Source organism: Synchiropus splendidus, chromosome 4 (assembly GCF_027744825.2).
Source record: "Synchiropus splendidus isolate RoL2022-P1 chromosome 4, RoL_Sspl_1.0, whole genome shotgun sequence".
Classification (NCBI taxonomy): Eukaryota; Metazoa; Chordata; class Actinopteri; order Syngnathiformes; family Callionymidae; genus Synchiropus; species Synchiropus splendidus.
In genome coordinates this window covers 12,970,813-13,031,760 of record NC_071337.1, presented here as the reverse complement: position 1 = coordinate 13,031,760, position 60,948 = coordinate 12,970,813, and the positions used below count along the sequence as shown (strand labels likewise).

Below are 60,948 nucleotides of genomic sequence, written 5' to 3'. Positions count from 1 at the left end.
TTAACTATTGCTGCTCATGCGCCCTGTTCCCTTCAGAATAAGCAAAAAAACAAAAAACAAACAAACTAAAAACTAAACAGCATACAATCGACTCAACAAGATAAAACAACAACAGTGTAACTGTGATGACAAAATGCTTTATTTGTCATTCAACAGAATTATAGTGTAGCTACATCAGACTGCTAGTGACTAAGGGGATAAGATTGATCTGTCATCACAGACTGTTTAGTTGTTCCAGTCCTTTGCCAACAAGGCAATGGCCTGGGTCTGATGCCCCGTGAACTATCTTGCCCAGAGTCAACAAAAACCTATGCGTGCACGCACGATGAAGACAGAATTGTTGAATTTTGACTCATGGAGGTTGTGTTGCGTTGACTGAAAGCTGTATTTCATCATAGTAATTTGAAACGGAGGTATTCGCTCACTGTGTGTTTTTTTTCTTCACTTTTTGTCGTGTCATAGTGTGAAAGGAACAACAAAAGTCACTCAACCAACTTTGAAGTTTTATCCAGGACATGGAGTTTATTTTACAACTGAAGATAAAAGGACGTCACTGTGAATTTTGGCGTTCGTGATGAAACCTGAAAACCTCAATGTTTGAGAAGATTCATGTCTAATGCATACGCGCCTAAACACGACGCCGGAAAGCCTCTTTCATGTAAACCACATTAATGGAGACCCACTGAAAAACCGTTGCCAACATTATTGTGTAGCTTTATATATATATTCCCCTTATTTGTAGAAAATAACATTATAAAAATGCACACAGTACAATTAATGTTCTGTAAAGAGCAAGATATGCAGACATACATGTGTACATACTTGCAGATTATTTATACAATAAGTTTCATTAATTTCACAACCGTGATGACGATAACAAAATGGTTTGCAAATACTGTACATCTTGAACAACCAGCAAATCAAACTTTACAACGCAAACAAAGTTCCTAAAAATGTTCAATGTCATTTTCTCATTCAAGGACAAACACAAAACGATATTACAATTCATCTCCCGACAAACCAGGGCCATTAAAATGTGTTTTATCTGAAGTTATTTTTACACTTCCCTAAAGTGCTAGCTTCCTTCCAATGCTTGCGTTGGCCTTCATTTATATAGCTTGAAAAATGAACTTCTGTCAGATTGTTTTCTCCTTGTTTGACAGAGAAACATGCAAAACTTGATCAGAAATAATATGCATATCGTGGTGATACGCGTCTTCAATGAAAGTCAGTGCTCTAAACAACGGCTTGGTCCAGTTACAAACGACAGATGGACAACAAAACAAAGGCTCAGACATGATGCAGTGCATTATAAAGAAACAATTAGTCAGTGAGAAAGTGCTCTGGTTGCAGCACCAACATTTATATTACCAAATAAAACCAAAGGTCTCTGTAGCTGTGGTTCTCTGAAGTCCCTGACACTAAGTATAATTACAGCATGTGGTATTAAAGCTACCTTTTTTTTCCCATTAAAATATGTTTTGAAACATCTTTTTATACAGTTGTGACACCATTAGGGGCTTTAGTGCAATTGGAATCAGTCATGCTTCATCTCAGCCTTCAATCTTTATCAAATTTTTCCACCTCTTTCACAAAGATCAGATGGTCCTCCGGGGACTTTCCATGTGTTTTGCAAAGATGCAATTTGATTGCGTGTTTACTCATAAAGGTCCGGCTGCACAGTTTGCACTGGTATACGGAGCCGCTGTCGTCGTCGGTTAACAAAGACGAACTGAATGTTTTGTCTTCTATTCGCCCCACTGCTTGCTGCTCTAAAAGTTCAATGGAAAGCTTTGTGAGGTCTTTCAAGGTGAACCCGAGGTGGGACTCCAAGTGGTGAATGTAGGACGAGGGAGATCGGAACTGGGACGCACAGTCACTGCACAAGAACAAAGGCTGGCCAGAGTCAATGTTTTTGAGGAACTTGGTTCCACCTGTCCGCTTTAACTGGTACTTGACGTTTGCCAGCCAATGCGAGATAGTAGTCATAGAGAGACCAGTGAATTTACAGATGTGGACCCTTTCCTGGGTCCCAAGGTCATTAATGACAAACTTTCCCTCTGGAGTTTCCTTGAGACTTGAGGCAAACTGTGCCTGGAGAATCAGGAGGTGCTGAGGGTTCCAGTTTGACTGTCGGCCTTTGCGTCTTTGGATCTGAGACAGCTCCTCAAAGCTGTCCTCGAATGCCGAGCTGTCGACGTCGGATTTCTCTGAAATGGAAGAAGGTGTCGTAGACTTTGGTGTCAAGCGGCCGGTCAAGTTCTTCACCATGGCGGAAATGTCCATCAAGGCATTCTCTCGAAGAGGTGGAGATGTTGAATTGGAGAGATTTTTGGAGGTATCTTTAGCGCTGTTTACACTGTTGCCATTGGGGGTACAAGGGATCTTGCTTGTACCATTGGTCGTTTTGGACTTTGTCAAATCAATTGGCTGATCATCAGTATCGTCTGCATGGTATGGATTCACTGGTTCAGTTTGTTTAACCTGACTGGTGGGGGTGCCGCTCGCCTTGTACACCTTCGCAAAGGTGTCCACATAAGGACTGGTCACTTTTGAAGCCTTACCCAAGTGGTTGTTCATGATGGACTGCAAAGCACTGAGGGGATTTACGAGTGGTTGCTCTGGTGCATGGTCAGTGATGATGCTCAGGTTACTACAGCCGTTGCTAACAGGCTTTTTCGGGGAAACGGCTTCGCTCTTTACCTCCTTCTCCAATTTGATGTCCCTGTCTTCAGTGGGCTCCTCTGTGGCCGAGGATTTAACAACCTTTGGAAGTGAAGTTGTTTTGTCTTTGAGACTCGACAAAGGGGTATTTACTGATCTTAAAACAGTATCTGAGTTTTTCTCCTCCTTTTCGTTTTTAATGGAATTATTTCCTGCAACCTTTTCTACGAGCTTCTCCATGGCAAGAACATTGTTCTTGTGACATACAGGGGTGGACGGACTTTTTGGCGAATGAAGCAGGGATCCCACATCGTAGGTACTTTTTGAGGTGTTGTTGCTGTGCAATGGCTGCACATGTGAGTATGACGGCAGACTGGGCTTCAGAGAACCATGGAGCTGATATGCAGCATGAATGCTGGGGTATCCACCCCAGGTCGGTGCACCAGTCTGGGCCTTGCTGATTGCACTAGAGACCGTGTTTTCCAATGACTTCAGGATATCCAGACCACCTTTAGGGGATTCGTCTAGGTCTTCCTCAGTAAGATATTGGTAGGATCTAGTCTTTCCGGATTTCTCAGACTTCTCAGGAGGGTCTTCCACCTCCTCTTTAATTTTCTTCTCTGGAGGTATTTCCTTCATATTCTCATCCTCTGACTCAATATCTTTTTCTTCATTTTTCTCTTCAGGGCTCAGAGGCAGCATTGGGGAATCAGGCTGTGACCTCTCACTGGGTGCAGGAAGTCTTGTGGTAGTTGGAGGGAGAGGAATCGATTGTATCTTCTCCTCAACCACAGGATCAAAGACCAGCTGCTTGCCTTTTTTGGAGGCAGAATTGGTCACTTTCAGAAAGTGCCCAGTCACCATCATGTGTGCGGTCAGCTGTTGGAGGGTGTCATGTGAACTGCCACATTCCATGCATTTCAGAATTTGCGCCTTGCGTGCCTCAAACTGCCAGGTATAACTGGCGCCATTTTGGTAGCCATATCTATTGTTTGGAGTGACATAGGGATTGGCCACTTTTTGGTCTTTCGGGGTCTCTCCAAGGAGAATGCCAGATGACACAGACTCAGGGGAACTTGGAGATATTATCTCTGGAAAAGCTCTTTTTTTGGCAGGAGGGACAAGTTTTGAAGCGAGAGCTGGCATGGGTTCTTTTAGAGGCACTTTTTGATAGTGTTTCGTTTTAATCATGTGGACACTGAGGTCCTGCAGGGATTCAAACGAATGACCACAATACATACATTTTAGAACTTTCTGGGCATCTTCCTTCCCTTCCATTTCCAGCAAAGAACGCTTGCGTGGCTTGGACCACTTCTTGCCTCTGTCCTCGTCAGTGTCTTTGTTGTCATCGCGGTAGTGGCCTGTTTCATTCATATGCACCGTCAGACCGACCAAAGTGTCATAAGCTGCACTGCAGTCCTTGCACCGGAACTTACTAGCCCCTGTAAAAACAGGTCCGTATAGCTTGTTGTTTTGCCTGTACAGTTGCACGGTGCTGAAAAGACTTGGTTCCGGAAGCAGTTGATAAGGTGTGTGCTGTAAAGTTTTGGCCAAAGCTGCCTGGTGCCAGTCGTAGGCCAATCCTCCATTGTTGCCAGAATGTACCACGGTGCCACTGTTGCTGTTGCTTGCTACCGATCGAGTGGTGGTACTGCTGGTACTTATATCAGTGGTAGCGGAGGCATTGCTGGTGCTACACTTGGTTTTCAATGAAACGTTACTCTGGCTTTGATTGTTTAGGATCCCATTGCTCCCTTTGTGACTGCTCCCACTGTTGTTGCCAGATCCAACATTGCTCCCTTGTTTATCTTTCAGCATGTCAAGAGCAATGCTCGACCAGGAAGCATCTGAAATAAGATTTGCATAGACAGCTTTCATTTTTTCCAAACTGTCCTGTAGAGAGAGGCTATTGATGGACTCGGTGCTCTCCGTCAGCTTCTCTTCAACCTTTTCACGACCGTCGCTGAACAGGGAAGTGGACTTGAGATCCACCAGCTGGTCACTGGTGGTACTGAGTGGTGAGGCATAGCCCGCATCTTGGTTAGTGCCTGTGCTGTGAGGAGAGTTTTGGCAGCTGTAACTGTCTCTGCCGTCCTCTTCATCATTGAACAGATAGTCTGCATCTTGACCATCTAGCGAAAGGCCGTCGTCAAGCAGATGCTCTTCTTCTTCAGCCTTTTCGACACCAAACTCATCCTCAGGCCCGTAAGCTGAAACAAAAAGATGCGAGAAAGATTTACTTTAAAGCATTGTGCATGTTAAAAACACAACAATCAAGTGCGTCATACTGTTATGCAGGTGTTGTGCGGAATCGTCCTCAGGAGAACATTGTCAGCGATCGCAGCAGAGGACGCAGGATTGCAATAATAAAGTGGCAAACATCTATATCCTGACAGTGACAGATTGTTCTCCACACCACGTCGGCTAATGAAGCTATTGAACAATAAGGCTTTGCTGCCAGGAGAGAAGAGACGAGCAACAGAAAAGCAACGATACGATTTTGCAGATTTATTTCTGAGACATGCTAAATTACATGCTAAACATGCTAATAGCAGTCACACTGAAAGATACACAGTACATACAGCCGTCTGCATATCGGATGCTAATCTGTTTCAAGATGCTCGAAGAGCCTGAAGCAGTACAGTCATACTTTCTTTTTTTATATGCACTGGCATGTTCCCGAATAAGATTTCATCAATTCTGCCAGCATGTCTTGCATACGGGTTCACAAGTACGAGAAAAAAAAAAAAAAAGAGCGTTGCCATCTGCATCAGCCATGCCAAGCTGCGATTGGCTGGAGTCAACTTGGCATCAGTTGAGGAAGTCCTCACAGCATGATGCTCGAAAACTGCCAGTGGACATGACAAGCCATGTTGCGGTTGCCTGTGCAAGCGCTCGAATCATCAAGTGTGCACTTCTAAAAATAAGACGGGGAAGTTTGCAGCAAAAATAAATAGCCAGGATTTAATTGGAGCATGAACATAATAGAAAGAAACGAACATGGACAGGCAGGGATTGGGGAAAAATAGAGAGTTAAATATGCTAAGGCAGCTCCCCCAATCCATCCCTCTGTAAGACGCCCATCCGAGGTGCCAGAATCAGTCTCCAGTGAGGAGGCAGATGTGCTGTCAGCTTCAAACAGCATGTAGCGCTCGATCCCATAATCAGAATGGACATAATACCTGATGTTTGTGAGGTGCCAGTTACTGCTGCCTGGGAAAAGCTGGAGGTTCAACAGCTGCAGCTCTCTTTTTCTTTCATGTGTCACAGTGAGAGCTTTTATTTTAGCGAGCCTGAGCACTGAAAAAAAACCCCATTCATCGCTTCTTCATACACTATAACGATTATGAAGCGAGTTCCTCTCATAGTGAACCTTTAATTATGCAAAAGAATTTAGCTTAAGCCATCCACATAATTATAGGATTTTAATCGTATTCAAATGGCGCTGTTCAGCTATCTGGCAACCCGCAGGAAAATTAACGCCAGCCCATTCATCGCCAGTGAATTGAGAGGGTTAAAACAATGCAGCTTAAGTGAGAGAAACCTGACAGCACCCCAAACGCGTTCACACCGAGAATGCGCCAACACTAAACTCTTTTTTCCTGTTCCCATCCTCCATATGTTGTCTTGACAGGCATCAGTGTCAGGAGTGTGTCAGTGTCAGCCCCAAGGTGTCAGTGTCCACGCAAACAAGCCTGAGAAGAGGTAGAAAGAGAAGGAAACAACAACAAACACAACTCAGCCCCCCACCCCCCTCGCCTTCCTCCTCCTTCACCATCTGTGTCAGAAAAGCTGCGGGTGCCACCGGCGGCTAATAAGGCAATCAGAGATGGAAAAGATGCTGACACGGCGGCTTTCCAGCGTCACTCAGAACAAAAGAGGAAGAGGAAAGGGAGGGAGAGTAGTATTGGGAGGGGATTAAAACTGGGATGAAGGGTGAGGTGGTGCGACTGTTGTGGCTGTCAGTCAAAAATGTAAGCCCACTTTGAGCTGCCAAGGAGGATAGGGGGAAGAATGGGTGTTCTGAAAAGAGAGGAGAAAGGATGTGTTTAGGCCCTGTGAGTGTGTGTGTGAGTAAAGTTTAATAACTTTGAGGAAAGTAGGTTTCTATGGTTATGTGTGCTTGAGTTCTATCATGCTGCAAGGTCGTGCCCGTCTGACTGGACGGAAAATGGACATCTTATTCTTTTTATCAAGTCCATCTCTTCACCAAACAACTATCAAAACGCTACTTTATATCCAAAGTTGTCTCCTACACAGCAGACAAACAGCACAACCACAAGGCAGCAAACCACTCGTGAACATATCATGAGCTCATAGGCTCATATTAGACCACAGTCTGAGGGCAGATTTATGACGGTGCAACCAAGACTTGCAGCCATCATATCTTCAATATCAACCCAATATAGAGACGTACTGGGAGGTGATACTCTCATTACTGTACACAGTGCAAGTAAATATTAATAATGGATTTTATTAGCAAGCAGACAGGCAGAACAATGCTACAACCAAAATCCTTTAGCAGAGTCTTGACGGAAACCTTCCAAAGTCCTCTCATTCGATGAGTCAGAGAAAGCTCTGAATAATTCAAGCCTTCAGACAGCTTATCAAAAACCTCTTTCCTTTAGCTCAGATCTGATTCACTGATCATGCCCTGATAGTAATTGTTGTATTCCACTGATTCATTTGCAGGAATTCAACTGTCAGAACTTCAGTAACAACAACTACTACACTTCTCAACAGCAGGAGAAACTTCTCCAGAAATAAGAAAGGAGAGGGTAAAAACTTGGCTTCTAAACAGTCAACAACTCATTTTTCTTCCACTGTTTCCTCACTCAACACTCCGCAAACCTTCTTCATTTATTCATGTTGCTCCACAGAAGAGGGCAATTCCATCTCTCATTTGCAGTGTTAATGTCCAATTCCGCCAGTTCTCATCCTGCTGATTTACCCTGCGTGGCCGAGGGCTTCATTCAGAGCGGGCCGGCGGGCGATGCTCCCTCACACCATTTAGCGGCCCTTCAAAACACCGGCAGTGGTGTGGCAGTCTTATTTCTCTCTCCCGTTTCGCTTTGTCACCAGCTCCTCCATTTGCTGCCACTCACCTCTGATGGTTTTGGACAGGCCTGATCAGTGTGTATCATTGACCTGTATGGTTTCCCTGAGTGTGTGCGCGATGTTTTAGCGGAAAGGAGGCGGTAAATAAAATGACATTATTATTTCCTCTGTCCCATCATGTAGAAAAGCCAATTATGGTAATGCTTAGTATGTCAGGCAATCTCTGTCTCCCGGTCCCAGTGTTTTTCATTCTTGCCCTCCTGGTGATTGTAGTTTTATTAGAAGTGGCGTTCTTTCTGGCGCTCACCACAGACCGCAAAACCCGAGGACACTTTCCATAAGCAGCATTTGGACACCTGGATTTATATCAAAGACTTGAAGAGAACTAAAAGGGAGTCGCTGAACATTGTTTGACCTGAAAAGGCTTACCTAAGAGTCCTCACAACCCCCACCTGTTCCTCGCTACACGGAAGGGTACGCCATATGGCACCTTAGCTGCAGGCCTATGAAATCAACCGACTCATAAATCCACCGACTCAGCTCCCTTAGCTCTTCCGGTTGAAGAAAACAGCCAGAGATGGCAACCCAGTGTTACCGGCTGCTCAGGATTCCTGGATGTAGTTTGTGTTGAGTGTAAGGTGCTATCAATGAAACAGACAAGAGGGAGAAATGTACTTTTCACTTTGGATTTCCTCTGATTTAATTCCATTTGTAAGAGCCACCACACTGATCTACCCACAGTGCCGAGACATCCTTTCAGTCATCTGCTTCAAAGATTCTGAATTTGTCCACTCGACCAACAAATTACTGCTCACGAATAGAGACTTAAAGCAACAATTTGTAGTTGTATTTTTAAAACCACAAATTACAGGTAAAAACACTGTAGTTGTGATGTTGCAACTAAGAACTTAAACTGTAAAAACTGTGTGCTACTTGCACAGTTCAACTTTGTTTACAAGGAAGCTCCTTGTCAAAACTCCAACAAGGCTACTATTCTCTTCATGTTCTTATTGGTTGTCTTCTTCCTCTCTTCTTTTACCAAGGAACCTCCCTCCATCACCATCATTCTTCAACCAATATGTCCCATCTCTCCACTCTACATGTCCAAAACCACCCGGCAGTCTGAACAATGTGCCCAAAACGTGACTCTAAAACTAGAATGCAGTTTGAGCTTATTTTTTTTCCTCTTCATATTTGTGTATCAATGAGAAACATTGTCCCTGACATATAAAACAGGCAAGTAAAAAGTCCCAAAATGCTTCCTTAAAGACAACATGTTCTCTGTTCACCTGCACTGGCCCTGACAGAGGAGTCGACAAAAACAACAGCTGCTCTCATCGCCTAGCAACAACCAGTTGATGGATGACCCCAAAGATGGATAATTACCATAAATCACTATGGTTGTGTGGAGAATAGAAGCATAAAATCATTGAGCTGAACCACACGATGAAAGAGAGGGCCCAGGTTAACTCCATTTCTCTTGACGGGGGAACAGTTTGTTGATGAACAGCTAGAATAAAAAAAAACAAAAAACGTAGTGAGTCTTGTTTTCTGAGAAAAGCCAGTGTTTCAGATGGCCAGCGACTGTATGAATAGAAGCTGTAAAATGAAACCTGATGAAATGAGTCATGGGACAAAGACTGTCCTGAAGGAGCAGCGACAAAGAAAACAAAGCGAGCAAAGGAAGGAAGAAAGGAAACAGTGAAGAATGAAAGACGGCAACAATGATGAGTTTAGTGCTGCGGGGGGAGTGAAGGCATGAAGAGGAAGTGTGTGTAAAAACTGCACAAACTTGGATATTTATGCAGCGACAGTAAAGACACTGACAAGCAGTGAATGAGTGAGCAGGGATAAAAAAAACAAATCAGGAAAATGAGGGGGCATCGGGCCAAAACAGAGTCATAACCCAGCCAGTTTTGTCTGGTTGAGTCGGGGTGAACAATAATCCATCAATCAGCTCGCTTCCCTCCCCTCAATTCAGAGGTTGTACACTTTGTACACTCCTGAGGAAGACCACAACAGGACCAGACGGGCCAAGAACGAAACTAAAAATATACACAGAAAAAAGTACATCGGTCAAGGCCCAGTCTCCGACATAAATCTGTCGAGCGAGCCGATCGCCAGTTCTCGATCAGTTGGAGTTGAAATATGTTTCACTTTTCTTTACACCTCAAAGACCGTGGAGGCAAATTCTCTTATGTGTGTCATCGGGGAAATTCCAACTATTGTTTTCCATCCAAATAATTATCCCTCTGCCTCACTGTCATCTCACATTTCAAGCTGAGAGGAAAAATTAGGGCTCAAGTCAAACCCTCCCTTTAACTGTGTTCACTGCACAATACTGTCGTGCATAGTGCAGCTAGAATAGCTGGGAAATGTTGTGACATGTGTGGCCACGGCAGTGGTACGTTTTACAGTTAAAAAGTGTGTAATACGGAGCTGTAATCGAACATACTTCAAATTCAATTTCAAACAAAGTCAGAACCATAAGTGAGACTGATGAATGTTGTAGAAAGCTGGAGAAGAAATCAATGCTATGGCTAATTTTAGCCACATTAGCGGCTAGTATTCTCACCCTTCACAGAGTTCAGAGCTTCTTCCCACAGTTCAGCTTCCCATCCAACAGAAATGCAGCTACCCTTGATCCTATGTTTTAATTTCACACACTTTTTCCCTTTATTCAACCAAACTTAAGTGCACATTCTGACCTGAAAACAATGTTTATCTTAACTCTATACAGGGAAAATCCAACGTCTTTGAAGTCCAAATGCATCCCTTGCTATAGCAACACAGCATGATGGATAGTCGGGAATGAAAGGAGACATAAATGTTGAGTGGAATAAAAAACAAAATGTGATGTAGAGGGGATAAAAGCAGTCAGAGACAGACTTGAGTTATGAACTGAGGTCTTAAAGCAAGCATCAGTAGCCATCTCAACCTAATTGTGTCTGTGTGCAACTATGCATGACTGTGTGTGTGTGGGCGTGCATGTGTGTGTATGTGGGGCGGGGGGTATGAAAAGCTTCACAGTCAAGAGAGGCAGGAAGAGAGGAAGCAATCCTTCAACAACGCACAATATCAGACCGCGGACAGACAACGGACGGCTGTATGATCCTGGAAACCAGCAGTGAGCCGGCCTCCCTCACATTTTTGCTCCAAAGTGCCTCTGTCTTGCACAAACACCCCCCTCCCCACGCACACACACACACACGCTCACAAATGGCAGAATAACTATAACCACAATCAATCTCCACAGTGACGACACATCCTTCTTATTAAACGGCTTTTTTGGAGGTTAAAAGGGTGGGGGACGGAGGTAACACAGAGGGCATGTGCCGGCACAGGTGTACCCTGAGTAGAAAAGTGCCCAGCATGTAAATAGCCCATCCAACAGTCATAACTAAATATACTGATATTATCATTCAGATTCTGTCTTTTTTCCTCAGTTTTTCTTTGTTCATTTAAACTAGTGTGGTGAAAAAAAAAGATGTACAGGAGAGTGGGAAATATTTACAATATTGTTATGACTCTGAATAAGTAACACGAGTAGTAATGCTGAGGCTGCTCTATGATTTGTTTGGGGGAAATAATATATATATATATATATATATATATATATATATATATATATATATATATATATATAAATGAGATAGAGCGAATCAGAGCGAGAGAGAGATGACCTGGAAATTCATGTATTTGAAGGACACCTTATATAAGAAGGATAAGAGCACAGTTTTATGAGAACAAAACAGACAGCAACAAAGTTAAATGAAAAACCAAAACATAACTGATAGAATAAAGATGGCGACCAGTAAAACGCAAAACAATTGGACGCTTATCAACAAGTTTCCTACATTTGAACAATGGAGTCAAACTCCTTAAAAACTAATTGGAAACGTAGGACTCTAAAGAAACATTTGGTTAAGATCAACAAATCATTGCCACGGGAGGTAAAGAGAGGCTGAGAAAAATCTCAAGCAAAAGCGTTTACTTTTCAAAGTCAAAACAAAATCCCAATTTCAAGCCGTACTTTCTTAAAACCCTATTATAAATGCAGGGGAAATGATGCACAGTTTGTTTGAGTGTCTGTGCGTGTAACCTGTGCGTGTTAGGAGGTCAGATGCGTGTATTCTGGGAAACGTGTGCGTGTGTGTGCAGGAGTGAGAGTGATGGCTGTCAGCTTGCATCTGGCAGAGAAAATAAATTAGGCTTATGAAGACAAATGAACAGACGATGGAAAGAGTAGACGGGCGATTTGGGGGGTGGGAGGGGTTATGAAAGCGGTTGAGTTGAAGTATGAAAAAGGAGACAGACTAATGAAGGAGAAGAGAGGGATATTGTTGGGACAGACATTAAAGAAAGGAGCTCGCAACAGTGCTGCCAACTAAAAGACTCCCTCAGCTGCCAGTGACCGTCCATTAAGAAGGACGGGCAAACCCACAGTCTGTCTGCTGGCAACCCCAACACTTGGCTTCAGCCTCTTTGGCGTCAACACAAACATGTATGTGTGGGTATTTTGAGGTACACAGCCACCTTTTTCAAATCCCGAATAACATCCTCATTACTCAAGCCAAAATGCTTTTTAATTACGGGTTTGCGTCTTAAGTGTCTCCGTGTGTTTCCTTGCTTTGTGTGTGGAAGTCAGCATGCATCCGTGTGCGTTCTACCTCTGCAAATTTGTCAGTGTCTAAAGTGTGACACACTCCCTTCGACGCGAGAGTCGGGAAGCTCTCCGGGGGCTTTGTCACGCGGCGGTCTGTTCCTTTCCTGAGGCCCGGCGCCCCCGGTTTGATAAATGACACATGTCATTCTGTCAGCCCCTGCCATCCGGGTTGGGAGGCCCCGAGCTGATGTATGACCGCCCGGACTAAAGGAAATCGGAGTGTTTTGGCAGCGCCCTGAAAACACGGCCTCCGAGAGGAGCTGTGTGTGTACAGTCGTGTCTGTCTGGGTGCGACGAGTGCATGCTTAATTGTGTGTGTGTTTGACGATTAGCAAATGTGTGCGAGTTTACATGCATGCTCTCAACCTGTCAAGCAGACGGGCAGAGGGAGACAAATCATCGTCATGGCCGCCCCAGCTGTTCCCCAAATTTGGTACGACGAGGAGAGAGAGGAGGGAGAAGGGGAGAAAAAAAAAAAAAAAAAAAACGGTTTTGCAGTTCGAGTTCTAAACGGCTGACGCTTCCCAGAAACTGCAATGACTGAGAGGACAAGTGAACACACACGAAAGCACTCAATCAAAAGCAGGAGGAGAATCTGGCCTGCTGGGACGGTCCTGTTCAAAACAACCACGCGTCACAGAGACAAAGTCATAAATACTAAACACATGAAATAAAAAACACAAGCTGGGGGTCAACAAATGGAAACAAAACCTGTATAGAAGTGTGAAAGAGCGATGGGTGATCGGTCGCTCTCAAGGGTGGTCCATGTGCTCAGCAGCGCTAGTCTCATATTGACCCAGGCCACGGATTTGTGATATCTCTTTGCGTCATGACTGTTTCATGAATAAGGAGAATTTGTGATGTAGAGTTCACATTTTTTTCTATCCTTGCCAGAGCTGAATTTGTCTGAACTCCAGCTTAATTTGTTGACTTTTCAAAGCGCTGGATGCACAGCTCTGGATTGCAACGTCATCATTGGTACTGTGCATGGTGTAAAAGCAAGAGTGAGAAAGGTTGGAAGAAAGAAAGTAAAAAGTGAGGTGACGATCAAGCTGGCTCTCTGGTGCTCTATTTCCCTCAGGTGAAACACCCTCTTACTGCATGCAAAAACATACAAAGAACATATCCTGAGATTGTGTACGTACTTATAACAATGACAGTTCCATCATGTGCAAACCTTATCAATAAGTAATAATAAGACACTCTCTTCACCACAGAATCACACTGAAGAGTTTGCTTGCATGACGATTCAGGATTGAGCTCCGGACTCTTCGGTGGTCTCGACTATGCTCTTACAAGCTCTGACCAATGCTTTATCATAGATATTCTGCATCGTTTTCACACACAAACTCACTATAGTTCAAAATTGGCCTCCAACTCTTATGTGTTTTTTTTTTTACCTTTACCTAGAGCAAACAGTTCCACTAAAATCCTACCGGCTAAGAAGAGTGAACAACAAAAAACAAATCCTCGACGGTTCTCATAACTACACAAACACTTCTCTGGCCTGGAGGACAGTCCCACCTGGAGGTTGTGAACTTCGAATGACCCCCTTTGATTGGATTGCAGACTGAACACTCCCCCCTCCTCTCCCACAGAAAAGAAGCGGGAGAGGAGGAGAAAGAGGAAAAAAAAAACAGCGTCATTAAGCTGTGAGTGATGAGTGGCAGCCACGGGTGACATCCTCCCCTTCTCGCTCTTCTTTCTCCTCCACTATCCTCCTGCTTAACCAGTCGCTCTTTTCTTCCTTCTTCAGCAGTGCTCTGATACTTTCCTCACGCTCTTTATTCACCTATCCTCCCATCTCTCAACCCCTCCAGTCATTTCTCTTTCACTCCTCTGCCACTTTGCCTCCTCTCTTTCCACTCCCTCATCTCTGGCTGGGTCTTTTTGTTTGCTGTCATTCCATTTCCTTTATCCTCCCCCTGCGCCTACCATTCCTTCTTTTCTGCCCTCTCCTCTCCCAGTCTGGCTGTGGTCATGTCCACGTTCGGCTCCTCCATACAAAAGAGATCCCCAAGATTGAGGGGACTCTCCCATCCACTTAACCTGACAACAGCAGGAAATATATTAATAAAATAAAATTATAGTTTTCATGTTTATATACAAACAATAAAAGTGACTCTGGTGACGCTTTCTTGTGGGGGGATGTTGCATGCACCATTTTCAATTCAACAAACTGAACTGCTGTATATACTTCAAGAAAGCACTGGGAGTTAGTGAGTATTCTGGAGAGCAAGAAATGTGTTTATTATTATTAAAATATAGACCCATAACACAGACTATTAACAGTGTAACCTACTAGGTTAAATACCAGTATCTAATGTCAGATAATTACACACCATTGTATCAAGAAGATCACTCAAACTGCAGAGTACTGCCTGAGAACAACACCGGCAATAAAGCGGCACTCATTTTCCAATAAGGCAGGACACAAGGGACCCAGGGAAGCGAGGAGGGTATGTGAGTTATCTATGGCGTTATCTGGCTCAATAACATGTGTTTTTCATTTGACCATTTCCAGTTCTTTTTAATTATGTTTGTGTTGAACTGCTGCTGGTTTGAGACCCGAATTTGAAAAACTACTTAACAGCAGAAGTAGCTTTTGACTTATTTTGACACGAGACGTGTCGTTTCAACAATGAGAAAGAATTTCATTGTCAGATTCCTCTAAAGCAGTTAAGGACTAAAATAGATCTGAAATAATACCTTGAAAAAAAAGTTCTTGGAGAGAGAGACTTTCCAAAGAAAAAAAAAAAAGTTGATTATACTTCAGGGAGCTCATTGCTCATGCAATAGTACAGTTAGAAGTAGAAAATAAGGCTCATTTCATTGTGTACTAAACTTGGATGATAACCATCAATGAGGGTTGGTTAAATCGGGTCAGTCTACAATAGTGGATAGAGATAGTTCTTGGAGAGAATATGGGTTTAATTCACAAAGAAAACCCCAGCTGTGACATGCAGACTCGGCACAAAGAAACTGTCCTCAACTCTGGATGGAAAAGCAAATATTTCATTGGAATTAAAAAAAAAGTTACATCTAGTTACTACTTTAATATCTGAATATGTTGCAAAACACTGAAAGGTTTAATATGGACTGTACGTTACGAAACGAAGACAAAGATTGTGACCAAAAATGGACAGCACACAGATGTGGTGAAACCGAGATTGTGGTCAGTCTGGGTCTTAGCAATACAAATCTGGCCTTCCAAACAGACTTCACGGTCTCAGCTGGATGACAGATATACAACATCGACCTTCAAACTGTGAGCATTTACTTAGTCCGACAGGACAGAAATAAAACAGTTACACAGGAACAACCCGGCCACTGGATTTGTTTTGGGAAGGGAGGAGAGAAAGATCTTCATCGTGAACCACCGTGGAATGTCGACCTTTGGGTTACTCCATAGAAAATATATTGATGTACTCAAAAGACAAATCAGAAAGATAGTATGTCAAATAGTCTTGACGAGAGAACAACCAACCAACTACCATCAAATACAATGGTAATACAATGCAGGTATGACCAAAGAGGGCACCAGATTAGCACCAGCATCCTCATTTGTATCCACCACAGAAACAAAGTGCTGCACCAAGTTGAACCTTTTGGAGAATAAAGTGCATCGTGCCAGACGCTTCATTTGGTCAGTGAGTGACGAGAAAGACATAGTGACACTAAAGCCGCCTTGAGTCTTGGCGAGACCCCCCGCTGCTCTTTATGAGACAGACGACTTAGACGGACGGAGCCAAGCTTACTCCCCCCAGTGATTGTCACTGTCTGAAACTAAACTGGGGCTCAGGGAAGATTTGAGTGGAAATTTCTGGGGATAGCATGTGGTGTTGTTGAATTGATCTCCAGACACTATATCCCCTTTCAGCTGCCCATCAAGTGGCACGCTGAGGCAGACGACGGCTAAGTGATTACTCTGTGTAACCTCCAGCAAACGGAGTCTTTTAAACAAAAACTCATTTTGTTGCTCTTAGCTAACAGGCTGAATGGATGAACACCAGCGCATCCACGGCGGCTCTATGACCTGTTGGATGTCTCCACGGGAAAACAAAACAGAGCGTCTTTGTATCCAACACATCTATAACTTCGCAATGACCCAAATTCAAATTATTCATCGTAATAAATAGTCTCAATCCAAGACACTATTCTTTGGGAAAACAAAGAGGTGACTCCAAAAGGTACCTTTTTTTAAGTTAGCTAATAAAAATAGTTTTAAAAAATCTGTTCTTTTCATTGTTTAAAAGCAGGAAGATGAGTAGAGCAGGATGAAGAAAGAATGAGATTAATGATGGCGAGTTTGATGAAAAAAGACTTGAAAGAACAAGTTAAAGGCCAACACCCCTCCCCCCACCCTTCTCAAAAATGAGGCGAAAGAGATAAAGATGAAGAGCTAAAGGGAGAAAAGATGAGAAAGATAGCGGTATACAGAATGACCTTCCCTCTCGTCCGCTCACGGAAAAAAAGAGAAAAAAAAGCAGCATTGTCTCTTCACTGTATCCATTCCCAGATGGCTTATCTGCCGCAAGCTTGAGTCCAAAAACTGTTAATCATTGCGTCTCAACTCACCTTATCAGTTTAAACAAACACTCTTAGAGATGAGAAATTTCCAGAAGTCTGACTTTCATCTACTTGTGCCCCGCCGGTGTTTGGTCACGTTAAAGCCAACCTTCATAATGTATGGACAACCAAAAATTAGAGTCAGCAGAGTCACTCAGTAGAAACAGTCATCACCAACGTATTACTTTTTTTACTATTACTAAATGTACATCTATTATCACTGAACATAACAAACACCTTCCTTCATGTTCAACCCCTTATCTCTCCCTGTGTCCCGTGGGCTATAGATACATGTGGTTGATGAAGGGTTAAAGATTCTAAATTCAATCCTACCCTATAGTGATGTTAGCATCGACGTCACTATGATTCATGGACAAACCAAACTTCTAGGTGGACAAGAAAGTTTTGTGTCCAAAGCAGTTGCGTGAAGGAGAAGGGAGCCAAGACACTAACTCAAAAATGAACATTTAGCACTCTTTATCTGGTGTCATTCAACAGAATATATTCACCTGTGTTTCATTCAGGCTTTAAAATTCAACAGCACTTGTTCAAAGCAAACACAAAAAAATAGGTAATTGGGTGTAAATACTTCCTTAGATCATTCCTTGGACATGAGTTTAGCTGCATTAAACTGACAGGTCCAACAAATGACTCCAAGTTGGCCTCCGAATAAAAAAATTCTGATTCAGTATCTTAATTTTCTGCATTCCCTATTTTTTAGATTCCCTGGAATCCTGACAGTGATTTGAAAAGAAACACATTTCATTTGCAAAGAAAAGAATCCTAACAGTTTGGCATGACACACTGCTCTGTTTACTTTACAACTGCTCCAAATACAAGCGAAGATATGTGCTTGCTGCAGATCTGGATCGGGATTCCAAGTTTGAAAACAGGAACTTTTCAAACCGCTCCTTGATGTAACTGAGTTTGAATTCATTTGTAAATGTAAGCTTAGGAACAGCTGGCGGTTCATGCTCGCGCAGACATCTGCGGTACAGCACAGCTTCATCAGCAGTTAACAACAACACAGAGGGAGTCGCTGCCCCATTGTAAATCAATGACCAAAATAATTGCTAATACACTGGCTATTGATTTGCATGCCCAGCCATGCCTCATTTGCAGGGCAAGTTCGGGCGCTAGCTCAGTGACAAGGGTAAAGCATGGCTCCTCAGAAAGCCTCAGTGGAGGAAGAAATGACAAACAGTTGTTGGTCTCACCTGACACTCGTACGCCTCTCTGTCTTCACTGCCTTCCTGTTCGTATGTCACTTCTCGTAGGTTTTACACATAACCCCCACTGAGAGCACCTTGGATCTACTGCTTGTTTAAAGCCAAAATTCTAAACACAGATGTTCATGGCTGGTTTACAGTGCCAAGGTTCAGATCAAAAACACAAGTGTCTTGGTTCCGACAAAAAAAAAAAAAAAAAAAAAAAAAAGATAGATGGATCTGTGAGGATGCACTGTAAAACAGCTAGTCACGGTCGAAATAAAGATAGCTACCAAGTTAGACAGTGCCTCGGACAACATGCGTTTGCTAGAAGATGTTGATAAAATTAAGACGGTGGCCCATTAACCCTGACCTTCAAGAGGATGAGGAGTGGTGTTGCTACCCAGGTCAGCGGGCAGTTGACAGATAAAGACAGGTGAACGGTGGCAAAAGCGATGTCCCATAGTGTGGCAACAGCTGACCATCACTACATGGCAGCGCCCAGAGAGTGCATCACAGCCCGAAAGTTTAGGAGGAAGGCCCTGAAGAACGCTGCTAGAGAGGCTACGTCTGAAGCACAAAGCCAATCTCCATTCATTCATGGAGATGTGGGAAATGATGGAGGAGGGTTGTCATCGTCCGAGACAGACGAGAAGGACGACGACAGCGAGGATGGTTCTGGAGATGAGGTGGAAGATGAAGGACGAGCAATATGCCAGTGATGATGGCATGAAAGTTGAATTGTTGAAGTGAATAGTTGAAGTACAAATGTAGTTTTGATACTCCTGCCGACTGATGATACCGATTTTTTTTCTCCAAATTCATATTTTTAACGCTTTTTTCTCCACACATCAAAGAATCATGAACATAGTTTTTTTGGACTGGCTGAATCACGCTTCCCCCAAAACAGGAAGTAATGGTACATCTCAAATACAACAAGTTGATTGGGCCGATCACAGCGGGGTTGTGGTGCAGCCATTGCAACACTGCATAATATACACTTATCATAATAAGATCACAAGACATAGTGTAAAAACATCTACCAATATAATATGTCATGCTTAGAAACAGAAAATGTGAATTTTCTACTAAATTTTCTGCCACATTCTCCACACTTTAAAGACGTCGCGGGTATTCTTGTCCACAGGAAAAAACTGTGCAGTTTAAATAAAACTGTTGTAGAATATTTTTAGTGTGAAACAAAAGAACTCCAGACTCCAATGCAATAAAACAGATAATAACTGTAACGTATCTGCAATCTTAAATGCTGATCTCTAATTGGGACTGTAATAACAACAATACCGAAAAGATGACGCAGTTTCCGAGACCATCGTGCAAAATGCAGAAATCTAATCTGCCTAAAATGATTAGATGAAAATTGCTTTGCTTTGCACAAATGAGATCACAGCGGCAGCAGACACTGACTAACTCATAATAACAGAGTCTGTTGCAGTAAATCAATCATGCAAGGACACACTTGAGACGTTCAGTCACACTGCTGCGGCTCTGCAAGGAAAACAATGACTGTCCAGTCATTCCTACAAACCGGATGACGCAGTTGCCGGATCACAGGCTTGAATCTTGGGGGTAATATCAAAAACAACATTCGAACTTTTGCAAGTCTTTATCGGCCAGAACTCCTCAGTGTGAGACTTTAGACTTGGGCCATGATGCTACATTTAGCGGCGAGGCACCACTGAAACAACTCAACATTACGTCCTGTATTTTGAGTCGCTCAAGACTGAATTGTGTATCAGGACATCCTGTATATGCATTGTAGATTTATTAAAAGGAAAATGCAACCTCATGATTTGACTCTGTACAAAAGAGACGCACGAGTTTTGTGTGTTTTATCTGAACATCTGACGCACCACGGACAAAGGAGTCAATGTAATCCCATCAATCGCATTCGTAGTAACCTGTGCCTGTGATTAACATTTTGCTTTCTACACACAATATTAATAAATCCAGCATGGCTAACATCTTGTGCACTGATGTGCAACTCATGTCTATAAATAGTCACATGACTCATCTCATTGTTTCCAGAACTGCACAGAAATAAGACAGTATTTCAGTTTATTTCTGTTAACAGGCCTTCGTCTTCCCTCCGTCATTTATACTATTTGTTGTGCTGGAGTGAAAATCCAGGCTTCCCTGCTTCCCCCTGTTAAGCTCGCCGATGGATTCACCTCATGGTTGCAGGGCTTTCACACCGTCACCCGGATGGTGAGCTTAATTCCCACATATTTTCAATTGTTTTTTTTTTTTCTCCTCAACACAAGAGCAGTCATCCATCTTCATTTGTCACTTAACCTCCATGAAGATGAGGACAGAGACTATAGTGGTGCAAGTGTGTGTCTGTGTGTTGGTTCGGCTCTTTGATTTCCTGCAGGCCTATTGGCTCTGACGGGAGATGCAAATTTAAGTATCGGTGTAGCAGAGTGCGGGACAGCAGATCTGCTTCAGTCAATGTCACCTGTTAATGACACTTTACATACGAGGTGTTATCACGGGATCACAGTGTTCTGCATATACACAGCTTTGGCCCAGAGATGACAGAGAATATTTGGTATATAACCAGCCTTCAACTGAGGAAGGAGCGGGAAGAAATAATGAAATATAACAACACAACTCATCACACGGACATGATGTTTTATCAAGGAATTAATGCTGCACCGTCTCTTCGTATGGATCTAAGGCCGAACGCTACGACTGCATCTTGATGTATGCAGTGAGGTGCCAGAAAAAACTGGAAGAATCCCTTGGTGCATTCATGGCTTCCACATAAGTTAACATTATAGATATGCTATATACAATGTCATATGTTATTCAGTGTGAACACAAACTCTAAGTATGGATGTGCGATACGACATTAGATGGTGAGTGATTAGAATGTGTTTGATGATCGGCAAAAGTGAAGAGATATTATGGATTGTCTGTCACATTTACAGACCCATGCTGACACGGACTCTCACTCACAGTTTATGGTCATCGGGCATCAAGGTATACGTCAATGTTCAAGGCTCAAGGACCAAATAAAGGCGCTCCAAAATGTGAAGACACAAAGAGAATAATTGTTATGAAGCAATCTGAGATGATGAATGTTGAAGCTTCATCTGGAAACACAACTAGAATAAAATGAGGCAGAAGAAGGTAAATGAGGAAGTGAGTGCCAGCTTTAACACAGCAGAAGCCAGAAGAAGTTAACAAAATGGGTTTCCTGGCTAACAATCTGTGATAGGAATCCGTCACGATGTCATTTCATCACTGATATCCTCAGTTAAATGTTAAGTTTTATGTTTACTGAGAGCAACTTTCTATGTTGCAAGGGTGCTCTTTATCAGTGTTGTTTTCCTGTTGGTATGTTATCTGGCTTTTTTCCTTTTAGGACTGTTTATAAAAGAGAAATGGCTGCAATGATAAGACATTTTGCAAACCAAAGATCATGATAAAATCCAAATCATGATTTTATAATTAAAAACTTTAAGTAGTAGTATCTACAAACTGATGGAATGTCATATAAAACATCCAATTAAAAAAAAAAAGAAATAGTGAAAGTTTCCATTTTAAGCCTTAAGGTCAAAAAGATGTGATGGTGATATGCCCCCTCTCCTTCTATCTGTACTCTAACAGTAGGAAAAAGTTAGGGGCTTATCTCCTACAATACAATGGAGGCATGGTTTCGGGGGACAGTCTGAAGAGAGAGGGTTGAACTTATCTAGAATTTATCTACTTTTGCCATTGGAATGTCTCACTAGTAAACATCATAAAGTGAATATAACAGCTCCCAAACTGGCTCACGCTTGATGCTGATACGAGTATATGAATTATACACGAGTGTACAGACCATTTATACCTTAAGGAACTTCAACTATCTGTTGCACACTACCGTCCACTCAAGAGCACCATACAACAGATTTAGCTGGTCACACCAAAGGCCACTGTGTCTGCCGAGTTCTGCACTGAAGCTCCAGACTTTGCTCATGAGAGGTGACGAACACACACTTGATCATATCAAGGCACTCGCCGGCTTGACACCTCGGTGAATTTGTCTGCATTAATCTGCGGGGTCCTGTCACTGATCCGTCAGCAACCTGGATAATTAGGGACCGCGGTTAACGAAGCCGTCGCAAGGAAGGGGAGCCCAACTCCTCCTCACCCTTCCTCCAGTCATAATTAAGAAACGGCTTTCCAGGGGAAGAGGTGGCAGTAAAAAGAGATCTATCTGCGCAGCTGCTGACACTGGAGGAGGCTGCGACTGCTGAAGGTGTGCAGTGATTTGGGTTTGATCACTGCGATGATAAGTGACTATACATCAAGAGTATTTCGGTACCATCACGCCATTCACCTGACTCACTACTTTGGAGTAAAAAGAAATACTACAGTATCAATAAGTTAACCTGAGTTTAACTTTGTCATGAACGACACTTCAGGAATCAGCTCTATGTATTTCTGCTGGAAGGTTTTACTTCATCTCTATCAGGGAGGAAAAGACAAAGTAGCAACTGATGCAGCTGTGAAAGTATTAAGCCACATAGTTGTAATTTGCTATATGTTTTGATTACTTTTAATTCCAGGCTGTCACACAGAAAACTATCTCAGACTCTATTGTATAAAATGGAGAGGGACGACTCCATTAAAAATTAAAAATTTGTATTTGTAATTTGCAAACCATTTTAATATTTACCTCAAAAATGGTCAAACTTAAGTCGAATTTGTAAACACAAGCACAGAACACCAGTACAATATCCTCAAGTTTTGTTTTGTCTTGTTTTTTTAAACTTAAAGTTTCAGTCTGTCAGCGCAATCTCATTTAGTCTCCTTGATCATGGAAGTTCTGGTTATGACATCACTAACCATGATGCCGAAAAATGTGAAAGAAACTTTATATGCCATGAACCTGCTTTACTTAAGTCAGTTTAAAAATGTATTTCTGCAATTAATAAATCCATCAAAATTCACGTGTCAAAAATGACATTTTCACAGTTTCCTGTCAAAATTCAGCATCGAAAAAAAAGGTCATTTCTGTCTTTCTTCCCAAGGTGCGATGTTCGTAGTATGAACAAGAAGTTTGCCTGTTATCAACAGTACTGCATTTAAAGGTATTAATGTATGTAAAACGTCGAGTTTGCTTCACAACATTCTTTATACCTGTGTAGGGCTGAATGTTGTTATTACTTCCAGCCAAACCAAGTGGATGCATCTTTTTGTGTTATGCTTACAAACTAAATCTTACTATAACTTTATTATATGATTTCTTTTATGATTATTTATGGCCTCTGCAGTCATGCTTCAGCATGCTAAATATGAAGTGAAAAATAGGTTGATGAACCCAAATGACCACGATTTAACAAAAACAAAACTGCTTCCTTCCTTCAAACGTTCCAGTTCTTCACTGAAAAAGGGGTTAAAAAACGATTCAAGTTAATCACTGCTCTGCACGGTTTGTGCGTCATTTACAAAACAACATCTGGGAGAAAGAGCAGACACCAGTGCCGTTAGTTGACCAGACACAAAGCAAAAACATGAAAAAAAAAGAAATGATCCTGGAAATGACGACAAATGACTGCAGCAAAAATCTCTGCTGCTCAAATTGCACTGCACTGAACTCAACTGCCAAAACTAACAGATGCGGTAATGCGGTTCCAAATGAAAGAACACTGATGTATTGTCACTGGTCATAAAGCAGATAGGGTGCAGCGCCATTAAAGGGTATAAAATCATCACTGTGACTGATGAAACGGAGCCCCTTCAAAATGGCACACAAAGAGCCATGGAAAGCTCTTCCCTGCGAGGAGTGTGAGCCACATTTCTGCGTGACTCCAAAGTGACAAATCACGATTGTGTACATATCTAGTGATGCATTAAAGCACAGCAACAACAACAAGAGCAGACACATTTCCCAGGAAGTTTTTTTTTTTTCCTCAGAGGATAATATGAAGACGAAGCCTGATGCACACATCCGTCACAAAAGCAGACGGATCAATATTCAAAATTGAAGGGCTTTTGCTCGCACGCCTCAATGACGAAATGAAAGAAACAATACTTTTTTTTTTTTTTGAGCGATTTGAATGATTTCCCCAGCACTTTCACATTGCAGTCTTGTTCTTCAAACACATTTCTCTCCATCCATCAGTAAAGCCTCGCGTCAATTAGAAATTACAGCCCCACCGAGTTCAAAGTCTTTCCGTCACAACCTTGATTAAGTCTGCTTAACCTCACATTTCCACCGGCTGCTTAACATTCTACAGCTGTTTTATTCGGCTTTGGTCATTACTGCATGAACTTCAAAGGCTTCCCACTCCGTCATTTAGAAATGCCTGTCAATCACACGCATCTCCCAGGGACATCAAATGGATCTCGGGCAAACATGCGATTCTTCGGCAGAACACTTCATGTCTAGTCAACTTAACCAGGACAAGCAGCCAAGACTGTCAAACAGGGACAGCAGGAAAGTGGTAATCCTGGCTGTGACTTCACTTCAGAAATATGTAATTACTTATTATTGCAGAGCAGCTCAGATCAAATCCAAAAATTTGGAAACAAAATCTGCAATGAAGTTTCTGCAGAAAAGCTGAGCACAAGGGCAGATCATCTATAGTTTCTTTAAGGATAAGGTGTGTGGCAAAGACTGGATGCTAGCATGTCACTACTCATGTCAGATCAACCACTACTGAACTACTGAAACCATGCAAATATCTGTCTTAAATATGAACCTTTTAAATTAAAATTGATGTACAATTATGCTCTACAACTACATAGGACTGTCGCGACTGCAGCTCTCTGACACGTCCACATGGGACGCTATGCTATCAGAATGTGTAATGTGGCACTGGTAAAACCTCAGATAACAGTATTGATAAGTCCACACCAGAACACATTTATGCAACTTTAATCTGAGAAAAAAAAAGTCTGCAGCTTGGTTAGAAACATTTCAAACACTTCACATATTTCCACCAACACGACGCATATCAGTTTAGTTTCAGTAAGTCTTTACACAAGACACACCAGCATCACAACTAAAATGAGATTCAGACACCATTCCCGCCACTGAGCAGAGTAGAGAGGCCAAAAGATCTGACACCAAGTGAAACCCAGGTGGTGAGACCCTCTCCGTCCTTCCTGGTGAGCTCGCTTTAAAGATGTAGACGTTTACTTATAAACAGAACTGCTGCATCTCAGTGGATCTGAGATCAGCAGCGTTGTCCAAACCAGACCAGATTCAGAGTAAATGTGGGGGCCTTTATCAGTATTTGTATCTAACCACTGGCAGTCAGCACAACAGGTACAATATTTTGTGTTTAGACTACAGCAGCAGAGTGGAACAATGTTTTCCAAACAAGTCACGCCCCTTCCCTGATCACTGCGGATGACAGCAGAGTCTGAGGTTTCACCCAACCATGTGTTTCTAGTGAAGGTATGAGATCAGTTGATGGTCTTCCACAGCGGCCTTCGGTGTTCAGTTTTTGCCTCATTTGATGAAGGATTAAAGAAATATTTGATGAACACGATGTAAAGAAGAGCTGGCAGGTCGTGAAAATGTACCAGAAACTTGAGACCAGATGTCAGGTCACGCCAACAGAGGTGACCCTCCCAGTTCACCTCGCAGTGCTGAGCGAGATGCTCCTGTGTGATGCTGCTACGCCTCAGCACCCCCCCCCCCCCACCTCCCCCCTCTCGGTTATTAATCGCTCGCTATTTATCCCGCTTGAGAACTTTTCTTTCAATTTGTCCTTTTCTTCGCTCCTCAACGGGGGCTTCACTCGAAAAAAAAAAGTTTATCCTTTGAAAGCCGCGCATGCGCGTCTCTATGGTGAATGATTTACTGATGTTTATCAGGAATGAATAGATCAAAGGCAGTCGCATGACAGGCGATCAATCAAGCATCAAATCCAGGATGGCAATCCCCGAGCGGAACACCAGCCCAAAACACGCCACTTTTCCTTTCTTCATGGCTTTTTCTTTCTGTAGACATCAAACGCCTCAGCTTGTAGGAACCACACGATCTTTGTTTGAAGAAGTTGGATGCGTCGCTGCAGATGTGTTCATTCTGTCAATAGCAAACACGCTAAACTTCCCGATAGTAAAAAAAAAAAAAACGAGACTCGCTTTCACGGTTGATATGAAGACGGTGTGTGTTCCGGTGACACCGGCTCTCACCTGATGAACGCCGCGGCGCTTGCTGCTTCCTCCTCGGCATGCTGCTGCAGGACTTCCCGCTGGAGTTTTCATGCAGAGATCAACGCAGCGGACGAGCTGGGGGGAGGAAATCAGAGCCCGTAGCGTTTCCTCGCGTCTTCGGCAGGAAGTGTTGCTCCTTCGAAGCTTTAAGCAAGTCCGTATTTTCTGGTAGTTTAGTCTACGCGAGCATATTCGGAGCGATCCCTCGGCGCTTCGCTGATAACTTCCGCCGGACACCACAAACTCATCGCCGGCGTCCGCCGCCGTCCGTGAGCGCCCCGGGAACCACACAAACAGTCGTGTTCATCGGCTTCACTGAACGGAAACTGTCCACTAGCAGCCTGAGACGTCAATCATGTGGATTTGAGCAGCGCTGACTCGTATTCACGGACTCGCTGTGTCCGGATTGTGCCCGGGTCGTAACCTCCGCCACAGTCTTGCGAGGTGACAAAAAAAAGAGAGGAAAAAAAAGTGACTACTGAACCGGTGCGACGGCCAGTCCGATTTGAAACCGCTAAAAAAAAGCGGATGGTCTGGGAAACAAACCGGGTTTGTTCGAATGGCTACTCACGTTCGGCGTGTCAGCGCGGACACTTGACGAATTCCTCAAAAGTCACCAGGGCATCATCTCGCCTGGCTCTTTGTTGCTGTTGATCGGGAACAAGCGCGGGGCTTCTCCGTGCTGAAATGTGCGCAGGACGGTGATGCACGGCTCTTTCAGACAGCTCCCACTGATAGACAGACACATCCAGCTGCCTCTCCGGGTTCTCCTTTACTCCACCCCTTCACGAGCGTCACCCTGACAGCCAGAGCCCACCTGTCAATCGCTGCCTGGAAGGCTCTGCGATGACAGCTTCCGGTCATCAGAATAAAAGAGTCGCAACTTCTTCGCTGGGATTTAAAATCATCATCGGTTTTTAAAGACCCGCAAATATGATTTTTTAACTGATAAAACTTCGGAAAGGATAAATCTTTTTTTTTGACGGGAGCATGAACTGATCGGACTGAGCTTTACTTTACTAAAAATCCAACAAAATAAACATGCGTCTCCTTCGTCCTGTCCCCGACTGGTTGGGGTGACCTCTTTAAAGGGACAAAAGAAGTTGCAGATCGATTCGATACACCTTTGAGAGTTATCACGGAGGGGAGGGGCTCCGGCAGCAGATTACTGCGCGTCCAAACTACTGTATTAAACCAAAGTGTTTATAAAGAGCGCACTGCGAAGCTAAACGACGGACTTTAGGCTTTTATGTAAACTGCAGTGGAAACCTCGAGGCAAACCATTGAAAACTTGTGTTTGACTTTCCCGAATAGCCCCCGCGCTGCTGGTATGAAGGAGCACACTTTACGCACCGACTAATAAAGGAGGGGAGCGGAGCACAAACCGACGTTTGGATTATGCGTTATAACGGATTTAAGTCACTGGTGAGTGTTTGCTTTACATTTTCCGCAAGACAACTTTTTACAGCGCCGATTGGCTCCTCGGAGGACAGAAACCCTTTCACCCTGCACAGCCAAATTTAGTGAGAAGACAGAAGAGCGACGCTTGTTATGAGGTTTAAGAGGGGGAAAGTACCGCCCCAACATCTGTCTGTCCCTGTCTGTCACTGCAGTCTGTCTGCTGATTGATGGAGACCAACTACGTCACTGACGCTCGAGCTCAACTGCGATCAACTGCAAGAAAATCATTTCTTTATATGGCTGGAGCATTCGCTTACAATCGCATGCTTGGGTTTGGTATTTATAAAACATGTTAAAGCCGGAGGGAAAAATGAAATCTACGGATATGATCAACAATTCTTTATTATTCTGATGTTTACTTGACTATTATAAGGAACTGAGACCTAAATCCACAAACACGCAGACGTATAATCTTTTTAAAATCCAATAATAAATACACATAAAATATAAATATAACCTGCAACGTAATGCAAAAATGTATATTTGTATTCCTGGCGCATGATAACTAGAATCAGAAAAAATAAAAAACAATAGATAAAGCACAAAAAGATGCTTCTGAATTATGTTTGGTAAAACTCCACGGAGCAACTGAGGGATATTATGACTGGGGTCAAATACAATAAATTATACATGACTGTGATGAAATTCAACTCGAAGTAATGGGTTTATAATTAGGGTTATGAGAATGGTTAATAAAGGCTCTGACACAGAACCAGTGCAGGATCACATCTTGGGCCAGCAGGGGGGGTCATGTGGTCCAACAACTCTTCTGCATTGAGAGACAATGAAACAGCTTTTAGAAATGAAAACGACTAAATAATATGTATCAAAATGTTGCGATTATTTATCAATTTCATGTATTTCCCCTCTCTCAAATAACATCATTTTAATGACAAGAACATCTTTTCATTAAACAAATGGCCGCTGAATTGAAAAACAGCAAATCACTAAGTGCTCATAAATAGACAATAAATAAACAAAAATGATAATCAGGACCTCAGAAAGACAATTAAAAGGCACCTGAAATGAACACAGAATTAGTCAGTGTCGGAGCCAAAAACAAACACACGGAAACAGCTGCTCCCTCCGCCCTCAACATCTGTATAGCGTTACCCTTATGTGCCGCAGTATCAGTCTCACGTGCTTCTTCTCTTTTCCTGTAGGTTTGACAACAAACGATGTGATGCAAGTGCTGCTCTCACACCAGGTGAGGGACCTTGTTGGAATTATCCACCAAATACATCCATCAGAATACAGCTGTACAGCTGCACATTCTCATTGTTGTACAAAACAGCTTTGTGTCTGGTTAGAAAAAAAGAAATCTGCAAAAATCACAATGACGTAAAGCCAATTTACCTCTTTATAGTTATGAATAATAAATTCAGAGCTGAGGATTTTGGCCTGTGGCAAACCACTCGAGCTGTTCTGCAGTCATAAACCTTGCATATCAAAGCTGTACAAGTTAGTTTTCTGCCGCATATGAGACTAAAACTAGAGTTTAATGCAGTCTGTGAGTCAGACTTTAAAATTGTCTCTTTTTTTCCCCCCTCTAAAACACTCTTTTCCCTCGTCACCATTCAGCCAGTTTAACATCTGAAGGCTTACAGCTTATGATAATGTCTCTTCTCATAATCTTGAGTAATCTTCAATCAATGACGTGCCCTATCAGCTTCCAGACACTCATTGACAGCGTGAATATAAGAATATATAATAAAAAATTAATAAAGCGCAGGCTCTAACTTTGACATGCGCTATATCTTCCCATCTATCAGATAAGACGGAATAATTAAAATGCCAGGACTGAGTGTGGTGAGCGAGGAGTTTTGATATTTTGAAGAGATTTACTTCTCCATGACTTGTTTAATGTGTAACCTTAAATATGAAATGTTGATGTAGAATTTGACAATGCAATTAAAGGTTTGTAATCCCACCTGTTTCCTTTTTTTTGATTTTTGTCAGTTTGGACAAAGACTGCGAGCAGATACTGTGACAGATGCGAGTTTATTAAAGGATAGGGGTCTCATCGGGACTTGAGACCTCGGAATATAATATCAGCAACAGAAGCTGAGTCAGTCTTTTTGATGATCACATACAACAGACTCTTTTTTTTAAAACAATGTATGTGATTAGTATTTGGAAAACACCATCATGGAGCCTGTGAAAAGCCACAGCACTGTAGTTTCCTGCTCCAATGCAAGCTCTTACTGCACCTCTTCCTTCTCCTCCTGCCTGCCTTTTGTTTTCTCTGACATGTGCACTCCAATTAGCATTCTCCAGCCATTAAGGAGGAAGGAGAAGCAGCCCAATATTCCACTCCCTTATCTTTTCTGCCACGGATTCCTATCTATTTTCCTTGTTAACAACTAGACAATAATTCGAACAAGACCATCAGTTCACAATTACAGATAACCTCATCTACTTTCACCTGGAAATGTTCATAATTCATCAAAAAAGAAAGATGCTTTTATTGACTCTCATTTTCAGCCCAAATAGCATTGTATATTGCCAACACTGTTGTTCACGAGAAAGGGACCTGGCCACTTAAAAACTGTGGTGCCACGATGCTATGACCTGTTACAGGTTCTAAAGCTCCAGGTCATGCATATTAAGGCCCTTACTAGAAGCACATATGGACACAACATTGTTCACAAATAGATTGTCACATTATTGCCATAATGTAGTGCACTACATTATGCATTATTTATTTATTTATTTTTACCTCCTGCTAACTCTTGAGACTTGAGAGTCAGTCAGGTGTGTATTATATAAAAAAAGAAATAATAATAAAATTAAAATCTCCTTCCTGTCAGGTGTCAGAAGGACTTATTAAGTAAAAAATAACTTCTTTGAATGTGGTTTATTTTTGATAATTGAATTTTTAGAAGTAAAATTAAATGTTTCAACTATTGCTATTAAGATATATTCAGTTAGTTTCAGGATATTCTTTTTAGTATGACTGTATTAATCACTAAAATGTGTCATATTTCAATGCATTTGATGAGTTATGCATTCTGCATATACACTGATTTAAAGGTGAAAATCGTTACCTTTCATTAGTGTTCACACGATCACACCCACCAAAGGATGATACTCAATCATTCTAGTAAAAACGTGGACCTCTCATCTAGCACAAAAGGTACTGGCAGCAGAGGTGAGAATTTTACACTTTAAATTGAAGTGAGCACGACTGCCTTCCTTTTAAATGCAGACGTCCTTATGTCGCAGTGCTTGTCTGCTGTTGATAACTGTCTTAAATGAGACCATGACCAGAAGCGTATCAGTCTGCTCAAAGTCCAAAGTCATTAAACACCACTTGAAATAAGCAACCATCACCAGCTTTAGAGAACAGGATCTAAATTGAAACTGTAGTGATCGAACACTGAAAAAAACTCATCGATCTGCCATCTTGCCTTTGGTGTTACTAACAGAAGCAATATCCAATACCGAATCATTAAAAAGTCATTGAAAAGTCTTGTGTGTGCAGTCAGATGTTTTCTATTCCTTTTATTTTAATGAAATGAAGGAATTTAATGTATCATCTGAGACCTGAAAATAACTGGTGGACAATGAGGAGAAACAAATCCTCTTACGTAATTTATTTTAGGCCAGACAGTTTGTAATTTATTCATTTGACTGGAGAAAAAGAAAAAGAGCTGTTTAATGAGAAAGTTGAGAATTCATCTTCATGCTCACTGACCGCTTGATTTTGCCTGCATAGATTCAAACATAACAATAATTATAAGTTAATTCCACAAGATAATGGCTGATCCTAAATGTTGATTGACATTTATAGTTCAATATTTGTTTCTCACTTTTCTGCTGGAAATATCTGAGTCACCAATTAAGTTTTTATTGGGTGAAAAAAGTAATACTCGACCGCCAGAGGAGAAACAGAAGGCTTTAATATATCTATGTTTCTGTCTCAACAAGTATTTTTGACCTGCTGTCCACTACATTTTTACCTTTCAGCACCATCGTATCTACTTTTACTTTAAAAAAAAAAAAAAAAGCTAATCTACTGGCCACATAAAGGGACACTGTTTTCACCATCTTGAGGTGATGCTGGTGCATATAAACACACAAGACTTGTGCAACAACAACTGCTGAAAGAAAACAGAACCAGGATGAAAATTCTATTCATATTTTGAGAATGAATACAGTACAATGCCTCCAGCTTCATATGACATGGGAATCTGGAATATTTTAATAACAACAACTAAGTTAATAACAACTATCCACGAACAGGGGCATTCTTTTCGTACACGGCAAAGACAAAACTCGACACTCATGTCTGAAGAGGTTAAATGGCAATGTGAAGGAAGAATGCTCAAATTTCCAAAACAATTCGGAAACAGGAGCTGGTTCTCTTTGACATAGCGGTTACCTTTTATCACAACACACATTTTACTGTGACTCTTTGAGTCAGTTGGGGGAAAGAACATGACACACATGCCGTGTTTCTCCCTTGTCTCTGTTGATGTCGTAGAAGAAGTGGTCCACTAGAGCATGATTTTTAATAAGCCCTCCATTATTAACGCTTCTCTTCCTGTGCACATGATCCTTTGCCGTTGCAGCGCATAGGTCAGGTGTGTTCACATCTGTGGCAACATGATTAAAAACTAAATTCTCTCTGTGAAGGTTCAAACAATCACAACCCCCCAACAGCATATGAAACGGCTTCTCCACACTGTGATCAAGGCGCGCTTTAGCAGCAACTGAGATGCGGTTTGAGTATTATTTTAAAAACCTAATGACGATTCCCGCTTCAGGAAGCCACATGTAACCACCCTGGAAACTGTCTCATGAGAATCCCATGTGAAACACGCTATACATATTATTGTGACTTCAGTTTTAAGTTAAACTCCCTCGGTGCACTGGCGTGTCGAATGACAGCATCCTAATCTTCTGCTTTATTCCTCAATTTTAAATCGGGGAATCTGAAATTACACAGATCCCTCGCCGCGGGCTTCGGCTGCGAAATCTGTCATAGCTACTAGTGTGGCGTGCATTAAGGCAGAAAACGCTCTTAAAAAGGTGCTTTTTGTGACATTAAAGTGACTTGTGTGCGCGGGACCGGTCGCTCCGCGTTGTTTGAGGCGTATATTTATGAATAGGAACCTTTAATTAGGGCTTGTGTTTCCTCCCTAGTCACATTGAGGGATGGTCCTCGCCGACATTCATTAATGATAATCACCACGAGCGATGGCATAGCTACAGGCCAAGTCTCCGGGGACCCGACACTTGAAAAGAAGCATTAAATTACATAGAGGGACTCTTTAATTGCAAAAGGGAAAATATATAGCCATCATTGTTAAATATGATCTTTACTGCTTCAAGGATTTGTCTGAGGGTTTCTTCTCCTCCAACTCTTAAATGAAGGAGCCTTTCTTCCCTCCCGTAATAAAGCAAAGGCGAGCTCCCCCTTAAAGCCACCAAACACTGCGAAAACATGTCTTACATTTGCATTTTATTATAGTGTCTCCCGCTGCTCTACAGAGCACCAACAAATATTTTAAAGCCACATTACAGAGCCAGAACAAGATTTATTTTAATTATGATGATCAGTGGATTTAGGTGTTAAAGATAATAAATACAGAAAAAAAAAACCAATACAGTTGTGTAAGTGTGTGTGTCGTGAGACTGCAGGACCCAGTTCAAGTCCAATTTGTGGGTGCAGATGGAATTTATATGTTTGTTGTGTGCAAGGATTGGGTTGAAGTTTGGTTTGGATCCTGTTTGAGTTCAGCCATTTGTTTTGGATGGTTACGTTTCGGGTGATAGGCTGGGGAAAGCATAATGGAAATGAGTGGTCCCCACAAGGACAGAGATACAAATGTGTGTGTGAGAGAGAGTTTTCCTACCGCTATACTCTTTGGTATCAGGCGGTCTTGCGACCTTTCCAGGGCGTCTCCCGCCTCTTGTCTGTTGTAGCGGCGGTAGGCTCCGACAACCGCCGACCCTGGCGAATGAGGAAAAAGCGTCATAAAACAAATACATTTTTCATGGTGTGTGTGTGTGTGTGTGTGTGTGAGGTGATGCCCCTCCTCTTCTTTCTGGGTTTGTGAGTCATCTCTGGTTCATTTCATATTTGATACCAAAACTGTGGCTACAAAGTCCAAGGCCTCAAACTCGAAAGCAGCAAAATGCAAAGTCAAAAACACATTCGTTTGTAACTGATAACCTGTTTGAGAGGACGAAATGACAAAATATTCCATTAAAAATGCGCAGAGGCGGCGCTAACAAGGCCGCATGCGTTCATGCTAATAAAGAGACACAAAGTAGCCGCTGAAGAATCTCGGCCGCATCCAATTTGCCGGGCAGCTGGATTTCAATGTCAACTGCTGTGGAACAACTGGAACACATTCCATAACCGACATCCACACACACAACTTGACCCAATTGTTCAACCTCACTGAACTAATTCATCACAGCTGACTAAACAGGGCGACAAGGTTTGCCAGGTGACATTCACAGCATTCTTTCCCTGGCCTCCCTATCACTTCCCGATCGGATCATTTTGACGATCTGAATGAGAGCGCACGTCTATTTTTACCTGCTCTCGGGGAGGCGACAGTGGGCAAACTGGGAGCGGGGGAGGAGGGTGATGGGCGGGGTCACCATGCTCCATTAATCAAAAAGAATGACACTCATGACAACCATCCTGCCACCCATATGTCTGCTCACCACCTCCTCTGTCCCGCTCAACCCCCGGACAACTTTAGTGACAGGTGGGGGGCGGAGGGGGAAGGGGTGAGTGAACTTTATTAATCAAGCATCTCAGATTAATTGTTATGAAGTGTCAGCCATAAATTCTCCATTTGGATTTAATAATCTTGGAGGTAGACTTAACAATCTCTGTCGTGATTTGAGTTTTATTGAAGGGGCTGCAGAAAGAGGGAGAGAGAAGCGGTGACACAAATAGCTTCTCAGCGGACAGTCCTTCTCCGCATGACAGTTATGAAATACAATTATCAGCAAGATCTGCTTAAGAATTCATCAACTGCACCCCTGCCTTCCAAGGAGAGACAGGGTGGGAGTGGGGGGGGAGCAAAAGCAGACATACAAAGCAAGTCTTAACTGATAATACTTCTCTTTTCCCCACAGCCCTTAAACTATCATTCCGATTTCTCTCCGTCTCCGACGTGTTAAGTCGCCGCGTGTGCGAGTGCGACTGTGAGCGGCTGCTGCGCGTTATATTAAAGCATAAATCACTTGGTAATAAGGGAATATGGTAAATGACACGCCGGATGCAAATTTTCCGCCATGTTGAGGAGTTTGTTTGAAATGTAATACACGTTGGTTGTGCATCAGGGTCAATAATAGCTGTTAATCTCCCGGAGCGCTGGAAATATACTGTCATCGAATTGTACAACACGTTGTCAGCCGTGAGAAGTAACACAACTGCAGAACGCAATGATTTCAATCAATTGTCGTCTAATTGCAGTCATATCTTTTAAGATGAACTGCGAGCAGCCGCTATGTAGGTTGACAGTGCGCATACCATTTGCATAGCTTTGCATATCGCCTGCTATTAATGTTGCTTTTCAATGGAGACTTGGGCCTCTTGCTTGCGTTACTGTGTCTTTGTGAAGAGCGGCTGTGTTTGTGGTCGATGCCTGTGTCATAATTCCTCTGCACACAGGCTTGTGTGGTCATGTATATATTCAAGTGTCCATCTGCGTACAGGTTTTGTTGAGCACAGCGATAGGTGGTCATTGTACGATATCTATTGAGTCTAGGTGCATGTTTTATTGTATCATGACAGTGTAATAAATATAAGTATGGCATTTTGTTTGTGTGTTTGTGTCGACCCATTTGTCTGCTAAATTGTGGGTACATTGTTTTTTATGCATTTGAGTATTAACATCTATTTGTTTGTTCACCCAACTATTATTCTGGCAGTTGTGTGTATGTGTGGCCTTGCACAGGGCTCAATCCACCATTGTGTAGGAGCATGGGCTCCTGTTGTGACTACTAGTGACTACTGCAGGTGTGCACATTTATTGTATCACTCTCATAAAGATAGTTTGCGTACCTGCAGCTGCTGTGTTCAGTTTAATAATTTTTTTTGCGTGTACAGTGGTACCTCGGTTCTTGACCACAGTCCGTTCCAGACGGCCGTTCAAGAAGCGATTTGTTCGCAATCTGAATCGATTTTTCCCATTACAATGAATGGAAAAAGAAATAATGCGTTCCAAGCCGTAAAATAGTCTTTTGTAGGAGTGAATGTAGAGTGTCTGCTGCAGGTGCGCTGTTCCTCTATGTGTGTGGCCGCTGCATGTGGGAGGGGTTGCTGAGTGAGTGACGTCTCTCCAGAAGTGAAGAGGTGCCCGGTGCGTGTCCAGCTCTGAATGTGCGCTTCTGTGCAGTTTGGCTGTGACAAAGTCATAAACCAAGTAACTTAGCTCTGTCCGAGACTCGCCTCATCCCTGTCCCAGCTCCAGCCCACAACAGGACATCAAACCCTGGAGTGGAGGTGTGGAGAGCGAGCACCTCCCCTGTGACACTCTACCACGGTCCAGTGTGGAGACAGGAAAGGTTTTACACCTCAATATGAAGAAAAAACAGTCACTAAATGTAGCTAACGGGACACGTCTGCATACAGAGGCTGCGTTATACACAATAACAAAGCGCGTCGTGGGTCAGCTGATCAGTCCGTGCACGTTTTTTCCAGGTTTTTTCGGGGGCGTTTGAGTTCTGAATTTTTGTTCGAAATCTGAAGCTAAAAAATCTCGAAATTTTCGTTCAAACTCTGATTTGTTCAAGGTGTGGGACGTTCGAAAACCGAGGTTCCACTGTATTAGTCAATATGTGTTTTTTTTTAAGTCCTCCACGCCATTGTGAAAGTGCTTTTGTATAGTTATGTATGTACTGCATGTGTCATTTTTTTTATGTGTGCACATTGGAATAGAAGACATTTTATTATTGTTGTTGGGATCATTACTACTGCAGTATTTCTTCCTATTGGAATCTCAATCAGACGGCTAGGAGTCGTCTCTTAATCACAAAATGGACCGAATTTCTCTATCAAAGAGCTGCATCTGTCCTTGTATCTATCTTAAATTGCTCTGCCAGAAAAGACCATTTCCTTGAGAAGCATAATCTGTCCAATGTGGCAGAGATGATAAAAGACAGATCTGAGGGAGGGAAAAAAAAAGTCTGTCTTTGTTCCGAATAATAATGGAAAGTCTTAATGTGACCATTTTGGGGAAGTGCTTCTGAAGCTTGTTAAACATGTGCTTTTAACTCATTTTTTTTTCTCTCTGTGCCAGATATCACACTGATCAATGTCGACGGCTCTGTGAGCGACGATGATAGTTCGATCCGCAGTAAATGTTTCAGCAGTGGACTGAAACAGAGCCCCGCCTGCTTCGCACTACATCACCGTTCTTTACGGGTTTAATCGAAACTTAAGAACTAATTGCAGTTGTCTGCTCATGATATGTAGTCTTGGAATGATTCCTTCACTTGAAGATCATCTGTTACTGTAAAACTGAAGATACTATTGTGGAATATTACACCTAGCATTGCTGTTATGATTGAAGTTTTCCAAAAAAAACACTTCTATTGTCTCATTATATAAGTCAGTGTACAGTAAACTGAGCAACGGTTTACTGTAATGTAACAATGGCAATTATGTCTATTATTATATCTGTAACAGCAAAGATGGACAATGAATTTTTATCCCACCAAACAAATCTTTGATATCTTTGTGCATATATATATATATATATATATATATATATATATACTATTACTATACTATATACACTATTTTTTTTTTTTGTGTGTGGAAAAAGTAGCATGAATGGTGCGTTTTTGTGGTAAGAAAATAGACTGTTTAATTTATGAATATAAATGAATATAAATGATAATGACTGTAAGATGAAAATGTATTTAGCATGATAACAACACTGCTTGCTCCACAGGGAAGAATATATGAGAACTTCCAAATAGATTGTTCCTACATCTAATGATGGGTTTAGAAATCATGTGAGGTGTCATCGAAAAAGTTTTTCATTGCCAAAGATTTTAGACCAGAGAGCGCCATCTCGTGGACTCTGAAAATGAGGGCACTGTTTCAGGAAGCCTCAAAAGCCCATCCTGACTAACAACTGCGTTCAGAGGGAACAGTTTGAGTTGATTGAAGGAATGAATGGACTGCAAAATGAGCGTCACTTTGCTTCTATGCATGGTGTATAACATGTTTGTGAGAAACAAAAAATTAATCAAGACTTGTTCATGAAACGGTTCCCCAAGTGAACGGGAACCTTTGAAATGTGCCGCCCCAGACATATATATATATATATATATATATATATATATATATATATATATATATATATATACAGATTCTGAAGATGTGTTTTGTTTGAAGAGTTTAATGTCAAAACCGAGCTAATAATCCACCCTAATGGCCCCCACCTTCGTAGTGTCTGCCCCGGTGGTCAAGGACACCCGTATCAGTGGACGTCAGGGTGGGAACCATCCATCAGACGGCTACTGGTAATGGAATCGCCCGGTGACAATGATCATCAGCACTGCAAACAATGGCCCATAAACATCCTTTGACAAGTGGTCAAAAGCGGGGAAAGCGATGAGGGGGTTGGGTGAGGGGTTTGAGAGATTGCACCCGAGTGCGCGTGACCGCAGACAGTCGGACTCAGCCGGCAGTCACAACTCTTGAGATGACATTTTGTCCCGTTTGGAGCCTAGTGTTGATGCAGATGTTGAGATGGACAGGACATCTCTAATGGCATCACATATGAGATGAAGTTTCCCTGCAAATGAATTATTCCAAGTCAAGTGCAATGTTTTGATTTGACATTATGAGAGTGTATGTGGAGACACCCACTATGAACAGTTTCATCGTCTAAATATTTTGTTTACTCTGTGTTTCTTTAGTTTTGCATAAAATCCTGATATTTCGGGAAATGGTTGCTATCTTGCTGTAGTTTCGGAGGGGCATTAAGTGAGGCTGTCTTATTACTTATCGGCTGAATTAAAGTTCTGAATTCACAATATAGCACAAGTCGCTCTGCTCAAGCTACTGTATAATGTCTGGTTAAAATACAAGTTTTGATCTCTCAAGCTTTCTGTTGGGTAAGAAATCTGCCGAAAACGTGTCCATTCATCAGCTGTCTGTGAAAAGACACTATCTGATATGTAAAGTTTTATATTTTATTTTATTATTTATTTTTTGTCAGCACTTTATTCCAAAGCACTTTCCTAGTTGGAGAGATCCCCACTGACCATGGCCACCAATAAATTTGATTCTGACCTTCATTTACGACAGAGTGCAGGCAAATGAAGAGGACTTTTCCTCATAATTGTGAGAGTTTTCCTCTGACACCAAACAATGTTAAGACATACAGAAGCTAACAGGTTGGTGGGAGATACTCTATATCAGTAGGGTGTGTTGTACAGGTCTGCACCCCATGAAGTGGCCAGTCCCTTCTGAGATTCTGAGATGTACAAACAAACCATGACACCATCAACGCCTTTGTTCAACCATATCTCTGGTGGGCATGGTTTTCACGGCAGACAGAGTCGTAGGCAGCTGATATTTACGACTCTGTTGGAGAACTTTTTCACAGGTATCTACCAAGTCATTTCCATTGAGGTGAATCATCATTTCTAGCTACATTTATGTCACGTCTGAAAGATTGATGGTGTTGTTTTGGAATAAAATGGATTTAAAAAAAAGAATGATTCCTCCAAGAACTTGTCATCACTTTTTTTCTCCTTCATTTGTTTGCATTTACATTAAAAGGATTGAAAGTAACAGATGAGCTCATGCTCATCAGCCACGCTGCTAACACTCAAAACAGTCCTGTGATATTCATGTCATCTCCTTGAACTTAATCAGTTCTACAATCTTGACTGGACGCATGTGAAGGTGGCTGAAGCTCGGCAGACTGGCATCATCAGGATCCACGTCACGGCTGCGAGAAGGTCTGTCTCTGGTCTCTGGTTACACACATTTATCTCCCTTATACAATCTCATCATATCAACATAGGTCCGTGCCACACAGCTCACACACAAGTGTGTTTAGTTCTCACCTGGTCCAATTTTAATGGGGGTAACGGAATGTAACGCAAACATTTTGAGCAGCACTTACAGTGGAAATGAGCTATAAGAATGAACTTGACGGTGACCTAGTAACTGGATCATGAACGTGGTCCAACAGAGAAATTCATATTTCATCCTATGAGAATAATCATTTTAAAAGTTGAACTAGAGAACATTTTCTCAGGTGCCACAACCATGGTCCATGGTCAGTGTGTGAGTGGTGTCAATGACCTGGCGCCCTGTCGATGGGGTCCACCAACTCCTTATGACCACATAAAATGAATAAACAGTTGAAAATGAATACATTATAAAAGGATAAACTGTGCTGAACACACAGGTCAGAAATGAGTAACGTGACCAAAATATAATGTTGCTGCTGTGGATGCTCAAAGATTTAACCCAATTAGAAATAAGTCCGTTTTTCATTGTAAAGACCGGTTGCCATTTCGGCATATTTTTCTACTTAAACAGCCTATTTTCTCCCCTCTTGACTAGACACACACTCACACACACACACACTGGGGCGCACTGGTTTAATTAGCCTCCATTTGTCTAAGCTTTCCTTCTCTCCCTCTGTTTATCCAAACGTCAGGAATGACATTGGCCAATTAGTGCAACGGAATAGTTTGGCCCTCTGTAGCACTGAAACTTAGCGGGACATTTTCCCGGCGCTCGAAGATTCCCTGTGTGAGTGTGTGTTTGTAAAAGGAGACTGGAGGAAAAAAAAACACAGCTATTAGAAAGGCAGTGTGTCCTAACAAAAAGCCACACTACCACTTTATCTTTTCTCTGTATTTTTGCACCAAAAAAGTCTTTGTGGTGGTGCAAAACATTTGCGAAGATATGAAAGAAAGAATCATTAGTGTTTCGTCATTAGTGGCAAACATCTCTGACCCTCACGTTCTGTTGCCTTTATTGAAGACGGAGAAATCCAGGGCAACAGCTGGGTAATGGCTGCCGCAGCGCTCGGCTAATTGTCATCAGGATCCAAATGAATAATTGGGAGAGATTTTGCTGAAGTGCACATCTAAGCCCTCTGTCACTCACTTCTATCTTCAGTCGGGGGGACGAGAGCAAGCGAGATGATATCATTAACAGTCTCTCCAAATTGAAACAGTCATCAAGAATGTCTTAGAATGTCTGCGGGAGCTTTTTTGTTGAGTGCCAATGACATCTCGCTCATTTTGCTGGTGGCTACATGACTGATGTGTTGAATGAGACAGTCCGTTTTGACGCTTTTGAAGGCGGCGGGTTTGAAGTATATGATTCTGAAGTGGCGGCATATGCTTAGCCAGATAAGTCATTTGACACACAGACATCACAGCCTGCAAATCTTTTCGTCTGGCTGCCTTGAGTGTCCACGCCGGGCGCTTTTTCAAGAGCACTTTACAACTGTCAGGAGTGACTGTCAGTGAGCGAGTGACGCACGCAAACCAGCTCATTTTCAACACACATTAGACAGCTGTCATGTCAGAAACTATAAATTCATCCAGACTAAAAATACCATTCATTTGATCTCCGCCATTTAAGAAAAAAATTAATCAAGTGTCCTCCTTTTGAGTGCGGGTTTATTTATTAGAGAAATTCAATTAACTCTTACAAAGTAAAGCCAGACTTAATGTTGAAAGCAAAACAAGCAATAAAGACCAAACACCAGACAGTATTAATTTATCATTTAGATCTTGCAGCGGAACCTTAGTGCTGCTGGCAACAATAACTATCAAGTAAATAAAAGGAAAATAAATATCAATTCAAGTTATGCTAAGAAGGGTATCGTATATATTGCGCAGCTCAATTTCAAAGCAGCATAACTTGAACATGCGTTGATATAAAGCTCACGATGACACATATAAAATCCCTATTTATTGGCACTGCTTGTCTGTGAATTAGCAAAATATAAATAACTATTTTCTCTCTTGAGATTATATAATGCTATTCCCCGCACTCCAACTTAAAATAAATGAATAAATTACATTAACTGAAACATTTAGAAAAGGATTTTTTTTGGCATGCAGACCACTTTCCTTCATAGATTTACACTGAAATTATAAAATAAAATAAAATAAAAATAATAAAAACAACCATATCTCATTGTTATGTTATTGTTTCTTTAACTGAAAACACATAGCCTTCAAACCCATTTTTGAAGTGTATAAAAATTATATATATATATATATATATATATATATATATATATATATATATATATATATATATGTGTGTGTGCATGATGTTTTTAAACCATTCTGTTAAAACAAAAAAACAGAAACAGATTTCTCTGGGATTGGATTCATCTTAAATGCACCTGCCTATCCTCCAATTTACATCTTTGCAACACTTAAACTTTTCTGATGGCTGCACTTAATCTGCTGGATATGCAACAACAGTGATATTTTTCAAACAGAAATGAGCAAGTAGAAGGCATGATAGAGTCTGCATTTGTCGGGCATTGTAATGCAGCATGACAGGAAAGAAGCCAGCAGCATGTTCCTGAGTGTCTTTGTGCGAGTGCAGGGAGGGCTTGTTGTGGCGTGGCAAGTGTGTGTGTGAGGTGACTGGTGCATGTGTTAGTGCTCAGGTGGCAGGTGCCCTGGCAAAATCATTTCAGATCCATTTATTCAGAAGCCTGTTTGCAGAGAACGCTCACTGTGCTGCCAACAGAATATGCCACAGTCTCAGAAATCAGGTTTGAATTCCCAGACTGTGCTACTTCCATTGCTGTCTGCATGTGTTCTGACTTTCTATTGCTATTTGCTTTAAAACTACCAGCAATATTTTAAATGTAATTTTTCTTGACTCCTTCTTGTCTCCTTCATGTATTGTAATGCCTTCAAAGTTGGATGTATTTAACACTTCTGTCTCTATGCCAGATGAATTCTCTTCCCAATTTCCTTCTGCCACCCCCTGAAATTGAGTGAGAAATACATGCCAGGATTTATTCCAGCTACTCGGGGCGAGAGAGAGGGGACACCATCAACGGGTCGCAAGGAAATAGACAAGCACTCGCAGCTCAGTCATCAACTGAGGTCCATATGTCTTTGGACTGTGGTAAGAAGCTGAAAGTCTCCAGAGAAAACCCACAAAAGCACAGGAATTAAACCAGCAACCTTCTTGATGTGACACTCCAAACTTGGAGGTTGGTAGATAAGTTTTCATTGGAGCAATTCATGGATCATGAGCACAAACTCTGTGAAAGTCAGACCAAAATAATCCCACTAACTCACAATTCAATGAGTCTCTCAGACATCTTTTAAAGGAATCAAATTAATTCCACCACTAAAGTCTCATCTACAAGTGTTGTGCAGTAATATGAATACCATCGCAGAATTAGAAAATATTATTGACCTTTCGTGGTCGTATGAGTGGACATCAAACTGGTCTTTTTTTTTTTTTTTAAGACTCTGATGTGGGGTATTATTAACATATGCTGCTCTTAATAAATTATCTCTGTCACATTATTAAAAAATTAAGCACAACTTCACACTTTTATGAGCCTGTAAAGGTGAAGGCCATGCATATTAAGTTTTTCATGCGCCGTGAACTTTTGAAATATGCTACAATAGGTTACATAATTAATATCTGCTGGGATCCCTGAGCCATAAATTTCCTTTTACTCTGTTTTAAAGGGTGATGACTGCTTGGTTTCCAAAAATGTAAAACAGGGGAAATCTACATGAGTAATCGCAGGTTCACGCTTATTAAGTTTGAAAAAGAGAAATAAAAATGTAAATCAGGGGCTGACAGCAAAAAAAAAAAAAAAAAAAAAAAAAAAAAAAGCAACTCATCATGAAGGGTCTGTTCAGTCCAGTTGTTGTTGTAACCTGTATTGTATTTTGAGACTGTATTTTTATCAACAATACGGGAGGAAAAGGAAAGAAATAGAACATATACAGTAATATAAAGAGGATCCTGATTATGTTTTCGAAATTATTCTTTCAAAGCAATCCATCTGACAAATCGTTTTAAGTGAGATACAATTCTTATTTTAATTGAAATAAGACGTTGGTGAGAGCAAGTATAGCTGATGATACTTTAAAAAGATTGTTTTGGACTTTTTCCAAAATGGTTGAACATTTTACAGACAGTATAAATTGGACATCGCACTTAAAATAAAATTTGGCCCCATTTGATCCTTGCGTTGACCACAGTCTTTGGCAGGAGATTGTGGTTTTTGTGAAACAGAAATTCAAATTTTGGAATCAGATCCTCAGAGATTCTTTGCTCCTCATCTTGGACTTTCGATGAGGTAGTCACATGATTTAAATAAGTGTCCATCCTTTAAAAGATTTTAAGGACCAGACTGCCACTGCACACTGGCATGAAAAAATCTTGGGAGAAAAAATGTGACAGCTGAAGCCAGTTCTATTAGCTTAACAATGTTTTTCTATTGACAGCTATACAGAAACAAAGTCTTCCAGTCACTGAAATATAAATGTTAAAAAAAACCCAAACAAACAATGAACACAAAAATACAGCTGCTAGAGGTTTTGGTCATCGTGGGTGTTCAATCATCTTTGTACGATGTGAAATCCTTCATGTGTCATTTTTATTAGTTTATTAGTTATGGAGTTGTTCATCCAAACAAATAGGTTTTTGCGATGAATGAATCAGCACTCACCATAGTAGATCCCAGTGGAGGATGGTATCATGCAACCACCTGATGTTTGGTATTCCTGCGTGAGTGAGTCAGTACTAACTCATTTGTCTCGGCTCTACCAACCTGTGTCATTGTCAAAACAGACAAGCACATTTCCATCTTCAAGAACATTAAGTTTAATTTGTGAGGCTCAAGTCTAACTAGCGAAGTGACTTCCTGTTGCGATTTTCATTTACCTCACAGCGGGTGATACCTGCTAATTTGATGAGCTGGCGCACACAACCGCACTATAAACGTGGTGATTTTCAATCGGGTGATAAAGCTGGAGAGGATTTTCGTGTTGAACCTGTTGTTCTCGAACTTCTGTTTAAGTGACATGACTAGTTCATGAAAACGTCACAAATACTGGCTTCAAAATAAGTCAGAATCAGGTTGGCCTTCTGTCTGGGTTTGCATGATCTCACCAGTGTTCTCGAACACTCTGGTTTCCTCCCACAGTACAAATACATAGAGACATTAAATGACAACACTAAATTGTACAGATTCATGAGTGGTTGTCTCTTTATATGTTTAACATGGCCTGAGCAGCTGCTTTATTGCTTCAACTGTATCGTGTTTCATCGTTCTGTTTTATGGCTTTAGTTAAAGATTTTACAATGTTTTTTTAGTCCGGTTCTGAGTATTGTAAAGCATTTTATTCAGCCCCTGATGCTGTGGAAATCTCCTGTATAAGTAAACCTGACCTGGACTTATATGTGCCCTAAGACCGTGGTGACAGTGGTGGGGACCTGTCCAGGATGTCCTCCCCAACATGTGTCCTTAAATCTGTGTTGGGAATTTGATATTCACTGAGCAGCAAGAGCCCAGTGGCACCATATTAAGATTCTCAGTTCAGGTCATGACATGCAAAACCTGGACAATTACGTCGGCCTACTCTGTGTACAGCTTTCAAAGCCTGCTGGCCCATAACAGCAGGACTCAGCTTCAGCAATGAGACCCTGGTGTTTGGGTGGATGGTCCATGAAAATCATACAAGAAATAGATCTGTATTTCGCCCCTTACAAATATGTCTGCTGCTTCTTAGCAACACTGACAATTTTTCAATAAATGGAAGTAATGTCTTGTTGATTTAAGGACGATAAAACGATTGTTCTTTCATTGCGGATTCATCTGTTGTCTCACGTTTCATTGACACCAAAGGACGCAGTTTTGTGGCCAAAAAAAGAAGCATGTGGTCATAATGTTTCTGCTGTTCTGTGCAGAATGAGTAACTGATTATATTTTTAAAGGTTGATTTTTTTTTTTTTCAGCGCAAGTATCTCCAAACGATTGTGATTGGAGTTGTTTGCATCGGGAGAAACTTTAACTCAAAGGTTCTTTCCTGAGGCTAAATAGCTGTAACACATCAAACCTGAGGCCTGAGGGCTACCTGCAGCAAAACACTGAGAGCGTGAACGGTTTGTTTTTCCTCCTCACAAACATTTTACATGTGATTGCCTGCTATTACCAGCTTTGCAGCTCGAATCGCACATCATCCCTGACAGCTGAATGATACAAGAAACCCGTCTCTCCATGTGCTTGACCCTTCTCAGCCAGAAGCAGCCAACACCAATATCGCTCTGCGTTGCCACTCAATGTATGACAGCTGAATGGACACGGCGGTAAAGTTTGGTTTTGTTTCTTGTTCTTTTCTTATCTGCTGAAAAAAAAAAGAGCAAATTCAATGCACTCGGGGGTAAAACGACACGCAACAATAGCATCCACCAATAGTACTGTCAAACAACAGCGTCTCGCTCGGATGTTAAAAGCTTTAAGAGCTGAGGTCTCTGTGACATCTGTAGCCTCTGGATGTCAGAGATGGTTGAAGACTTGAGAGCAGACCTCTGCTTTCAAAAACACTGTGTGTAGGTGTATGTGCATGCGTGTCTCTGCGCAGCCAAAGTGACATTTGAGGGGCACTTTACAGAAGTCAGCCGTTGCTAGGGATCTTCTGTATCACCTAAAGAGCCTTTGTCAGTCATTGGAAAGCTGTCACCTTTCTGGGGGCCGATACGGTAGGGGGAGCTGGCTGACAGGTAGGAATTAATGAGAGGTGTATGACAGTGGACCCCATTGCTCTTGTTCTAGTGTGTGTCTGCTGTTTTCCTTTCCTCAAGAGGCCGGAGCAACTTCATGACGACAAAAATAAAAGAAGTGGCGTTTTAGATTTTGAGAAAGCTGGACAGTGTTTTCTCTCTTTGTTCAGTCGAGTAATGAAAATGGCCAACTGAAATCCACTTTAAATCTAAGAATCCTGTTAGTTGTTCATTGACGTTCAAGTCATTTTCATTTAAAATGTTGTGGCAGTTATGATCCTTACCAATAGATAGCTACATAATAAGGTAATACATCAGCGAAGATTCATCAGATAAATGTCAATACAGTGGTACCTCGGTTTTAGAACGTCCCGGAATTCGAAGAAATCGGAGTTTGAACAAAAATTTTGAGAATTTTTTGCTTCTGATTTTGAACGAAAATCCAGAACTCGAACCCCCTGAAAAAAGCCGGAAAAAACAGAACGTGTGCGGACCGATCAGCTTACCCACGACGCGCTTTGTTATTGTGTATAACACAGCCTCTGTATGCAGACGTGTCCCGTTAGCTACATTTACTGACTGTTTTTTCTTCATATTGAGGTCTTTCCTGTCTCCGCACTGGACCCTGGTAGTGGGTCACAGGTGCTCGCTCTCCACACCTCCACTCCAGGGTTTGATGTCCTGTTGTGGGCTGGAGCTGGGACAGGGATGAGGCGAGTCTGGGACAGAGCGTTACTTGGTTTATGACTTTGTCACAGCCAAACTGCACATTCAGAGCTGGACACGCACCGGGCACCTCTTCACTTCTGGAGAGACATCACTCACTGCAAAAGGGCCCCACAAGGTTAAGTCTCAATTCAGTTAAGTTTAACCATTGGTTTGGCTGGTTGGGTTGAGGGTGAGAGGCTGGGAAAGGGTTATGCCAATGAGCAGTCCCCACAAAGATGGTGTGAGAAACCTGTGTGTGTGTGTGTGTGCTTGCATGTTACCCTCTATGTAATGACCAGTGTTCCCTTCCACATTACACAGTTCTCCATGGCAGTAAATGAGTTCTGTCAATGTTTCTGCTTCTCAATTACACTGCCTGACAAACACGAAGCGGCAGCGGAGATTGTGGGCGAGGAAGAGGCGGAGAAGGACTACAGGACCAGTTTATCGACAAAGCTGCAAGATCAAAGACTCACTACCAGTGGTTTTGTGACTACATTTTCTCTCTCTATTAGGTCCTCTCTTCTTCTCCTTTGGGCTTCTCCCTTCAGGGGTCGCCACAGTGGATCATCTTCCTTCATCTCACCCTGTCCTCTGCTTCCTCTTCTCTCAAACCTACAAACCTCATGTCCTCCTTCACCACCTCCATCAATCTCCTCTCTGGCCTTCCTCTCCACCTTCTGCCTGGCAGTTCCAACCTCAACATCTTCCTACCAATGTACTCTGTACATGTCTCTAATAATAATAATATGTCTCTAATATGTCATGTCTCTAATAATGTCTACATCTTTGTAATAGATCCTGTAGCAGTCATAAACGGCAAATCGAGGGCATTTCCAAGGAAATGTTCGAAGAAAAATCAACTGGCAAGAACAAACTTTATCATGCTCATTTCTTAACAGTGTGAATGGAATGTCTGCATGTTGGATAAATCCCAAAATTCTAACCACATTCTACGAATTGGCGACTCTATATTTACTCACCAATTATGTTCTTGGATGATGGGAGGAAACCAGAGTGGCCAGAAGACACAGAAAACCCCATCAAAAGTTAAAAAATGAATGACCAACAGTAGATAAACAAACCAAAATAAAGTAGCTTGTCAGTGCCCTTCATTGTTTTTGAATAATTTTGAATGTCATCGTAAATCGGAGCTGCATCCTATAACTTTCTGACACTGCAACAGTATCAGTCCAAATATCTTCCCCCAAAGTGTACCTCGTGATTCGATATGGCCAAGCAAGCGACAAGCAAGAGACACCAACCAAGGACATGCGCATGAAAGGAGGAGGCGGTATGTATTGGAGCGCTCATAAATTGTGGTAGGGAGATGATGATTTAAATAACCGACTCTCCGCGGATCTGACACAAAACTGGAGGGAAGAAGAAAGACAGGGGAGACTAAACAAAAAAACAGCCTTCACTGAGTGAGTTTATCAGCTTGGCACCTGCTACTGGAACATTCTTGATGAACCAAAGGTTGTCTTCATTAAGTGCATTAATATTCATGACGCATGGTAATTTTGACACAGAAAAGGTCTTGGTAACCTTTTCGCGTGTGAGGTTTTTTTTCTTTTTTTTTAACTTCTCAAGGAAATTACAGTCCGGCAATGACTTAATTAATGCTCGCTTTCTTGGCTACGGTTTGAGGGCCTGTCAGTTTGGTGGTGTGTTGGCTGTCAGGCAGGCCGAGGGCTCGGGGAGAGAAGGATTGAAGGAGAGAGGAAGACAGCAAAGGAGAGAAAAAGGCGAACAGATGAAGTCAACACGCACGTGTCTTGTTCACATAACTGGGTAATTGCTTTGCCTTTTTCTTCGCAGCTCATCCTCCCTGAGTCGCTTTTGTGTTTACAGGTTTTATGGGCTTTGTTTTGGTATTACGACTCATAGTCGAACACTTAACCCTTCGCTACAGTTAGTGCCGGTGAAAGGTCAACATGTAGGCGGACACAAAAGACAGGTCTGCTGGCCGCAGCACACACACACAGAACATCACTTCTGCATTCCATCACCATGGACATCCCATAATGACTGAAACTGTCTTTCATAATGAACAGATTATATTGGTTTTACTCTTTAATTTCAGCAAGTGAAATCTTGGACTGTACAGACATCATTCACAACAATGAGCATTTCAAAAGCACAAAATATAGTAGCTGAGCAGTAATGTCACTAAGGACTCAGGAATACATCAGTCAGCGTAGTATGAATCGCTGAGAAAATTCAATGGACTGTGTGGTTCATCAAGTTTAGTATTGCACGTCGTACTGTTGTGTCATTTAAGAGAAGTTGTTGCTCTCTTGGATCACTTTTTAACATTTAAATTTAACGGAAATGAAAGTACCACTGTCAAAAAAGGACAATCCATTTTCAAGCTTTCCTCAGCTTGCAGAGGAACAACATCACATTCCAAAGAGCTTTCACACATCGGTGAAGCTTCATGTAAATCTTAACTTGAAAACCAGCTCACTAGAATTGATGAAGTCATTTTCTTAGATAAATACTTACTGTGAAATTTAAACCTTTAGCCGAGTGATGATCCAGATAACCAAGGATTTATGGTGCATAGATTGGGTCCAATTGAAGTCAATGAAAAAAGGCTGTACCTGATTTTGTTTTTGAATATTATATAGTATTTGAATGAAGAATTCAAGTCGACACACTTGAAAACATACAGACAGATATTAGCAAGAGAAGAAAGAGTGTTTCCTGGTGAAGCAGTCACAAAGAATTTCAGATAAACCATGAAAAAAAAAAAAAAAAAATACAGATACAGAGTCATCCAGATGACTGATCATGTGATGAAGATTCAAAAAACAACGCTCCAGAGTTACGGATTGATTTTAATTTGTAAATGTTATGAGAGCACAGAAGACCATGGGAAATGTGGGGCGGATTTTTCGACTGGCTGGAAAAACAGAGTGAGCCTGTTGGCTACAATGAAGGAATGAAGTGTGTGGATGTCTCGCAAAATGTTCCCTAAAATGTCCAACAAAAATTTGCCCCAAACTTTCCACAATTAAGTTGCCATTTTATGAGATTTTTATCTAACCTCCACTGTAGAGACACGCGTCCCACATGTCCCCTTCCTTGTGTTTGACCACAACTGTAAATATATATTTATATATATGAGAGCCCAAATGATTTTCTTTATTGCAGTGGGTGCAATAATATTGCCACACAGCTTTATCACCTCTTACACAAACATCAGGCGCCACGTTCTTGTGGGTTGCGACGCGTTCAGCACAAATATTGGGCGGTATAAATGGAACATAAGGTAGCATTTCCTTTATCATGTCCTATAAAAATACCAATTTGCCCAAGCTCTTGTGTGTTTGTCTGATAATGTTGAGATGACAGATCGCTCCATACAGGGAGGTTTCTCTTCTGTCTGTCTGCCCCCTGCAATAAATCGCAGCGTAAGACCAGAGGGGAGACACGGTGGTTGGAAATGAAACAGGCGTGGGGGGGGTGGTGTAGCGGATGGGAATAAAATGGCAACAATGAAAGAAGATGATCTACGATTGGAGATGTTTCATGTCCACTTGTACAGCTGTATCTCATCCACACAAAACGGATGCTTTGTTACAGACAAATTATCACATTTTGCCGTACTAGCAGATGAAATGTAATAAAGTAGCCATCACTTTGCCGCTCGCTTGTGTATTGAATAAATCTGATAACCCGAACTGCTTAGTGAGACATAAATGCATCACAATATGCTGTAAATATTTCACTCTTGGCCAAAGAACGTTTCGTTATGACAGTTTGTTGAATATGTAAATGCAGTTGAGTCAGATCCCAGGACTGATAAAGTAGCTCTGTCAGAGTGTGTGTGTGCGAGTTCTACTTTTTTTTCTCAGGGTGTTTGTGTGTTGATGCTTTGATCATGTTCACTCAGCTCAGCACTGACTACAAACCTGCCTCTAGGTGTGTGTGTGTCCGTGTTGTGGAAATAAACAAGTGTGTCATCACCATGTCCCTCCGAAGTTAAGTAGACTCTTGTCAGCAAGTTCAATGTTGTCATGCACCACTAGGACCCGTGTTTTTTTTTTTGTTAAACAGAATTGTGGACCGTTGTAGGAAACCAGAGTGGGTAGTATTTCTATACAGTGCAGTCCAATGTCCCCACTGTGAGACTAATAAATGTCATTTAATCGATTTTGTTGTGCAGTTTGTCTTTTGTATTTTACACATTCATTCATATTCTGCTTATACAATATCAATAACTGCATTTATGTTGAGAAGTAAAAGCGACATTACAGGCTTAAAGAGCTTGAACAACAAGGAGGAGGATGGTGCATCACCGGACCAATGGGAACAAGCCATGCTCTAAATTGTAGTACAAAATGTTTTTGCTTTGCTTCCGAGCAGACGCTGGTGGCCCATGCTGGCTTCTCCCTGTGACCGTTTAACATCAATACTACGATAGAAGGCAGAACCTTCAGCTGCTCTGCTCCCACTCTGCCACCCCGGAACACTCCACCACCCGATATGTCCAAGTCCGACCCTCAACAAATCCAAAATCAAAACCACTTTCTTCAAACAAGCTTACTGGCTCCCGCCACCAATACAGTCCTTTGTTCATTTTAGTCTATATTTCAGTTCTGTCTTATTCTCTTGTTACACATTTTATCACTTTAATATTTATATTACAGTATATGATCTGTTCTTTTTGATGTTCTCACCCGTTCTCGAGCATATTGTAACTGTGGATTACCAGAAGTGACAAAAATGAGGATGTGAAGAGAATGGAAATAAATGAGACATTTATTGACTTTTTTTTAGTGAAATAAATATGTCCAATTTAATTATCTTCTTTCTGCTTTCTAACAAATGCAAACAAACAGACAAAAACGACATTTTGAAAGAGAACAAGAGAAAATTGAAAGAGTGTATTTCAGATTATTTTTAAGGGAGTTTCTATTTTTGGCATCATAATTGACATTTTAATTTAAGAACGCAATCTTAATAAAGATATCTTAATGAAGATAGAAGTAAAAAGCAAAGGTGGAGCAAATGTGTAATTGAGACACCATTTAGTGAAAAACAGGAGAGACCATAAAAAGTCTTCACGGTGATACCTAGCAAATATTGAATTTTCCTAGTTTTCTGTCTTTTTGTTTACACTAAAGATACATAATACAAGCTCAGATATGACTATTATGGGGACACAGTTCAATTTGACGTGTTAGTAACAGAATAAAAACCTGAAATTCAGTTGCGGCAAACAAATCCAACAGACCCAAAACGGTATTGAGGGAAAATGTTTATTTTCAGATGTAGCATTCGGAGATTTTGTGACCTTGAACTCAGATGACAACCTTTTTTTTTTTGCAGCTTATTCTTAAAACCTTTCATTTCTTCTACCAAGTTGTGATACATTTCCACGTGTCTTCATTGTAAAAGTTCACGTAACACTTCAAATTATCAGACAATGCTCTAATCCACGTCTGATAATAGGGACATTGGCCACTGTGCAATTCGTTTGTTTTGCAACTTCAAAACAAGTTGCAAAGCAACCACATTGTTACATCTCCAGAAACTCTGTTGAGAATCCATACAGATAAAACTGATGACTTTCATTTCACGAACTTTAAAAACAGCACACTAGCAGTGAATGACCTAAAAATATTACGCTCACTGCTCGGAGAATTGATATTCTTTGCATTGGACTTAGAGGTCTGTGTTGACAAATAGCAATGGCTGACAATAGCTCTGACTTTTGGGCCACTTCCAAATGCAATTCTCAACCCTTCAAATATCCACTACGTTTTTTTTTTATGCTTTTCATCCCCCTTTTTAGCCCAGTTCCGAAGCAGTGCGTGTCTACCATTAGGCAGATAGCAGCTACTCTCATCTGTATCATGTCTCCGACTGTCCCCATAGGAAAACCACACAGTTGCTTGCTTAAGGATTCAGGGACCAAAGCCTCGTCCCACTCACCCATCCCATGGATCAAACTGACACTTGGTCAGCATCAGCACATTATGAACTATGGCCACCTGCCACCGCAGACACATTGTTCCCTCTGTAGTAATGTGAAGAATATAGGGGACTGGTGAACTCAGTCTGCTGACAGCTTATTCTCTCTTATCGCCTCGCTGCTGTGTGTGAAAAGTGGACGCTGGTGCTGCATGAGATGAGAGGTTGCGGATAATCATATATATGAAACTTCTTTGAAATCTTTACCTGCGTTTGGCCAATATTTCAACAAGGGATAGAGATGGTGTTGAAAGAAGTTCATCTTGAATGTTGAAGCATTAGACCAAAGAATACAGATAATATCTCTTAATGGCTCTAAAGTAAGAATTGTTCAGAGCCACAGATCGAAAGATTATGTCGGGTAAAACTCGCTTTGCTCATATCGAGACGCCATGATTGTGTCGTGTGTGTGCGGTAGCTGTCTGATGCAGATGAGTTGATCTTCATGACATCATTTGTCTACGAGCTTTGACTTCAACACCTGATTGCGAGCTTCCTCAAATTGATATACTGCCACCAAGAGGAAGAGTATTCAGCAACACCCAAAATACAATTCTTACTCATACTTTCTGTCAAGACTTTGAGCATTTCCTGTCTAAAGTTGCCACAGCAAGTCTGAAACCAAAACACTTCATGTCCTATTGTACTGCAAAGATGGGCGACTTGGTTGGGTAGGTTTTCCTGGCATCTGTATAGCCAACATTTTTCTTATCTCATCTAATATTCCCCTATGGCAACAAAAACATATGTCTCACGTTTTCAGTTAGGGGTTTTCATACAAAAAAAAATATCCCGAAAGGAAAATGGAAATACAATTCTGAAATTACATCTCAGAGGACTTGACGTACGTTGTCAAAATCTACTCTTGCAGTAACAGAACAGGTTCTGCATGACTTTCTTTCTGCATCGTAGTCTTGGAGGGTGAAATTTCCCAAGAATTATGAGGCTCCTGACCAAAAGCCACTTTTAGCCCTTTAGGCGCAAAGCTGTGACAGGTAACATCACAGTATTTAAATAAGCCTAGCTGCAAATATGGAGCCTGACGTAGTGAATACTTTACACGATGGCGGACACCTGTAACTGTAACAAACTGAGCGACATTTTTGGGTGTGTTTCTATCAAAGTTTTGGAGTAAACACAGTTCGAAAAGTGCCCCCCATCCAGGAGAGGAGGGAGGCTGTAGTTATGTAACAGGCACATCACAGAGAGAAAGAGCACAAATTTGACTGACTCTGATTCTCCGAAGAATCGAGAGAAGGCACATGAGAAAATAGTAGTATTCAGCTTCAGAGATGAGGAAGAATGTCACCAGTGGATCAGATAAACATCTGTAAAAATTATGCAATGCATTTCCTGGCGTCGTATGCAGCGCTTCACCAAACATGCTCAGATGCTAATTAGCGAGTGGAGTCAGACTTCAGAGTCAGAAATCGATAAGAGGAACCAGAATTAACATTTCTTAATGATTCCAGAGAATTTGACAATTGTAACCGGTTCTGAATAGAGACCGATTTTCGATGCCCATCCATAGCGCTATCACCACCCCCACGTGTTCTTGTCCAAACACTGGCCACAAACGCCTCAAGAAATGCCGCAGGAGAGGAAACATGTCCTACAGTTGAAGCACCTACGGGTCAGCTGCTGACTTCTTCGTCATCCTGTGATGAAAAACACTACTTGACACTTGTCAAAATGTTACACCTAATGAGTGAGAATGTGTTAGACAAACCAAAATGGAAACCCTGCTACAGATTGTCTCTCACCCGTCGCCACCATTTCCACCCTGCCTGCACTCTCCTCTTCATCTCTCTTGATCTCTGTCCATTACCACCATTAATACTTGAGCTGTTTTCACTACCTCTATTTTCCTATCTTCACTCCTTCTTCTTCCTCTCCTTCACACACATGTATTCTGTCTTCTGACTTTCATTTCTCCGCTCCAGTTACGCGTCTACCTTACCCTTCCAAAGAATGCAGCAAGGTGCAGTCAATGTAAATTATTAATTCATTCATTAATTTCCTGCCACTTATTTCCTGCCACAAGAGCATGAATCCACCCCTACTCCAACAGGTCTATGCAAGGAGCGCTGCATCTCCAACGTAAACGTGAACAGCGTTTCAAATGAAGGCTGTAGAACAGCATCACCTTTAAGTGAAAGTTCAAGGTTGTCTGTGTGGGACAACCATTTGGCATCATTGATGAACGGTCTGCAAAGTAAAGTGTTGGAGAGGAGCACACTTCTGTATGACTAAGTGATGGCATGTAACAAGAAAATAATACCGATCCAAATTTGGACAGAACTGGGACTCTCTCGAGCATCTGGCTGGCCCCAATCATTCAATCAGCCAAACTCCTAAAGTGGAGCTTGAAGACACAGTACTGCCGCAGCACCTTCCAACCCCTTGGAACACACTTTCTTTGGATTTTAATCATAATGATGCAATCTCTAGTGGATGAGATAAAAAAAAAAAAAAATGACCTCATTTCCAAAGATGAATCGGACCAACGGAGATACAATCAATTTCTTTTATTTCCCATCTTTCAAAAAAGGCCACTCAGTTGCTGAGCCAGGGAAAAGCGCCTTCTTGCACCGACAATAAAGGCTGTTTTCTGGAATGGACCTCGGTAGCTGCCATCTCAGACGTCTCACTTCACTTCAGACCCCCGATCCCATTGACACCCTTCATGTACAGCCAGGTGTCAGCGATCCACTGAATAATGAAGCAGGTGATTAAAGTGACTGATGTGTAGCCATCTATTCTCTCAGGTCTCCGCTTTAATGCCGTCATTAGACTCTTGTGTCCAAACTTAGCTCATCAAATGGCCTCATTTAAGGGCGGACTGGCGGCGTGAAGTATATGGAGGGGAGATTGAAGAGCGCTTCAAATCATCTGGTTGGACTGAGACTTACACATTGAACTGACGCTGACATTGTGTGCACATAAAGCAAGAAAAGTCTCCTTTTTTTTAAATGAGGCTGAAGGAAAATGAGCTGGTGGAGACAGAACGTGAATCTTGGGGAAGTAATTAACAGACATTGTGGATGAGTGATCACAACACTTTGCTATGACCCCAATTTTGAAGAATGTGTTGCGTCGGATGAGAGCAATCAAGTCATCTTTCTTGAAAGTACTGAGCATTAAAATGCTGAATGGATTGTCCAGTACTTTCCATTTTACAGTGGTGTTGTTAAAAATGCATGCTTTCTTTCCTGTAAAAAAACATAACACAACTGGGGTACAACGGTAGAGGTCGACAGTCCATCACAGGGCACACAACAACATCTAGCCAAGAAAACAAGAGGAAACCCAAGCAAGCATGGAGATAACCAAACAGGAAGGACCACTGGTTCACTTCAAGGTGCTAGTTGCCTTAAGTCGGCTTAGAGCCTACCAACCTTAGACCATGACTCCACCTCCTCTTAGTTATGTCGCAAATACTATTAACGGAAAAGGTCTCTTTTGCTCGATGAGCAAAGAAGTTGTCTGTTTGACGAAAAGGCAGAAAAGAAATACTGTATCCTATATTACACACTGTGCTTTGAAAACAAAAAAAAATGCCACACTTTATTTTCATGGAATGTTACTAGAAGGACCAAACCATTGTCCTGTTCTTATTTTTATATCAATATTTGGTCATTTGATGACCCAAAATCTACTGTGCTTGGGCAATATTTCTTTTTGTGCAACACAGCAAACAAAACAACTCAAAAGACGCTGAGAAACTAAGAAAAGGAAGTGAACAAACAGCTAAGAAACTTACAAAAAAACTAACAGATTGCTTGTCCTGTAAATTGTTGCAACTTGCTTGTTTGATATATTATTGACGACCTCAAACTTTGTGTCCTCTATTAAAATAAGAAACACAAAACAAATAAAACAAAAAAAATAAATTATATTAATGGTCAATATGATTTAAACATCAAGGGTGTATACTGTCATAACAATGACAACAAAACAACAAATGCCACACTTTAGTGTCATGGAATGTTCTACTGCAAGGACGAAAACCATTGTCCTGTTCTTATTTTTATATCAATATTATTGTGAGACTATAGAAAGCACATACGCGGGCTGAATGTAGAACGAAGGAGTGGAGAACAGAAAAAAGGCGAGGAGGAGAAAACGAAACGAAGAAAGCGGCTGAAGAGGAGTTCATCATGACAATTATGTCATGTTGACCCAAAATTTGCTGTACTTGAGCAATATTTCTTTTTGTGCAACACAGCAAACAAAAAAACGCCAAGAAACTAACAGTTTGTTGCAACTTGCTTGTTTGATATTTTATTGACGAACTCAAACTTTGTGTCCTCTATTAAAATAAGAAAACACAAAACAAATAAAACAAACACAAAAACAATTGTATTAACAGTTAATATGATCTAAACGCAAAGGGTGTTATACTGTCATAACAATGACAACAAAAAAATCAGTACAGACAAAATGTGAATTGGCGAGTCAGCCTTTGAAAAATTGGTGGCCAGAATAATACAACAGGTGCACTCCTGAAAAATACCTGACAAAGTTAAGATTCTGTAACGAGTCGAGAAGGGACGTGGAGCGGAACCCAAACGCAAGTGGTGAAAGCCACAACGAGGCAGGAGCAAATTAGAAATAATATTTAATAATTAAACAAACAAGAAAACACACAACGGAAAGAGTCACCGAACCGGGAGAAACAGAGCAAACACAGAATGAAAAAACAGAGTAACCAAACTAACAAAGTCCAAACCGAAAGCGTCACCGAACCGGGAGTTAAATGAGCTAGCTAGCACACAAAACAACAAGCCGAACAGAGAGGGAGAGACACGAGAACCAGCTAGCTAGCATGAGAGACCGAAACAATGAGAACCGGGAGTTAAATGAGCTAGCTAGCATGAGAAAACAAGAAGCCGAACAGAGAGGGACAGACACGCGAATCGGGAGTTACCACGGGGGAACGAGAAGTCCAAAATCCCAAGAAAGGGAAACAACGGGTGAGTCCAAGGAACTGGAAGTGACGATCATGGGGAACAGAGAGAAGGTGACGATCTGGCACATGTTGCTGGAGTCCAGGTGCTTAAGTACTTAGTTGATTAGAAGTTAAACGGCTCCAGCCGTGTACTAAAGGAACAGAGGGAAAAAAGCAAAACCAGGACTCGGAGCCTGGAAGCGGAGCCATGACAGATTCACTCCAAAGTCTGTAAAAGTTCTTCTCTCCTCAGAGAACTATTTCAAACAACACACGTGATCTAGACATAAGTGAGACCATGATACACACACTTGAATAACAAAACAACATAACCTTCAGTGTGGCAAACAGTGATACTTCAACTATAAATCTATTGTAACATGATGTCTCTACTGGTCACCCACACCTTTTTTGACATCGATTCCAGTGCAACAAAAGCCGCAAACGCCCACAGCATATATCATGAATATGGTAAGTAAAAGTGAGGTTTCTAATTTGAGGTAATCCAGCACAACAAGTGTCGCATACAAAACAGGCTTATTGCTCAATGCCACGTTGGCTGTCCCCAAAATAGAAACCTAACATTCAAGCCGATAATCAATCATGCCGACGACACTCTGGGTGGCACTGGCATGGGAATTCTGCCTTTCCCCAACACTGACTAAAGACCCGCTTGGCACTGACGCTAGACTCTCAAACATTCCTGACAAGATATGTCTCAACACCGACGCTGAAACAAGACACACAACTTCTCCATTTACAGATGACAGCGACCTTGCTGATTTTGATTTAAAGAGACAGAGGACTAACAAATCTCTTATCTGCTCTCCAAAGCAGAAATGCGGCTCCCTGCCACCGTGGCATTACTGTCACCTGGCATGTCAGTGCTGTCTATCAAATCAGGTGCCTAAGTGGAAGGGGGGCCCAGACGTGTCACTAACACTCGGGCAATACAGACAGCTAAATGGGCTAATGGCCCAGCTAATGCAGCCATGCTATTCATCTGTGGGTTGACCATGTACACACGTGTGGCGTGATCCCTACATTCCCTCACTCATTTTGTCACTCACTCACACTTAAGGTACAAGGATATCCACTCAGATTACAAAATGCGGACGCACACACACACACATCCCCATTCACCTATTTTATACATCGGCTTTGAATGGATGTGAAATTCAAAGTGTCATCCACTGGTCTGAAATGTTTTTAATAACAAAAGAGAAACCTCTACTTGGTGGCTAAGCAGAGCATGAACAGAAACCACACTCTGGTTAAGTAAAGATCAGGGCTTCGACACTAACACATTTGTAAGAAAGTTCGGCCCGCCGCACCTCTTGCCGGGACTTTCCACACGTGCGTGGAAACTCGGTAACACTGATGCAAATCTTTGAAAGCAGCAATTAGCACTCCTGGTGGTCTGCGCGATTCCTTTTTCCCTCTCCGCATTCTCTTCTTTAACATCCTCCTGGGAATAGCTGTTAAGGGATACAATTAATTTTTTGACACAAAAATGAAAGTGTTAATTCACCTGTGATAATTAGAGCTATTCTTACCTCATGTTGATGAATGTAAAAAATGCAGTGTTTATTTATTAATTAATGAATATTCAGTCTCGCCGTTTGGAATGGAAGCGCTCGGAATTGTGTGATCTCAACTTAAGACGGAAGTCTCAAAGGAAATAGATTACACGCCGCCCGACAGTAATGAAACATTGTCAAAAATGTTCAGAATAGTTACGGTGCCTTCACTTTCATGTGTCGGCGTGATACACGTCTGATGAATATTTGATGGGAATGCTTTTATTAAAATATAGTCGTGGATTTAATCGTGTGTACGGAGCATGTTGAAGAACCTTAACGTTTCCTGTAATGCAACATATATTGCACTATTATTAGATTAGCTACGTCACATTGTATAATGACATTCTCTGCAGTGTGGAAGGCTCTTTAATTGAGGCATGAACAAAATAATAATATTCTTCATAATGACAAAAATGTATTCATATTCTGCCATATGACTCTGTATCATGTGGGACCCCATCCCAGTAACAAACAGCAAAAGACGGGACCCCTTATAAGTCTATGACTATTTTAGATGACAACCACACACTCACTCACGCCTATGGAAAATGCAGTCATCAATCCACTTCTGCATGTCTATGCAACTCATAAACATCCGATCACAAAGGAACAGATATGACCTGGTTTGTCCTCAAACTTTCTGGCTGTGAGGCTGCAGCACTGCCCACTAAGCTTCATAAGAAGAAAGAAGAGGTGCTTTCCAGTGGATGTTTTTGGGAGACAGCTGGGGCCAAAATCTCCATTAAGAAACATCTTTGTTTAAAGATGTATGGGACTCGCCTACAACTTGTACAATGTTACTGGACCACGTTGCTCAGGAACTATCCAGACAACATGCTTAACTCAAGCTTAAAGATCATTGGTTGAAATAAATCTGAACTTTCATTTCTAAAAAATGTATTTCACCAAGAAATATATATGTAATGACAAGTAAAATAACAATGAAAGAGGGCTAATATAGGATAGTGACATCATTGCAATCGATCTATGTCATGTGCAGATAAACAAATAAATAAATATAAACTAATATGAAACTATAATATAAACTATATGAAACGCTACACTCAGTACAATGACTGACAAGTGAGTGTAGCTTCATTAATGAAGACGATGGCAATTCACTAAACTTGTGACCAAGTTGGCAACATTGGAAAAAAACCAAACCAAGA

At 41.6% G+C, this 60,948-nt stretch overlaps 1 protein-coding gene across 1 annotated transcript; it reads right to left on the bottom strand.

Annotated features, from left to right (window-relative positions):
- Nucleotides 1-241: 241 nt before the first annotated feature.
- Nucleotides 242-27,413, bottom strand: LOC128757813 (teashirt homolog 1-like). The gene is made up of 2 exons (XM_053863366.1): nt 26,326-27,413; nt 242-4,874 (listed from the first exon to the last, which is right to left on the bottom strand). Exons 1-2 carry the CDS (start codon nt 26,363-26,365, stop codon nt 1,561-1,563), a joined length of 3,354 nt encoding a protein of 1,117 aa, XP_053719341.1. The 5' UTR covers nt 26,366-27,413; the 3' UTR covers nt 242-1,560.
- Between the last annotated feature and the right edge of the window lie 33,535 nt (nt 27,414-60,948).

Coding starts and splice junctions, on each gene's coding strand:
- LOC128757813 (XM_053863366.1), bottom strand. CDS start 26,365: ATGCCGAGGAGGAAGCAGCAAGCGCCGCGGCGTTCATCAG. Junction 4,875..26,325: donor AGCGCCGCGGCGTTCATCAG/GTGAGAGCCGGT, acceptor TTTTTGTTTCAG/CTTACGGGCCTGAGGATGAG.